Raw genomic sequence first — 72,089 nt, 5'->3', positions numbered from 1 at the left:
AAAAAAATAATAAAGAAAAAAATTTTAACTATATGAGAAGAAAAAACAGATGAAGTCATTGTTATGTTCTTCCTTATGGCAGTGATGAAAATATTATTATTTAAATAAGGATATAAGGGGAGCCTGAGCCTAAGTTAGAACTCCAGTGAATCTAGTGAGAAATCTTGATAGGCTTAAGAGTGAGTTTTTAAATTTCAGTCTCCAGGAGAATTGTCCATATGTATACACAAAAGTAGAGAGGATAATGTAATGGTCCTCCATGTAGCCATCACAGCCACAGTGGTTATGCCATCATGACACATCTTCTTTCTTTTTTTCTTTCTTATAATGTCCCCTCACACTCCTTGCCCCCTGATTATATAGAAGTGAGTCCCAGGCATCAAATATTTTAGAAATGGTAATTGAGTATGTATCTCTATATTATAATGGTTCTTAAGAAACATAATCACAATAATATTAACATGATCCTGTAAATCACAAACAATTTTTTTTTATAACAGACTTTATATTTTATTTTTTTTATCCTCATCAGAGGACTCTTTCTTATTTTTATTTTTTGTTCAGATAGAGTAGGAGAGAGAGAGAGACAGAGAAACATCTTTGTGAAAGGAACACATCAAGTGGCTGCTTCCCACTATAATAGACTTTATGTTTTAAAGCAGTTTTAGGTTCAGAGTAAAATTCAGAGCAAAGTACAGAGGTATTCCATGTACTCCTTGCTCCCACTCATGCATAGCATTCCCTATTGTTAATATCTGCCACCAGAGTGGTACCTTTTTAAAAAAAAAAAAAAAAAAAAAAACAATTGATGAACCTACATCAGCACATCATTATCACTCAAAGACTATGTTTTACAATACGGTTCACTCTTAGTGTTGTGTATTTTATGGGTTTGGACAAATGTGTAAGGAATTGTATCCATCATTATAGTATCTGTGTAGAGCATTTGCCAATTTTGAGTGATGATAGTCACAATTAACCCACACTTAAAATAATTCATTTGAATAATCCCTGAAATACTTTCTTCACAGATATTTTATAGATAAATAACTAAGTTGCAAGGTTTGGGTTCATTTTGTTTGGCTTTGTTCTGTTTTATGAAGAATAGGAAAGACAAAGTCAGAAAGGAATATGCAGGGGCTCCAACTGTGTTGGCAATAGCTTACTTCCTGGCTGTGGCAAATTTACTACTGTCCAAAGTATTAGCCTTCATGTCTTCACAATAATTTTTTCAATTGCAATTTAATTATAATTAGCTAGCACTCAGAAAAAATACATCTTTAACAAAATTATGGACTAATTTAGTTTCAGCTAATGATGAATGAGGGTTGCAGAATATATTCATCATAAATGCTATTATGGTTATTGATTACAAACATCTTCACTTGCTGTTTCTCTGCTCTTTATCTGTTCAATAGCTTCTCTTTCCCATATATAAATACTTCTCTTTATTTAAGGATATTAATTCTCCTTTTCTGTTATAAATGTTATATTTGTTGAAATAATTTAGGGAGTGAGTTCAACACAGATAGTATGGCATGGATTGTGTTCTTCAGCAATATTGGGCTGGAGTTAGCCAGTGATCATTTTACAACATTAAAGGCTAGAATTTTTTTTCCATTAATTTTCAAATGTATTCTTCTTAGTTAGAATGGTACTGAAAATAAAAGTTACCTACAACAGTTTAAATTAATTGTATTACAGATTTCAATATAGTATTTTAATGAATGATATTAGACATGCTTTTTATATATGTTTATCTTCTCTTATTTAATTTCTCCTAATTATTAAGTTAAACTCTGGTGTAAATTACTGAGGTATATTGATTTCAGCAGATAGACAAAAGTGCTCTCAGTTTTTTACTAGCCTCTTCTTTTATGTGTGAGAAATAAGAAAAAAAGTGACATTCTTTTGACATTGTTTGAGTCAACAATCCACCACATCTAAAGCTAGCATATGCCTTTTGTCCTGAAATCAAGTTTGTTTGGAATTTTCTGGGCTCACTAGTAAAATAAATGAGTCTTAACTGATACAATGTCATTGGTGATGTTGAAACTGAAGGTGTTCTATTAAAAAGAATTCACTGAAATATACTTTTAAATTATAAATATTAATTTTGTATATTGAACTATTGAACTAAAATGTTTAGTTTTTATCTGATGTTTGATGTGGCCCTAAACCATCATCTACATTCTTACCACATATTAAAAGCATGTAGCAAAACTTTAAAAAATTCAGTCTCTTTAATTTTTGCCACCTACCCTGTTTGAGTCACATTGCTGCTATACACCATATATCTTCAATAAAAATATTTAATCTAATTAAATATTAAATTTTCACTTAACTTGGTAACTCCAACATTTTATAAGTTACAAAAATTTAGAAATACCATATTCCTAATATAAGGCATATACTGAAGAATCTTTTATGTTATAGACAATTTATTTTTTCAGTCTCCAGCTGCATTAGGGTTGAAAAACAACACTCTTGTTCTCAGGTTGTTGGTGCTGTGACACTGTAGTCTCTGTCTGCCTCTCATCTCTAAAACTCGCTTCTGATGAATGGCATCCTGGGGAATAAGGCGCAACAGGTTTGCTTGTTTGAAATCAGTCGTGAAGAAGAAGCAAAAACCACTTTAGGAATACATGTGGTTTTTACTTGGATTTATTGCTTAAAAATGTGTTTATTTTCTAATAAATAATTCACTTCCTGAATTGGTTTTTAGGTAGAGAGATCCATTTGAGTTCTAAGACGTACAAGTCAAAGTAATAACTGATAGCTTAATAGAAAGATAATCTGCAGATCACACTGGTTAGTTCCTCATAGATACTAGCCGTGGACCAATGCACAGCTGCACATTGTGAAATGAAACACTCATCCATGGAATTTGGTGGTAGACTATATTTTAGAGTCATCCCTACAAATTATAAGGACATAACATCTTTATGTGGATAGATAAGCAAAGGGAACACAGCCTAAAGTTACAAGAAAGCCAACACAGAGATAAAATCTGACAGTAAAATACACTGGAAGCAATTTGGGTTATAGTCCAGTTAGAGCAGGGCAGCTTCAGGGCGGTGAATGCATAGACGTTTTACCTGAAATGCTGGGTCGGATTAGAGAAAATTTTGCATTCCCATTAGTAGTGCAGGTGGCATGAACAGTGCAAACAAGGCATGTTTGGGAACAGTAGATAAAACCTGGTGGAACAAAGTCATCATGATGGGAAGAAGCATGACAAAAATAGAAAGGAAACCTGAGCACAATGATAGGGAGGATGTATAATAACCATTAATGAAAGAGTTTTGGAATTTATCTTATAAACAGTGAATTATTTTATTGGTTTTATGTCTTTGCAGGTAGCTAATGAGGAAAAGAAAATTAAGTTGACATGCTTCGATTTTGCTCCTGCAGAATAAATTAGTGAACATTAAAAAAGTTCTTTTTGTCAGAATAGCTTATTCTAAACATAAAATGAAGTTGAAAGTGGGCAGTGTTCCAATCTGACTTTGTGGAAATGATAGAATTCAGTTCAATTACGGTATGCACGTCATCTGCTGAGACTAGAGAAAGCACTGTTGATATCTCGCCCTTCACTGCCTGCAGGGTGGAAGGCAGCGTTAGCCAACGTGGCTTTGGGGGAAGACCTGGAACTGGTAAGATAACCTTACCCAGCATTGTTGGGATGCCTTAGGTTATGGCAAATCACAGCTTTGCATATTGAAGCATAGCACAGAGATGCTTAGAAAAGAGTGAAAGTAAACAAATGAATATTCCATTCAGCGAACAGGATGAGAGAATTGGGCCAAGTGCTCTTTTTGACATAGAACAAGAGTGAAGGGTCTGAAAATACCAGGCTTAGCATGTAGTTATTACTCGGACCAGAGAGCACTGTAGGTTTGAGAAATAAAAGATCAGTCAAGCAAAGGGCAACAGCATTCGGAGGTGTGAAAGGAAGAATGCTCTAGACCAGTGATTTTCAAAACCAGCAAGAATTTTTAAAACATTCAATACCTGACTGTTTAGTCAGGGGCTCTGACCTCTTTTCCCTTAGACTGTCAAATAAAAAATGCCAACAACCAACACAGCAACAGCCGTCTGCTGCGAATGCCCTGTCTGGAACCATAAATATAAAGTCATGTAACAGAATTGCATCTCAGTAGTCACGTCACATAATAAGGTTGCACTTGATGGATTATCCTGGAACCAGAAATCCTTATATACAAGATTAGGCACCTAAATTTTTACAAAATCACTTTGGATAAAAATGTAATAACTATTTTTTAAATCAATAAAAGTTATACCTATTTTTTTGTCAGATTCGCAGAAAATGTAATATATTTTTGGTGTGCTGCAGAATTTTAGTAATCAGTTGATGTGTGCCATGAGAAGATGGTTGAAAAGTGCCGTGCTAGCCTCAAGTACACCATGAGAAGGTATAAAGTTGGTGGTGTCCACTGTGCATTACAGAAATGGAAAGCCATGAATTGTGCCTGTAGTGAAGCTAGATGATGTTGGTCCAGAAATGAGTAGCCAGGTGCCAAGGCTTGAAGGTTTTACAGTCATAATAAACTTTTTTTTTCCATGTAAAAAAGATGCTTAATGAGCTAAAAACACAAATAAATTGTCTTTTCAAATATCTGTACCTGTACCAAGAAGCTATTGTTAAAATAATATTTTATTATGTAATTGACCCTATCTAATAAAATTTCTATTTTCCTTACTTTACTATATTCAACCTAAAACTTACGCCAATATGTACAGTTTAGCAGAATGGGAAACTTGAATTTGGCAGCATGTTTACTATCTTATTTCAAATTAAAAACACATATTGACTGCTTTCTAAGTGAAAGGTTTTATGCTAGTTCGTGGAGCTAAATACAAAAAATAAATTAAAAAAAAAAATTAATAAATAAATAAATAAATAACCAGAGAAAGTACAAAATCTGAAAAGCAAGATAATTTCTAAAAAAATAATCTAGCCCAGCCAGTATGGCTCAATGGTTGAGCATTGACCCATGAACCAGGAGGTTGCCGGTTCCATTCCCAGTCAGTGCACATGCCCAGGTTGTGGGCCAAATCCCCAGTGGGGGGAACACAGAAGGCGGACAGTCATTTTTCCCACTCACAGATTTTCTGTTCACTCCCCTTCTCCGTTCCTCTCTCTCTAAAAATCAATAAAGAAAAAAAATAAATCATCTAAAAGGCAGAGTTAGTGAAAGGTGGAAAAGAGAAGGAAGTGATCACGGTGCTCAGAATTATTGGGTGCTCAATTTTAAATATTGGTTTCTGAGGAAAGTTTGCTCAATTTTAATTTGGTAGAATATTTGTTGAAAAATTAAATAAGCATTGAGAATAAACTGACACAAATTAAAAGTACAGGGAAAAATCATGGAGCAAAATATGATAATAAAAAACAAACACTAACATCAGTCAAATTTGAGTTGAAATATTTAGGAATGTGCCAGGCATTCTTAAATGCAATAATGATTAGAACATCACTTGTCCTTTGAATTTTACATTCTACTGTGGGATTAAGCTATAAACAATAACAATGTTAGGTGATGATAAGATTTATGAGGACAAGAAGTAAGTTTAGGGAATAGAGAACACCGGGCTGTTTTAGATTGCATGTCAGGAAATGGCCCTTGGTGATATGTGATCAAAGTCATCTAAGAAGCCCTGCAGGCATCTGGCCAGAGAGTTGCTTGAACAAAGGGAAGAGCAGTGCATTGGTGCTGAAAGGGATGGGATTTCAAGCTTCCATGAGAAGGCCAGAGCTCAGTATTGAGAGTTCAATAGAGTTAACATGAAATAACTCCAAATGTCCATACTGGTGTAGCTATGTGTTAAAAAAACCATTTCTATCCTGGAGCAAAAAAATCTCAAAGGGCTAAGACACTAGACCTTAATGCCAAAGAAGATCAAAGGGAAATGACTGAGTTCAATCAATTAAATTTATAGATGAGAAAACTATGTGCAGAAAGCAAAATTATTGGCAAAATGGAGCTGAAACCAGAAATTAGATCCTTTCAACCTTAGGCAGTGTGTTCTTTCCCCATTGTCCCTGCTGACACCTAAGCAAGAAAACGTCCCAGGAGTTGGCTTGATATAGCATCTAGCTTAGGACTAAATACAATAAGCTGCATGATTCATGTACCTCGTTCAAAATGTCATGACAATTCAGAACTCTCTTGTCATTATCTCCATGAAATGTCACATGTATTTCATTGAGAAGACAAAACCAATTTTTTACATAGTAAAACTGCTTTATATTTACATCTCCAATATGAATAGCATAAAAACATTTTTTTTTTTTAATTTAGGAAAAATTGGATCTAATTTTTTGGAAGGAATTTTGCCTACTTTAAAAAAAAACAACATTGCTCAATAGGCTCCTTTTAACTCTCCAGGAACATTTAAGATGACTAAGGCTGACCTTTTGGCTTATTTTTGAGTTTTTTAAGTGTGAATCAATTTTCCATTTTCGATTCCTTTAGTCTTTATTTGGATTTTGTGAATTTGCTACAAAACATCTGTGGTCATCAGGGCGCTGAGTCACCTGCCTATGCTCAGGGCCTTTGCTGTAGCTCACTCCCCAGCTATTCCCCCGGGCCCGCAGTGTAGCTCTGCTGGTCCAGACAGCATCAATGTGTGTCTCTGTCAACCTGATATTAACAGTAAGTGATCTCGGCATAGGTGATCACTGTTTGTCTGGCGTTAATCAATATATTTTTGTTGATTAAATTTATATCTTTTTAAAAACATATCATAAGAACTTGTAAACGTTCTTAAAGAAAAAAAAAAGTAATAAATGGTGGCAGCTTCTTTATTTCTCCTACAAAAAAAAAAACAATTTAATTCATAATACAATTCTGCTACAAGATGTAACATCACCTGGAGACTTCAGTCCTGCTGAGAGAGGCATTTAATGTTGAAAGAAAAAAGCACCTGAACCAAAGGAGAGGGCTTTATGAAGAGTGTGTTTGTTTTTCTCCCCATTTTCGGTTTTAGAAATGGTAGTATCAAGTCCAAAGCAGTAAGATTTATAATTTTTAGTGTGTTTACTCTCCTTCTTCCTTAGAACTCTTCAGCTACAGTTGAGTGTGACAGAGGAAAGATGCATCCGGCTTCCTTTATGCTCCTCCCATCAACAGGTGGGACCCCCTTGACCTGGGCAGAGCCTGTGACTACTTACAGTGTACTGTGGAAGTGATGCCCTACTATTTCCCACACCTGGGCTTAAAAAAATTAGGCAGCTTCCACTTCCTGTCTCCTGAATACTATTGGAACCCACCTGTCATGCTTGGAGGAAGCTCGATTAGCCTTTTACAAAAGGCCTTAGTAGGAAAAAAGCGAGGTGTATGACGGTCCGCTGAGCTCCCCGCTGACGGCCTTGCCAGTGAGCCGTCTTGGAATCTAGTCTCAGTCAAGCTAAAGCAAAGGGACAAGTAATGAGTTCCTCTCATCAACTCCTGCACAAGTGGCAGGTGGATGAGAAAAATTATTTTGTAGTTTTAACCCATAAAGTTTTAGGTGGGTTTTTATGAACCAAAATAGTGTCCTTTTGTGATCATCTACATACAGCCTGGCTTGCAGTTTCTGGGGGTGTTCTGTCCTTGCAGTATGGCGGTAAGTGCCTTCTCCAGAGAGCGCTTCCCAGCTGATTGTTTAGCTTTTAGAGCAGGTGGGCTAATTTCTTGTTAGAAGGAAGCAATTTGACTTAAGTAAATTGTGCTAAGTCTTGAATGACTAATATGTATTGAAGAAAGCTTTAACTGGCAACATTTTCACAAATAGAATGTAACATTGAAGAAAATGTAGGCACCACGGGGAAGGGTGTTCTCAAATGAAATCAGTTTAGAGAATACAAAGGACAGACTGTCCTTATATTGTGGTTTGCACCTCAAAATTGAATAGGTTATAACAAGGATTTATATTTGTGTTAGGATAATAACTAGGAAAGGGCAACACATATAGTGCATTGTGCTGTATTTTAAAATATTTCATTTTTCACCCAGTTGATGTGGCTCAGTCGGTTGAGTGTCGTCTCATGGACTGAGAGGTCCTGGTTCAATTCCGGGTCAGGGCACATACCCAGGATGTGGGCTCAATCCGCAGGGGGCGTGCAGGAGGCAGCTGAGCCCACATTTCTCGAATTGGTGTTTCTATCTCTCTTCCTTTCTCTCTCTAAAAATAAAACATAAAAAAATAATGAAGTATTTCATTTTTCACCTCAATGGCTTCCTTTAAGTAGGAGTGAAATATATCTCATCCACGTATTTTCCACCACAGGTAGCACAATGTATTTTGTATGTTTCCGAAGTTCAATAAATATCTTTATGGGAAATAATAAGTAGTTTTCCTGTACACATATTAACCCATTTATTCAGATATCAAAAATTGCCCACATGTAAGAGATACAACATAAAATCATCAATTTAGTATACACACACACACACACACATACATATTTATATCTTTTTTGCCTCTATTACACTGGCTAAAATGTCTAGTACTATGTTGAATATGTTGAATCATTTTTAAATGCTGTAATTTCCCTATATCCCTGGACTAATTCTCATTTAGTGCTATTATGTGATTCAGTTAATGTATCTGTTGGTTCACCTTGCTCATATTATATTCAAGATTTTTGCATCTATATTCATAAAAATTACTTTATTGTAATTCTTTAGTCAGGTTTTGTTACCAAAAGTAGGTTATCATCATATCACAAATTGAGAGGGATCTATCTTTGCCTAATTCCTGAAATAATAACATATGGTAGCAATAACCATTAAAGCCATCTGAGGCTGTGGTTTATTTTAGATGAAATATTTAAATAATGGATTTAATTTTCTAAGTAGTCCTAGGACTATTTATTATAAAAACTGGAATAAAAATGTATTCATAAATGATATTATATTTGTAGAATCATAGAAAAGAATATATTGATTGATAATAGAAGCTTGCTGCATACACTTTTAATACATACAAATTATAATATGGAAAAAAGATAAAATGAAACAATAAAAGATTTCATTTTAAACAGCATCAAAAATATAAAATGCTTAATAACAAATTTAATATGTATTTTAAGACCTCTATACAGAAAATTATAAAATATTTTAAGAACCTATAATGAGGACCTTATTAATTAGATGTGTCATAAAATATTTGAAATTATCCATTGTATAATGATTCAAATTCTCCAAAAAATGACCTATAATTTTAATGCAATTGCAATAAAAATTTTAGCTGTTTTATTCCTGTGTTTAACCACAAGTCATTCTAAAGTTTATAAAGATTTGTAAAGGGCCAAGAATAGTTACCATAGGATAGATCAATAAACAACATAATATTGATAGTGCAGAAACAGATCTAACCTTAAAGGGAAAGTTCACTTATGACAAAATTAGAACTAAAAACAGGAGGTGGGAGATGTCTTTGTTTTAATTGTTAGTTTAATTGAATATCTATATTTTTAAAAATATGAAACTTAGCTTCAACTTTGCACTCCTCAGAAAAATTAATTCCAAAAATTTTATAGATATTAATGTGAAAGGGAAAAAGAATAAAGCTTTTTAAGAAGGTTATGAGATCACTGATATGAATTTGAAGTAAATCCAGACATTTTACAAAGAGAACTAATAAAGCTCATCAAAAAATGTAGCTTGACCAACTGGACAATGTTAAAATTAAAATTCTGTTCATTCAAAATGAGTGAAGAGGTGATTTATAGAGTGGACAAGATAATTCTAACAACTACAATTGACAAAGGGGTTAGATTCTAAATATAGAAATAACTCCTGAAACTCAATAAGGAAATTACAGAAAACCTAATAAAAAAGAACACTATACTAGAACAGAGACACTACCAAACAAGATATTACATGGCCAATAAGTATGTGAAGAGATGTTCAATCTCATTGGTAATTAGGGAAATGTTACAATACGGTACAATTAAAAACCCAGTAAGTAATTAAAACTAAAAAGACAATGCAAAAATCACAGAATGTGGAGCAACCAAAGTCCTCATGCTCTGTTGTTCCCAATGAAACTGGCACATTGACTCTTAAATATTCGTTGACCTGTGTCCACTAATATGTATCAGCTCTATCATGATCCCTCAATCCCACTTTTGAGCATAGACCCAACAAAAATAATTGATGAGAGATAGAGAGACAGACTAGAAGAAAAGAATGTTCATAATAGTGTTATTTGTAATAAGCCATATTGGAAACAGCCGTCCAATATAATAACCCACATTAGAAATGTTTATCTGATGTGGTTATTCGTATAATGTGAAATTATACAGTAACGTAAAAGAATAAATTATTGATGAATACAACATGAACAAATTTTCCAGATATAACATTGAATAAAAGAAACAAAACATAGGAGAGTTTATACTATTTGATATCATTTCCAGTTTAAACATATAAAAAATTATACATAATAATGATTACCTTAATAGTCTGTGGTAAAGACTAATAAAGGAAGAAAATAATTTTCCACACCTTTGAAGAGCAGATAATTTGTAGTGCTATTCAAACTCTTTCAATGCGTAGAAAAAGGATGATGATTTTTAAATTATTATCTAAATGTTACATTTGCAGGAAAGCCCAGGAAATATTTCAAAGAAAAGAATATTTATTCTATTTAAGAATATCAAAGCCAAGTCCTAAAGTATTTGCACCAAAACCCAGAAGCTCCTTAAAATAATAAAATACATACCAAGTGGAGTTTCTTCTGAAGAAGAAAATGGTTCAAAATTGGAACTCTCTCAATGTCACAGTGCTAGTTACTGAATATACATAGATGAAAATATAAAGGCTTATTTCCTAGTTAGGAAAACACAAAACAATATGTCTTATGTCCTAAGCTGATTATATTTACATTAATCCCAACAACAACAAAAATGCCAACAAGTTTTATTTAACCACATAAAGTGAATCTGACTGTATAAAAAAAAAAATTAATCAAGTTTGAGAAGTCTGACATCCTCTGAAAGAGGCCAGTGTTGCAGGGGCCAAAGTAAAGGAAACCATCCATAAAAACTATTAAGATATATACCATGAAGCCTGAAAATATAATGGGGCATTGCCACAGATACAGACAAAGTAATAGATCAGAATAAAACGTTTAGAAATAGGAAAATATTTTTGAAACAGAAAATTTTATTATTAGAATGTCAGCCTGCACACCACAGGGTCACAGGTTTAATTCCTGGTCAAGGGTAAGTACCTGGGTTGCAGGTTAGATCCCCCACCTGGGCGCAACTTGGGCACATGGGGGAGGCAACTGATGGATGTGTCTCTTTCACATGGAAGTGTGTCTCTCTCCCTTTTTCTCTCCCTCTCTGTCCCTCTTTTCTACTCTCTCTAAAAATCAATGGGAAAAAATATCCCTGGGTGAGGATTACCAACAACAACAACAACAAAAATTAAAAGAATCATAAAGAGAAAAATAAATCTGGTCAATTAAATAACATAAAAACAAAACCTTTTTTAGGACAGAAACTTGTATACCAGGTGGACTAAGTCAACTGAGACAATTGAGAAACGTGTATATTCACCATGAAAAATGGTAATCTTTTCAATATATGTGAAAACAGAAAAACGGGCAAAGAACATGACCAGTATAGGAAATATAAATGCAAAGGTAATTTGCTGCAGTCATAAGAAGAAAAGTGCAGCCCAGCCGGTGTGGCTCAGTGGTTGAGCATCAACCCACCCACTAAGAGGTCGCTGGTTTGATTCTCAGTCAGGGTACTTGCCCAGGTTGTGGGCCAAATCCCCAGTGGGGGGCATGCAGGAGGCGGCCCATCGTTCTCTCTCATCAATGTTTCTGTCTCTCTCTCCCTTTCCCTTCCTCTCTCTTTAAAATCAATAAAAAAAAAAAAAATTAAAAAGAGTGCAATCTAAAACTAATAAGATACCACTTATCACCTCTCAGATAAACACTGAACAGCTTAATATTGCATTATTATTAAGAATATGTGAAAATAGGCACTTGTCTACATTGTTGATATTACAGTGAGAAAGTAAATGGTTTCATTGCTGTGTAGGAATGTTGAGCAATATGTTTAAAAATCACAAACATATATACTCTTTGACCCAGAAATTCCACTTCTAGAAATTCCCAAAAGTGCACAGGGATATTTGTGAAAAGATTATGCAGTGCTATTACTGGAACAGATGCCCAACCCTTTTAAATTAAATATATTGTAAAGAATAGCTTTTGTGTTTGATTTGAGAAGGAAACCACGTGCAAATAGCATCTGTTAAGTAATACCCTCCACAGGATTGGGGCAGCACACCCTATCTAAATTATTACTATTTCTACAGTAAAATATTTGTATATTCACACTAAGTGGCATAAACAAAGAATATAAGTAATATAGTTTACATACAGTTTTCTTGTAGTAGTAACTGGTTTTTGAGATAATAGAATATAGAGCAGTGGTTTTCAAATAAAAGCCTTGCAGAGGACCATCCAAAGCCTTACGGAAAGATAAATCGCTAGGTTCCCATTTTAGAGTGTGTGGTTCAGTTCCTTTGTGGTAGGAACCTATAATTTTCACTTTTACCAACTTATCAGGTGATCCTGATGCTATTGGTTCTAGGGATGACATTTTGAAAACATTGATACAGACCATAAACACACAGTGGTTCTTCTTTATATGAATACTACTCAACAAAACTTCATTTAAATTTTATGCCTCCACTTAAGTATTTGCATATACTGAATTCATACTACACTAGCTTGACTTGGAAAAGTGGACACAGTAGCATAGTCTTTGTAATCAGACTGGAATGAGATATTTGAGGTTGGGCCAGAGGCAAACCTCTCAAGTGACAAAACCACACCAGAGCTTTATTAAACCTCATTATGGATGGCCGGATAAAAATCTTCTGTTGTCTTTTGTCCCTTTACCATGGATTTCTGATTAAGAAGTATTTATTTAATGAGAACTAAAGTAAAGCAATATAATAACTCACTCACTGATAAAAGCATGTTGTTTGATAACAGCAATTAAGTGATCAAATATTACCCTCCATCTTCTATACAATTTTTTGCATTTACAGTTTTCAGATCATTCATGTAACACGCAACAAATGTTTTTATCTAACTTTTCTACACTGTTAGCTGATTAACTGTAGTTTCAGTAATGACGTTTGATATAATCTCTTACCATTTTGCAAAAGAATCATTTACAGTCTCCATCAGCAGGGCTTTTCAAACAATATTGGTAGCTTGATGGCTGTGCCAAGCATTAGATTAACATCAGTATAATTAGTGTCCTACACACGGAATGCTTTTAGAAACCTGGTTCTTCAATCTCTGTTAATTACAGTGGCCTTACACTTTAAAATGGCTTTATACTTGCCCTTCACGTCTCAGATGTCACATTGGGGTAAAATATACTCATCCACAAATAACGTTTTAAGGTATTTTTTCTGGTCATACTGATCTGAAATGATTTGACACTGCTGGTTCAAAATGATTTTTGAACCAGTAAGAAAAATAGATATTTGATTATGCTTGTTTTTATTTTGCACAAAAATGCATGCTACTCACATACTCCTTTCAAATATCTCAGATGTTGAATTTTTTATTCAGCTTTCGTGTTCCTAGAGTTTGACACACCCAACAAGTTTTAACATGATTTCACATTTGTATTATTTGTTGGTGTTCTCTCTGCAATTACCATTAGGTGTTTCTAGGATTTTAGTACCAGTACCATGCTTTTCATCTACATTATAAATTTGTTCAAGATTACATTTTTCATTAGGTATTATCTTAGGAAATTTGTCCAAGTAGCATTTTCTTCATAGATTTTCAGACATATTTCACCATGGTGCTTCTGAATACTTTGGAATCAACCTCCTAACGATCAATGATCACTTTCATTTTTCAGTTTTTCATGACAAACAAACTGACTTTATGACAAAGAAACCAGTTGCTTGTAGAGATTCACTTCTTATTGTTGCATCCATACATTAAATACATGGTCATGACTTTAATGCTCTACCCCAGTGGTTCTCAACATTCCTAATGCCTCAACCCTTTAATACAGTTCCTCCTGTTGTGGTGACCCCCAACCATAAAATTATTTTCTTTGCTACTTCATAAATGTGATTTTGCTACTGTTATGAATTGCCATTTGAAATATAGACAATCCCCGTGAAAGGGTTGTCTCACCCCCAAAGGGGTCACGACCCACAGGTTGAGAACCTCTGCTCTACCCCATGCAACGTGTTTTGGTTTTTTTTCCTGTTTCCTTAGGTTTTGCTCATAATTGTCAGAGTAAACACAAAGCATGCTGATCATCCCATCTCATTCTTTTCTGATCTTCACTGTCATCAGAGTAGTTGACTTAATTCTGAAATTATTTTCACAGCTTCATCAAGGTCAAAACATAAAAAATTATTAGCACTGGGCAGTGTGGCTCAGTTGGTTGGAGCATCATCCTGTGCAAGAAAAGGTGGTGAATTCAGTTTCTGGTCAGGGCACACCCCTAGGTTGCAGTGCTTATAGGAAACTGGTCAATGTTTCTCTCTCTCTTCCTCTCTCTAAAACCATTTAAAAATTCAAAGAAAAATAAATGTTAAAAAATAACAAATTCCAAATAATATATTATTAAAAATGCATCCATGTGTCAGCAAACAGTGACACATATGAGTGCTGGGAGCACAGACACGCAGATGGTGTCTCTCAGCGGTATAGATAAGGTTTTGCAACCAAATGAATTATAGAAAAAAAATTTTAAAGCAAAGTTTTCAGGGATAATAAAATTTTGAAATATCTAAGTCAAGAACACGAAATACAATATGGCTCTTAAAAGAAATGAGGATGGTCTTTATATTTTTATATAGAAAAAAACCCTACATGTGACAAGCAATGTGTTGAATATTTATAGTCTCTTTCATTCCTGTAGAAAAGGAAGATTATATCTATCTCTATCTCTGTCTCTATCTCTGTCTCTGTCTCTCTGTCTCTGTCTAAATCTCTCCATCTCAATCTATCTATATCATCTATCTATATCATCTATATATCTAATCTATAGCTATATCTATCTATATCATCTATATCTATATGTATAAATACATCTATCTCTATCTATACTGCGTAAGAAAACAGAAAACAGAAATTGGTGTATGAGAGAGAGGGTGAGAGAGAGAATTACTCTGCTTTGGTAATTTTACTACTTAAATTTGGCAATATGGTATACATTATATTGAATCTATTTAAGAAATTAAATGCTTGAAAATGTGGAAATGAAATCTGTTAAGAAGCTGTAGAAAGCAAGATGTCCTGATGTATGTCCAAAGCCAAAATGTAGCCAATTAGCCATCCAATTTAGGTAAAGCCTCCAACAATCAAAGAAGTCAATCACTATAGCCTCCTGGCTTAGATTAAATATAATGCTTTATTCAAACATCAACATTACTATTTACAGTGGAAGGTTAATAGGATATCTGTACTTTATCAGTGGGGAAACATTGAAAAGGAGACTCTAAGAAGGATCAAGGCTTTGGGTAATGGATTTTGAAAGATTGTATACTTTTATATTGAAGGTGGATAGTTTTTATTTTATTTTTTAATTAATTTATTTTTGTTACAGATGTTTCTCCCCCCAGATGCCCTCCTCCCTATCTGCCCCACAATGTAGTCAATGTGCATTAGTTACTCGTACATACATATGAGTTCTTTGGTTTATCTCATCCCTGCCCCCACACCACCCTCCTCTGAAGTTTGTCACTCTGATCCATACTCCTTTCTATGTCTCTGGGTCTATTTTGTTTATCAGCTTTTATTGTTCATCATATTCCACAAATAAGTGAGACCATGTGGTAATTATTCTCTGACTGGCTTATTTTGTTAGTGTAATACTCTCCAGGTTGCCCCATGTTGTCTCAAAGGATAAAGGATTTCTTTCTTACAGCTACATAGTAAGATCTCTCTTTCTTACAGCTACATAGTATAGTATTCCATTGTGTATATATACCACCACTTTTTATCCACTCATCTGCTGATGGACACTTGGGCTTTTTCCAGATCTTAGTGATTGTAAATAGCGCTGCTATGAACATAGGGGTACATATATTCTTTCTGATTGGTGTTTCAGGCTTCTGAGGATATATTCCTACAAGTGGGATCACTGGGTCAAATGGCAGTTCATTTTCAATTTTTTGACGAAAGACCATATTGTTTTCCATAGTGGCTGCACCAGTCTGCATTCCCACCAGCAGTGTACTAGAGTCCCCTTTTCTCCACAGCCTCACCAACACTTGATGACAGCCATTCTGGCAGGTGTGAGGTGATATCTCATTGTTGTTTTAATTTACATCTCTCTGATGATTATTCACATTGAGCATTTTTTCATATGTCTCTTGGCCATTTATATGTCCTGTTTGGAAAGGTGTCTATTTAGGTTCTTTGCCCTTTTTTTTTTTTATCCTCACCCGAGGACATTTTTCCATTTTTTTGTTCAGATAGAGTGGGAGGAGGGAGAGAGAGAGAAACATTTTTTTTTTTTATCCTCACCCGAGGACATTTTCTCATTTTTTATTCAAATAGAGTGGGAGAGAGAGAGAAACATTGATGTAAAAGGGACACATTGAGTGGCTGCCACCTGCATGGCCAACCTGGGCAGGGGACAAACCACAACAAGGATATGTGCCTTTAGGGGGAACTGAACCCAGGTCTCTCTGGACCACAGGCTGACACTCTAACCGCTGAGCCAAATCGGCCAGGGCCCTCTGCCCATTTTTCAATTGAATTGTTTGTCTTTCTTTCTTTGAGTTATATGAGTGCTCCATATATTTTGAAAATTAACTCCTTATCTAATGTATCATTGACAATTATGCTCTCCCATATAGTGGGTTCCCTTTCCATTTTGATGTTTGTTTCTTTGGCTGTGCATAAGCTTTTATGTTTGATGTAGTGCCATATATTAAATTTTTCCTTTGTTTCTGTTACCTTAGGCAATGTATCAGTGAAAATTCTGCTACATGTGATGTCTGAAGTTTTGTGGCCTATATTTAAATATTTCATCCATTTTGAGTTTATGCTTGTATATGGTATAAGTTGGTGGTCAAGTTTTATTTTTTTGCATGTAGCTGTCAAATTTTCTCAACACTATTTATTAAAGAGGCTGTCTTTACTTATTGTATGCTCTTGCCAACTTTGTCAAATATTAATTGAGCATAATGTCTTGGGTCAATTTCCGGGTTCTCTATTCTTTTCCATTGATCTATATGCTTGTTTTTGTGCCAGTACCGACTGTTTTGAGTACAGTGGTTTTGTTGTATAGCCTGATATCTGGTATTATGATCCCTCCTACTTTCTCTTCTTTTTCAAGATTACTATGGCTATTTGGGTTCTTTTTTGGTTCATTATGAACTTTTGAAGTATTTGTTCTAGTTCTGTGAAATATTTCTTTGATATTTTGATGCGGATTGCATTGAATCTATAGATTGCTTTGGGTAGTATGGACATTTAATGATATTAATTCTTCCAATCCATGAACAAGGTATATGCTTCCACTTTTTTATATCTTCTTCTATTACTTCTTTCAATGTCCTATAGTTTTCTGCAAAAAAGCTTCTTTACTTCTTTGGTTAAATTTATTCCTAGATATCTTAACTTTTTTGCTGCAATGGTAAATGGGATTGTTTTTATCCTGCTACCTTGTTAAATTTGTTTATTAAATCGAGTGCATTTTTTATGGAGTCTTTAAAGTTTTCTATGTATGATAATCATGTCATCTGCAAATAATAACAGTTTCACTTCCTCCTTTTCATTTGGATCTTTTTAATTTTTCTTCATGTCTAATTACTGAGGCTAAGACTTCCAGGACTATGTCAAGTAAGAGTGGCGAAAGCGGGCATCCCTGTTTTGTTCCTGCTCTTAAGGGAAATGCTTTTAGTTTTTGTCCATTGACTATGATGTTGGCTGTAAGGTTTTTCATATATGCCCTCTATTATGTCAAGATATGATTCTTCTATTCCCATATTGCTGAGCATTTTTACCAGAAGTGGGTGCTGGATTTTGTCAAATGCTTTTTCAGCATCTATTGATATGATCATATGGTTTTTATCTTTCACTTTGTTTATGTGGTGTATTACATTTATTGATTTGCGAATATTGTATCAGCCTTGCATCCCTGGGATGAATCCCACTTGGTCATGGTGAATAATTTTTTTAATGTATTGCTGGATTCAATTTGCTAATATTTTGTTAAGGAACTTGGCATCTATGAGCATCAGAAATATTAGCCTGTATTTTCTGTATTTTTCTTTCTTTGTAGTGTCTTTATCTGGTTTTTGAATTAGAATTATGCTGGCCTTGTAAAACAAGTTTGGAAGTCTTCCTTCTTCTTGAATTTTTTGGAATAGTTTGAGGAGAATGGGTGTTAGATCTTCTCTGAATGGTTGGTGAAACTTCCCCGTGAAGCATCTAGGCCAGGGCATTTGTTTGCTGAGAGATTCTTGATTTTCTCTTCAATTTTCTTAGTTGTTATTGGTCTGTTCAAGTTTGTTATCTCTTCCCAGTTCAGTTTTGGGAGATTATGTGTTTCTAGAAATTTGTCCATTTCACCTAGATTGTCCAATTTGTTGGAATATAATTGTTTATAAGATTCAATGGTCCCTTTTATTTTTGTGGTGTCATTTGTTACTATCCTCTTCTGTTTCTGACTTTTTTACTTAGGTCCTCTCTCTTTGTTTCTTGGTGAGTCTAGCTAAGGGTCCATCAATCCTGTTTATCTTTTCAAGGAACTAGCTCTTTATTTCATTGATCTTTTGAATTGTTTTTTTTTTTTTTTTTAGTCTCTATGTTGTTTATTTCTTCTCTGATCTTTACTATTTCTTTCCTTCTACTTGCTCTGGGTTTTTCTTTTTGTTTGCTTTCTAGTCCTTGAAGTTGTGAGGTTAGATAGTCAATTAGAAATTTTTCTTGTTTTCTGAGGTAGGCAATAGTGCTATGAACTTTCCTCTCATGACTGCTTTCATTGTGTCCCATAAATTTTGTGTTGTTGTGTGTTCATTTTCATTGGTTTCCAGGAAGATTTTAATTTCTTCCTTGATGTCTTTGGTAACGCATTTATTGTTTAAAAACATGCTGTTTAGGATCCATGTGTTCAATGTCTTTGCATGTTTTTGTTGTAATTGATTTTTAGTTTCATGACATTGTGATCTGAGAAGATGCTTGATAGGATTTCAAACTTCTTGAACGTGTAGAGACTTAGTTTGTGTCCTAACATGTGGTCTATCTTTGAAAATGTCCCATGTGCACTTGAGAAGAATGTGAATTCTGTAGTTTTGAGGTGTATCCCTGCTATGATTGTATTGCTATCAATTTTTCTTTTGAAGTCCACCAGAAGTGTTTTAGTATATTTTGGTGCTCCTATATTAGGTGTATATATGTTTGCCAAGGTTGTATATTCCTGTTGGATATATCCTTTCAATATTATGTAGTGGCTTTCTTTGTCTCTAGTTATGGCCTTCATTTTGAAGTTTATTTTATTGGATATGAGTATTGCTACCCCAGCTTTTTTTTCCTTTTTGTTTACCGGAAAGACTTTTTTTCATCCTTTCACTTTCAACCCATGTGAGTCTTTTGTTGTGAAGTGGGTCTCTTGTAAACAACATATATGTAAGTCATGCTTTCTTATCCAATCAGCTACTCTGTGTCTTTTTATCACAGTTTTTAATCCATTTACATTTAAGTTTATTATTAATATATACTTATTTATTGCCACATTTTTTATAATGTGGTTGTATTTTTCTTCCTGTTTGTTCTGCTAATTACAGCAGTCCTTTTAACATTTTTTGCAGTGGTGGTTTGGTGCTAATATATTCCTTTAGGCATTTTTTGGCTGGGAAGGTCTTTATTTCACCTTCTATTTTGAATGCTAGCCTTGCTTGATAGAGTAGTCTTGGCTTCCGATCCCTGTTTTTCATTACCTTGATTATTTCATACCATTCCCTTCTGGCCTACAGTGTGTTTGAAAAAAATCCAGCTAATAGCCTTATGGGGGTTCTTTTGTAGGTAACCTGTTGCTAATCTCTTGCTGCCTTTATGATTCTCCCTTTATCTTTAATTTTTAGCATTTTAATTATGATGTGTCTTGGTGTGAGCCTCTTTGGGTTTTTCTTAGTTAGGGCTCTTTGTGTTTCTTGAACTTGAATGCCTTCTTTCTTCACCAAGTTTGGGAAGTTTTCTGTCACTATTTCTTTAAATATATTCTCTAACCCTTGCTCATTTTCTTCCTCTTCTGGAACCCCTATGATGCAGATGTTGTTACATATCATATTGTCCCACGGTTCTCTTAGGCAATCTTCCTGTTTTTCAATTGTGTTTTCTTTTTCGTTTTCTGATTGGTTAGTTTTTTTCTACCCTGTCTTCTAATGCAATGATCTGGTTCTTGGCTTTGTCTACTCTGATGATTTTTTCTTCCAATCTGTTCTTTATTTTTGCTATGTCATTCTTCATTTCCAATTGGTTAGCTTTCAATGCTTCTATGTTGTAACATGTCAGCAAGATAGTCAGAGATGCACAACTGAATTGTAAAAGAGCATTTTATTCACTGGCGGGCTATGGGGATATAGCTTCCCAAAACAACAATCCCATGCCTTCTTTGTTCCTCGTTTATATAGGCACAAAGTACAGAAAAAACAAACAAACAGAAAACACTACATTCTCTTGGTGCTGCTTTTGGCACCATTAGGCAGTTGCGGGGGTGGGAGCTGATATAGAAGGGCTGAAAGAAGCTGTTACAGAGGTTAGAGCAACCATTAATCTCTTTCTCTTCATGGTTCCTCTGAGTTTCCCAAGGCCACCATTAATCCCCTTATCTTTATTATTTTCTCTGGGTTTCTCAAGGCCCTCATGTTTACAGAGAAAACTGCCAGGGTATGTATGTGCAGTAGCTGAGGGTCAGAATGGAGTTACTTCACTCCCACTGGTTTTATGTATAAATCAAATCATTGACTTTTTTTTTTTTTTCTGGGACAGGGCTATATTGTCTCTTAAATATAAGGAGTTTTACAGAATTTATTTTCCTCTGTATAAGTTTTGTTTTTCTGAAAACTTCTTCTGAATGGTGAATAGAATTTCAGGATCTTTACCAGATACGTATAGCCTCAGTCCCCATGTCCTTCCTGTGGCTCAATAAAGGTTTGGCTGACTAATGACATTAATCTGGATCGGGTTAGAGTTTCCTATAGGGAAATCCTTGGGCTTGGTTAACCTTCTAAAACCTATATGAGGGTGCTTGCTTCTCAGATAGCCCTCAGTAGTAAATATGGCTTCACAACCCCAAGATAGAAAAAAAGTATTCATTTGCATTCAAGCAACTTGTGGTGCCTGTATCACTCCCATAGGCATATATAGATTTCTATCCCTTTAGTCCCCATTCCCCTATAGACATCCCATAACCTTAGGTTAGGGGGTCCTTAACTTTTCTTTAGATATATTTGTACCCTAATCAGAACCTTCCTTAAATCCTTCTCTAAAAATGTTTCAATATGCAACCCAGTGAGGTCTTCTGGGCACGAGGGCTGCTATCCATGATTAGACTAACCATAACAAAGTTGAGGGAGACACAGAAGGGAGGCGGACAAGGACAAAAACAAGGGAATACACACAAGACAGAAACTTTTGCTTTTTCCACCTGGCTGCTCCCCTCACAGAGATTTAGATGTCTCTTAGCATTTGGCAGGTTGAAATAAGCCCCCAACTCAGATCTGGTTCACTGGTGGGGTACCAGAGTGCCCCAAGAACCTGATACTGCCCTTAGCCATATGAGGTCATCACGGAACCACAGGTAAGGATTCACACAGGCTCTGTAACAAGCGTTGTGGAGCATGGCCAATCGCACACAATCACACTCCAGAAGTTCCTAATCCTAAACTGCATCTATGCCACTTGGGAGGTGATCAGACTCCCCTTCTGCCCCAGAGGCTGGCCTGAGAGAAAATTTCCTATCCTGAGCCATATCTATACTGCTTGGGAGGTGATCAGACTCCACTTCCACCCTAGCAGTGGGCCTGAGGAAAAATTCCCTATTCTGAGGGATCAGAATTTGCCACACTTTAATTTCTCTTAATGTCTTGGGGGATTGCCAGGAAAGAAGAAGCTGTGCCGTGTCTAGCCCTCTCACTCTCATCCAGGTAGACTGATCAGCCAGAACCTACCTCCAGAGGCTTTTTACCAGGTCTCCTTAATTTTTTTTAGGATGTCTTGGCATCTCCAGGCCACTCGTCGGAAACCTAAGTAAGATCTGGGGCTCTGGAACATCTCAGGTGGTACCCCCCTAAAGACCTCTAGGGGTCTGGTGGCCAGACCAGAGAGGCCACTTGCCCTAGGCATCTAGTCCCTGGTGTCATAAAGCAACAGGTATGTCGCTGGGGCTTCCGAATGTTGTAACATGTCAGCAAGATCATCAGAGATGCACATCCAAATTGTAAAGGAGCACTTTGTTCACTGGTGGGCTGCAGGGGTATAGCTTCCCAAATCAACAGCCCTGAGCCTTCTTTGTTCCTTGCTTATATAGACACAAACTACAGAAAAAAAACACAAAACAAAACAAAAAAGTACATTCTTTTGGCACTGCTTTTGGCACCGTTAAGGTGGGGGGATGATACAGAAGGGGCAAGAGGAGCTGTTACAGAGGTCAGGGAACCATTAATCTCTTTTTCTTCATGGTTCCTCTGAGTTTCCCAAGGCTATCATTAACCCCCTTAACTTCATAGTTTTCTCTGGGTTTCTCAAGGTTCTCATGTTCACATAAAACTGCCAGGGTATGTACGTGCAGAAACTGATGGTCAGAATGGAGTTACTTCACTCTATCTTTCTTTATGCTGTTGAGCTTCCTCATAATTATTACTCTGAACTCTCCTTCTGATATCTTGCTCAATTCCCTTTTATTTATTTCACCTGCTGTTGAATTCTTTTGTTCTTTCATTTGGGCTTTGTTTCTTTGTTTCACCAATTTGGCTGTCTCAGTGTTTTGGAGCCTGCCAAATCCTCTCTGTGGGTGTTTATGTTCCACTGGTTGTGGCTCCCTCTACTGGGTTTGGATGAGTGTGAGAGGACTCACATTAAACACTACTTCAAGTTTTACTTTCCTGTGTAGATTTGCAAGTCCAGGAAAGATTCAGTTTTCCTCTAGCTTTTTGCCTGGAGGCTAGTAGTCTCAGTTACTTGATGAGCCTTGGGTTGTAGACCTCCACTAAATGAAAAACTCCCTCAGGTGTTCAAGGTAAGAGGATTTCCAAAGGGTGGGGCAGATGCTTGCCGGCTGCTAATGAGCTTCAATTTTCGTTTCTCTGGCCTGGCCAGTGGGTGACATTAAATTCCTGAGGGAGGGGCTGTTGCTTCTCCTGGGGCTCTGGGTCTCTTTGAGTAAGATGTCTCCCATCCTGGGAGAGAGTGATTCAGCAAAAAACTCCCAGTGCCCTCCAAATTCAGAGTCTCTCCACACAGTTCCAGTCCAGTTTGCCCTCCCTATAGCTAATGAAAGCTCTGTCCTGGCCCTCTACACTCTGGAGCCGGCTTGGGATTTTAACCCAGAGGGAGCTGCTCACAGCTAAAACACCTGCTATCCATGGGCTCCCAGCCTGCCCTCTCACAGTTCTTACCAGGCTTGTTTTAGTGTCCTTTTTCTGTCCCTGGTTATGTGGATCTTCTCCAGCTGATTTTCTGTTGCTTATTTCTGATTTTTTGTTGCTTATTCCTGACAATTTGTCATTATTTTAGTTGTAATTCCAGTTTGGTCCTAGGAGATGGTCTGTGTAGCCTCCATTCTCTCTGCTGCCATTTTGGAACTTTGCAGAGAATTTTTATAAGAGTTTATTTTAACCAAATTGATGATATGTAGGAAAACAAGATGTTGAATCAAAGGTGGATAGTTTTTAGACTCTTATTCTGAAAGGCACATGCCAGCAACACTTTTAACTCCCAGGAGCTAGCACAGTCATCTGCTGAGTTGCAGTAAGGATGAATCCTTTAAGTTTCTAGTGTTAGTTATGTGACTGGTAGTTCAGGGAATGTCCATTGACAAAGTTTAGTTAATGTTTTCCAAAGGATTTGATAATGTCTGCAGTGGTGTTCTGATGAGTGTAATTGAAATATATGGGCTCTATCGTAGTAAATTTGGGAGATACATAATTGTTTAAATATTACTTTCAGAAAAGAATTGATCATTTGGGGGAAAAAGACTGTTGATGGGATAGGCAGAATTCTGTTGACCCTATTGTGTGTAATTTTTAAAGTTTTACTTCCTTCAGCTGTTTATTTTATAAATATTTATTGAGAGCCCACCAAATGTGAGACTCTGCTAGTCTACTAGGGATGTACATAAGGGGAACTGTTTCAACATATAAGAGCATAGCCTAAAAGTGTTACTACTTCGAAAGCTAGAATTCTCTCACTCCTCTGGACTTTGAGTATTCATGTGCCTGTGTGTGTGTGTTTTCTCTATTTTTCCCCAATGTATTCAAGCAAAGAACATGGCTGCCCTTCTCAATGAAGATCTTAGGTTTTCTTTTCTCTTAAGGCCCAAATGATGTACAAAATGTTTTTATTAAAATGCTAAGGTTGAAAGAATGTATATTTATATCCTGGTAAATTACTCAGAATTATAGTAACTTAGAGTTTCACAAATGTCACGTTACTAGTCAAAGCAATCAGTGAAGCAGCTGAAGAACTGTACAGTATGCAGCCATCCTTTACTCTGTCTCGTACACTGATAATGGAGCGGATGGAGTTTTGCTCGATTTTCGTTTTGAACTAAGTACACAGTGCTCTGATTTTTAAATATGATCTTAAGTCTGAGATCTTGAAAGAGAATATGCTAAATAAATGAAAGCACTATTATTATGAAGTTAGTTTTTAAGGGACATTTGCATAATAAAGTTAATCAAGTAAATCTTTAAATAAATAAATATTCAGGACACAGCATTTTTTGAGATTTTCCTGTTAATTAAACACACAATGTTTTCCAGTAGAGAACCTTAAAACAGTTATATCTACCTTCAGTATTATTATAATGTTTATAGCATATTATAGTGTTTTTAATAGTAAACATTTATAAATAGAGTATGATTTAAAAAGAATCATCTTCTGAGTAACTTCTAGAGATTGCACACCTACAATCTTCTCAGGACCAATTCTGAAAATTAGACCAGAAATCCCACAGGGTGGTTATAATAGGCTTTTATATAAATCAAACCAAGTCCTTGAAGCAGGAAGGAGAGCATTAAATCTTGTTCCAGAGAACGTAATACGAGTTACTGTGTTCAATTCAAATTTTCCTTTATTGCTTACCTACTTGGCTTTGGAAAGCCAAATCAGTTACCAAGAAATATGTACTCAGAACTGTTTCTGAAGTTGACAGTGTGAAGTCTCAAAATGATATAATAGGTAGGCATAGGGTGTATGGTTGATATCCATCTCGGATGAATGGTCAATAGGCATTCCTTTCAATTCTCACTCATTGACAACAAGCACAGGGCACACATAGATACACGCACTTCTGTAAAAACGTTTTGTTCTACTGTGAGCCAAAACTTTTGACAAAAGGTGATATAAGGATATTCCAAGGACTCCACGTCTATATATGACAAGTAACCTTAAATTACAAGTGAAGAGCTGTGGCAGTATGTTGGACTAGCTGGATGAATCTAGGTAGTGTGAAGCCTGAAATGTACACAGCTCAGCTTAACATTCCAAATACAAAAGTAGTTAGAGAGATAATATTTACTTAAACATAAATCACAAGTTATACATTTTTAAATGCTTTAAAATCTTATTTCTAAAAATCCCCCCAAAACAGTAATAATATTTTTCTTACTTAACTTTCTAACCCCTATGCAGTACTGTTAATCCTACCTTTTTGGCTGCCTGCTCTTTAATTACTTCTTCCCAGGATAACATTTTTTTGAAGCACTTTATCTGCAGAAAAGGGAAAGCTAATTCCACCTGTGTTTTAGCATAATGGTTTGAAATTTGATTTTATTACTAATTATAGAGATAAGAGTACAAAAGCCCTTTTAAAAACTTGGGGAAGAGTCATAACAATTTCTTAACAAATTCTTCTTCTTCTTCTTCTTCTTCTTCTTCTTCTTCTTCTTCTTCTTCTTCTTCTTCTTCTTCTTCTTCTTCAAATTCTGCAAAACTAAGATATGTGAACCATAATCAATTCACACCACTGACTCTTCCTACTTCAATTCTCCTCCATCAGTTGGTGTCTTTGTGAATGTGGGGATTTTTAAAATTTAGCTAAGGAAAGTTTGGGGAATATGTTTAGTTTGGGGTTACCAGGATATATCTGTGTGCTTTGCAGTCATTTTTTTTTTAAATTATTTTTATTGATTTGTTTTTGTTACAGATGTTTCTCTTTTATCCCCCTTTGACACCCTCCTTCCCACCCCCCTCCACCCCATCCCCAGCTTTGTTGTCTATGTCCATTGGTTATGCATACATGCATGTAAGTTCTGTTTCCCCCAACACCCCCTCTTCTGAGGTTTGTCTGTCTGTACCCTACCCCTATATCTCTGGGTCAATTTTGTTCATCTGTTTGTTTAGTTTATTATATTCCACAAATAAGTGAGATCATATGTGCAGTCATTGTTTTTCTCTATGTTCTTTTTAAAAAAAATTTTTTCTTTATTGATTCTAGAGAAAGAGGAAGGGAGAGGGAGAGAGAGATAGAAACATCGATGAGAGAGAACATCAATTGGCTGCCTCCTGCATGCCCTCACTGGGGATTTGGCCCACAACCTGGGGATGTGCTCTGACCGGGAATTGAACTGGTGACCTCTTGGTGCATGGGTCAGTGCTCAACCACTGAGCCACACCAGCTGGGATACAGTCATTTTTGTTTGTACTTGAAGCACAGCAGCACATCACAGTATGAGAACAGCTTGCAGCCATACACCTCCAAATGTAAAGTGAGTCACTGCACAACAACCACTGCACAGCCCTCTGGGTATGGAGCTGATACAGATAAACTACACAGAGCTTTCCCTAAACATGGCAACAGCCCTAAACTTTGCATGGTATTGCTATTAATGAATTCTAAATCTGCAACTGAAAGTGTAATAAAGGAACATTCAGAATGGTAAGAAACTGGGACATTGACCAATTTTAGTTAAAATATCTTACTTTTTAAAGAACATTTGACTCTGTAACCACATTGCTATGGTTCTTCCTGAAGCTGAAAGGTTCATTGGCTTCTTCGTAAACCTTCCTGTGTTTATACAACGAGGGACTCTAGGGCTTTAGAGAGGGTCAGGTTTGGTTTAGACTTCAGTCTATTAAGAGTTTAGTAGATGAGGACTCCTTACTCAGGCTTAGTTTCCTCATCCATTAAATTCTTAACTTGAAGACCTTAAAGGACTTATTTGTTTATTTATTGATTGTTGTGGTTTTTTCTTTTGTGTGTGCAGGAAAAATAACAGGGCTGGGAGAGAGGTGGGCATGTTGCATGAACTGAGAAAAGTCAATTTCATGTGGCTGGAAAGTAGGAAGCAGAGCAGAACATCTAATGTCATCTGAGAGAAGGGATCTCACACATGGCAAGGAGATTAGCATTTATTTTTATTGCAAATAACTTATTTTCGGATTTTAACTGGGAAATAGCATACTACGATGTATTTTGTCTCTGTAGAGATATAATAACAAAACAGCCCAGCCAGTGTGGCTCAGTGCTTAAGCTGGACCCATGAACCAAGAGGTCGCCAGTTTCATTCCAGTCAGGGCACATGCCCAAGTTGTGGGCCAAATTTCCAGTGGGGGACATGTATGAGGCAGTCAATCAATGTTCTCTCTTATCGATGTTTCTCTCTCTCTCTCTCTCTCTCCCTCTCCCTTCCTCTCTCTCTAAAATCAATAAAGAAAAGAAAATATTTTAAAAAATAAAACTCTTTGAAGGTGCATCCATAACATGCCAGGCTACGTGCTAATCACCAAAAATAAGTTTTTTTCATGTAGTCCTCCTGAAAGCCTATTATTATCTCCAACTTACAGCTTGGGAAACTGAGATTTCAAAAAGTTAAATAACTCACTGGAGGCCAGGAAGTTAAATTTTGACAAAATGGGATTCAAACCCAGGTCTCTACTACTCAAAAACCTCTTCTGCAAACTATAATTATCCTGTTTGCATGTGGCACGAATCAGATCTCTTCAATGTCACTGAGATTAAAAGGAGCGCCTGCACCATTTGGATGAGTATTATTGGAAGCTTTTTGTCTGCAATCCAAATTTTTCTGTGGGGAAAAATAGAGTAGCTTTTAAATGGAGAACATGTTCAAATGTTTTGGCAGTGACTCAGGAAAGAAAAGGTGTCCTTTTGCAGTTAAATTGGAGCGTGGCTTTTTGCAAAAGTGGTGGTATTTTAAAATGAGTTATTCAAAGGAAGTATTTTCAGAAAATAACAAACTGGAATGACAATTCTTGTAATCTGAAGCTGAACTACAATCTTAATGTACTCCTAAAATGTTATCCAGTTAAACAGATGTTTACTCATCACAATGTACTTCATAATATGGGCAAGATGTGAAAGAAAAAACCAACAACACAAATTCTTAACCCATTGCCATGTGTCAGGTGTTCTTTAGATATTTTTATACACATCGTGTCTTTAAATTCTCCCTAATTCCTTCCCTTTCCCTCCTCCAACATCCAATCTCTTATCAGCAATTTCTGGCATAAATAAAACTGCTAACCAGATAACATGAATCAGAATATTGACTATGAGAAGATGATTCCGCTCTTAAAAGTTCTTCTATCTGTTAAAAAATATAGAGTCCTCTACCCTATTAAGAGCACCCATTTGCTCATTAGGATCTTTTTTATCTAAGTGGTCTGGGTACCTTCCTCAGTAGACAACTATGTGACTTTCCTAAGGAAAATCTTCTTGTTTCATGCCATACTTCAGTGTAAGTTCATGTTAAAGAACATTTTAAGTAATGTTTTGACTACAGACATTTTCCATCTGATTAAAGTGTGTGGTAAATGCTTTATGAGTTCAAGTTACAGAAGCAAAAATATTTTTGAGGATGTGTAAAGGTGTTAATCAAAAGTTGACAATTTTAATTGTTGGTAGTCACTGATGGTACATGGTGTAAGTCTAATACTTCAGAAAAAGCTACTGAATGAGCAGGTGCTATGATTTCTGTGACTGAATACAAGCTATGCCTAAATAATTATTCTTTGAGCCTATGCTGCCAGTATAGTTGTTCCAAAGCTCATCTGGCTATTGAGCACTTGAAATGTGGACAGTCTAAATGTATATGAGCTTTACATATAGAAAGCACACTGGTATGGAAGACGTTTGTGAAAAATAATGTAAAGTGTTGAATAATTAACTGAAAAGAGGTTGGAATGATAATATTTGAGGTATATGTAGTTAAATAAAATATTTTATGAATTAATTTTAATTAATTTTAATTATTTTTACTTTTTTAAATGTAAGTCCTAGAATATTGAAAATTACATGTGTTGCTCATATATATGAATCTAACTGATTTCTGTTGGATGGCACTGCTCTGAGGACAACGATAGATGCAAACACGTTGTTAAAGAGTAAATTAAAATCCCTTTGAGCAGTTATATTCACCTCAGAACACATTGCAGAAGCTTTTCTGTACTTTACCCAGTAATTCTCTTTTTAGTTAAATGGTCCTTGTTAACATATATGCGGTACTCAAATGAACACGCACACACACACACACACACACACACACACAATATCCTCAGAAGAGGAAGAAAAGAAACTAAATGGTATGCTAGAAGAAAACTAAAATAAGAATTAGACCATCCTGATTATGTTTTAAATTTCTACAAACAACTATTTCTAGTGACAATAGACGTGTATTTGATTTGATCCTCAGTTTTCCCATCTATAAGTTAAATGTTTTATAAAATCTCAAGAATCGTTTATTGCTCTGACATTTCACAGATTCTTTAAAGCAGACACGAAAGGTGCAGGAGTGACAAAAAATTGATTAGGAAACTGAACTTGGATGAAATAGTGAAGAGAAGCCATCTGGTGCCTGGAGAAAGATCACTCTTCAGCAGCACAGACACGGGCACCCCAGGAAGACACTTTGTTAGCTTCTCCCTACTTCTTGTACATTTTGTCTTCACTGGAAGAACATATATCCTTATCTTCCTGAGGCTGTATTCTTGTTAAGAGGATGTCTTTTTCTTTCCTCCCAGTCACCATAACTCATATTCTTAGTCTTATCACATTCCGTCCCTCTGCTTATTTGGGGTGGTGGGCATGTCCTCTGGCCCGAACCATGTGCTGTCTCTTACTTTCAGGTAGAAAGTTCTCCTGTGAGCTCTGCTTGTCCTCTTATTGTTGCTCTTTAGACTACTATTGTTATCAGTGGAAGTAGGGTTCTTGGGATGCTGCAAGGAAAAGAATTTCCTGAGGCCACCATGGAAAGATGGGGTTTCTTGGAAAGCTCTGTTGATGATGTAAAATTAAGGAAGTTCCCCTCCAAGGTCCCATGTCTGTCCATCCGGCCATGGAAAAACTCCAGTTGTGTCTTCAACAGGGCCAGAATTAAGGCCACTGCTGAGAATTTTTGTTCCTTATTAAAGTCCAGTCTAGTCCAGCATCTGGCTGGCTTAGCTTATGTCCCCAGCTGTAGTTCATTGTGTGTGGGGTACACATGGCCATGTGCCACTTGGCTGCATAAGGCCACACAGCTATGGAGAGGGAACACACAAACGCATGGGCAAGTGTGGGTCATGGAGAAAGAGAGAGTAAGCAAGAACCAGAGGGAGGGACTCTTTGGAGATTTTAACCAGGAGCTTAGATTTTGCACACTTTTGATGGGGTCCACCCCTGGCCAAGCCGTTGTTTCCCAAGCTATACTGACAGGCAAGCATCTTCTGTACATCACCCTGACTTCACTGCTCATGTGCCCATCTCCCCATTTGTTCATCGCTTCCCCCAGTGACCTGCAGGGAATGGACTGGTGGTTCCCTGAGGAGCATGAAGCTATAGCTTCCTGGTGAAGCTGCCCAGATGACCATGTTCCCAGTGTCTGACCTCCCCTTGCTTTCTTCCTTTATTAAAAGTGATTAGCCAATAATGCCAGTAATATTAAATCCTAGCATTACAGCTCTGTGTAAGTTCTGAATCCCTTTGCAAAGTAAACCTTTAGATCTGGGGATAGGATGGAAGGTTTGTAGGATGAGAGGTTTTCCACTGTAGAAAGGAAGGTAGGAGAGAAGCTAAAGTAAGAAGGATGAGAAAGAAAAGGGAAGTGTCTCCTTGATCCACAGCATGAATGTCTCCTTCCTTCACTTATTGATTTTATTTCTTTAATTACCTTTATTGAATACTTGACTATGAACCTGGAGGTATGTATGTGCAGACAAATAACATGCTCTGCCCTTAGAGATCTTTATTTTGAAAAATCATCTAAATGTTTCTTTTGGATCAAAATAGGGGACCCTGGTTTGATTTTTGAAACAAATAATTAATACTTTGCTCCTAATTACTCTATATGACTTTGCTCTACTCTGAAACATACTGTAACTCTGGTTAACTATATCAAATCAGATGCCTTTCGATGAAAAAAAACCCACAGTTTTAAATTATAATGATTGAGCAGGGCCAGGGCCTGTCTTATGTATTTAAGCATAAGATAATCTTTGTCTTCAGAAATCATTGAATATAATTAGGTATAATTTTGTTTTGTCATTGTTTTAAGTACTCTTTTTTACCAATATGTTTATAGTTTCCTCAAACACAGAAGCACACACATACATACACAGAGTAGGTAAATGTTCATGCTCATTACTGTTTATATTTTTATTTTACTCAAAAGTAAGTTACGATCTATTGCTATATCACTATGCTACTTCTGAGATCCTCATGTGAGCACAAAGGTAGAATTAGCTTAATTTATATTTGATTCCTACTCATGTCTCCCAGAAAGTCTTTAATTTTTATTGCTTTGGGGACTCTCCTAGGAGCTGTATCACTGTGCTGTAATCACCAAGGCCTTGGAAATAAGTTCATCTTTACAGACTTTTCTGATGAGGCCACCTTAACTCTGTCTCCATCTGAAAGGACTTGTAATCAGAGTATTCGGAAGGATAAAAAAGGCTGCAGAATAACCATGATGGTTTCCCTATATTAATCAAAGAATCAGAGGCTTTCATCTACTTTAATAAAGAAAAATTGTAAATGCTCCTCAAGACGAGTTCATATATAACTTTAATATACAATGTTAATATACTATATGCAAATATGCAAATATAAGAATAAATTTATCTCACTCCCAATTTTTCAAAGGGATCTTCACATTTATTATTTTTTTTTCTTTATTGATTTTAGAGAGAGAAAGGTATGGAGAGAGAGAGACAAAAACATTGATGAGAGAGAACATCAATTGGCTGCCTCGTGCATGCCCTCACTAGGGATTTGGCCCACAACCTGAGCATGTGCCCTGACTGGGAATCAAACTGGTAACCTCTTGGTGCATAGATTGATGCTCAGTCACTGAGCCACACCAGCCAGGCAGGGATCTTCACATTTAAAAGAACAAAATTTATTGACTTTAGAGAGAGAGAACGAAAAACATTGATGTGAGAGAGAAACATCAGTTGCCTCCCACAGATACCCTGACCAGGGTCGAACCCACAACCTAGGTATGTGCCCTGACCAGGAATCAAACCCACCACTTTTCAGTGCACAGACTGATGCTCCAATTGAGCCACAGTGGCCAGGACTAAAAGGATCTTCATATAAATGAAACAGTATCACAGCTACAGGGATTCTGAAGTATCTGAGATTCTTCAGTGAGAGCAAAGCCTACTGATTCTAGGAACTCGAGTTTTCTCAGAGGAAGGCACTCATTCTTCAGGAGCCATTAACATGAAAGAAATTCCTTTGAGAAGCAAAAATAGTTTCATGAAAAGCAACAACCAAAAAATAAAATAACTCATGAAATGTAACTTATTTCTATATGTTAGGCTTTTATGATGTTTGATTTGCATGGCATTAGTTTATCGTTTCAAAATATTAATATGTGAGCTTCCTTATTCTCTTTTCCAAAATGTTACGTTGATAGAAAGTCCCTCAAAAAATTCCCTTTAAGTGAAAACTTCAAATAAATGCCTTTTTTTTATTCAGCCAGCTTTTATCTCTTTTTAACTTATATATACCTTAAGTTAATTGAAATCTATAGCCTAATATATAAGTGTCAAAATTATTTAAATTACCTTGAACCATAGTAAAGGAAATGAAAACCCAACAGGTTATGAAGAAACTGTTTTGCTTGAGCATAGTTCTAATCAAATACATTGCAGTTAAAAGTCAGTACTAAGAAAAGTAATTCTCCAGTTGTTTTATTTTGTAGTTCCTACATATTTTCTTATTCTTATCACTTGAGTTAGTTCAAACCCCTTTATTTTCTATTTGGCTTCTAGTGATACAGACACACTAGATTTTTTGTTTGTTTTGTTTATACAGGGTCCTATGTCCTTCTCACTTTCAGATAAAAAATTCCCAGACCAACTTGCATTGATTTTACTGGGAAATCAACCCCAAGGACCATTTATAATTCTTTGTTGCTCTTACTGTTTCAGTTTTACTGCTTTTTATATTTGCTGTCGTATGTGTTTCCAGCCCTACATAGTGAATATAATTAGTTTTCTATGATTACAGCTAAAAAACAATCAAAATGTCAGTTCACCTTTTTCTAATTTTTATCAAGTAACTGTAGCATTAAATCTACCTTGGTGGGAGGGGTCATATTCAAAACACCTTATGTATAAACCTCATTGAAAAAGTTATTTTTGTTTTTCTTTGAACTTTGTCTTTAAATATGTAAAAAGGCTATAATTAGGTCAGTTAGTAATTGACTTAGTTGGCTCATTGCTAGTGAGGGAACTATATGGGCCAAGAGGTACTAGAGAAGAAACAGGAAAATAAAAGCTCATGGGAGGGAATCTTTATATTGTGCAAAGAATAGGGATTTTCTTTTCCAGGCTTCAAATTTCAGTGTGGGGTTGTCAGCCACGTGGGAGCCACGCAGCCTGCTAAACGTGTACAAGAGAGGACGGGGCACCTTGACTCCTAAAGTGATAGGGTTGTCCCAAGCAAGGAGCATCAGCAGGAAAACAAAAGGAGAGAGGAGAGACCACATGGGAAACCTTAACCTAAAAACCCCACCAGCTCCACCAGAAGATGAAAGACACACCCAAACGCAAGGTTTGGAAAACAGAATTAATTTCCATGTGCAGTGTGCTGGTTGATGTATGAGATTTTGCGTAGGGACTGAACAAATGGAGCAATACATAACATTTACTACCTAAATAATTCCTGGGCAATGTGTGTGGAGTATATACTGCCCCATGATTTCAAAGGAGAAGGGAGAGGAGGAGGGGGTTATGTCAGAGAAAAGCTGTGAGGATTTCTTTGAAACGCTTCTGGTGGGAGAGGTACCCCACGTCAGTGCTTACACCCATTCCTCCCCTGAAGCAGTGCCTTGGTCTGGCAGGGTGCACAGTCTGATTTCCCCTCCCTCCTTTGTGCCAACCCTGGAGAGAAAAGTACCAGGAAGAGGAAGGGGCACAGTTTGAATATGCCACTTGAATAGAGATGACTGAATACCAAAATTAAGCATTTTTATTTCTTCATATATAAAGACTTTGAATTCAAGGGAAATTACCCTTGGTAACAATATGACTACTGACATAAATTTTATAATACTGTACAAGAATTAACCACCATATGCTTGGATATTACTGTTGTGGCATTTATAACAACAACAACAAAAATCTCTGCTTGTTCTTTGTGTTGAGGAACAATCCTATTACATTCAAATATTTAATTGTGTCTATTTCTCCAAGGCTGAGCTGGATCTTGGATAAATGTATTTTTGCAAGAATGTTTCATATTCCACTAACACTATGCAAAAACAATGGGTCTGCTGCTGACAGATATATTTATATCTTAGATAAAACAATCATTGCTTTCTCACAAGTAATAAAATCACTTTGCTTATATGGAAAGATGGAGAAAAACAAACTAACAATGAATGCTTAAAGAAGATTAAAAGACCGCTTAAACCAAAGAGCACCTGCATTTCAATGTCTACAGTAAGTAAGAGAGGAAGAAAGAATTATTCGCAGGAAAATAATAGCCCACCTGATATGAAGCACACCTGTGAAGAAGATGCTCTGTGAATGGGCATAAGCAGAGTGTAGGGTTAGGACTGAGCTGGTCAAAAGCAGGCTGCAAAGTCAGCCCCTGTGGAGAAAGTGCAGGTTATTCAATGATCGTCAGGTTTTCACGTAACTAAATTAACTTGTCTGTTGACAAAGTCATATGATTTTAATTTTAAAAGACCTTGAGCTATTCAGAGATGTGCCGAGATGACAGATTAATGGCCTTGTCATGCAGCCTATTCCAACAAATCCTTAAAACTGCCTCCTGATGAACTGAAATGAAAAAGGGTTACTGCCCACCACTGTCCTGCCAGCTTGTTATCCATCTGATTGGCTGATGACTTGCAGCTGGATTATTATTAAAGCAGTGGGAACAGATGAGGGATACAGGCCGAAATCAATAGAACACATCCTGAGTCAATCAGGCTTCCATAGTCTCATCCCCCCCTGTAAATTTACTTCTCTTTATATATATCTTTGAAATGCAAATTACACCTTTTAGAATGCCCATCATTAAAAAGACAAGAAATAATAAATGCTGGCCTGGATGTGATGAAATGTGTACCCTTGTGCACCGCTGAGGGATTGTAAATCGGTGCAGCCACTGTGGAAAGGAGTACAGTCGTCCCTGGCCACTTCGCGCTTTGACTTTCGCAGCTTCACTCTATTGCGGTTATTTCAAATATATTCATTAAAAAGTTGATGAAGACAGTGAAAATAATATAGTGTGTGCTCAGTTGTCTGAGTCAATTATACCCCTGTACTTGATTGTATGAGTCAATTATATCCCTGTATTACAAGTAAAATTAAAATTATTGTACATATGGACTGTAGGCCTAAGTATTCGAGCACCCAGGACTCCTTCAATGCCAGGTGCAGCCGCTAGAGTCTGGAATGGATTAACCACGACAAACGAGGGACGACTGTATGGAGGATCCTCAAAAAAATTATAAATAGTATTACCAAATGATCCAGCAATTCCACTTCCAGAACTTTATGCAAATGAAATGAAAACATTAACTTAAGGAAATTATCTGCACCTTTATGTTGATAGCATTATCTGCAATAGCCAAGACACGGAAACAATCCAAGTATGAATGAATGGATAAAGAAATTGTGAGAATGTATATGCTATATGAACTCACACAAATACCATGAACTCACTTATATTTGGAATCCCCAACCCATAAAAAACAAACAAACAACAAAAAAAACCCTCATAGAAAAAGATGGTACTTGTGATCGCCAGAGGCAGAGGGTCGGGGAAGGGAAATTGGAAGAGGTGATGGAAAGATACGAATATTCCATCATAAATAAATACTAACTAGTTATGTAATAGTTTTTGGTTTTTTTCTTCTTTTCTTTTATTGTATCTATATGAGTAGATGGGTGATAGCTGAGCCTATTGTATTTTACAAGACATGTCAAACTATAATGCTATATACCTTAAACTTATGCAATAATGTATACCAATTATTTCTCAATAAAAATGAAAAAAAATAAAAATCTATTATTAGTCCAAGTCTCATTTGGAAGGTTAATGAGAATTACATTAACTGATAATGGCTTTTTCTTAAGTATTAAACACACTATTGATAGACCAAAGAAATTACATTAATCATGCAAATAAGGAAATAAGCTGAATCTGCAAAATAAAATCTTAGCAATAGACTACATTTAAGGTACTTGTAATTAAATATTGTGGGCTAACAACAGATATTTTTCTACCAAAAAACATACTTACAACATTTTTTATGGAATGAAGGACATATTATATTTTTTATACAGTTTTATAGGTATTTATATAGAATGAGACATGCAGGTTATGATTATGGCAATAGCTTTCTTAGCTCAAAAGAATGTCACAATGATGCGACGCACTTAGGTACAATCTCACGAGTGCAAATGTCAGCCTTCATAATTGATACATTCTTGTAGTCTACTTGCTATATACTCAAGTATACTTTGGCCCAGAGTTCTTTATAACTTACTTTTGCCCATCCCTGTATTCTCAAGAGGCTTTGTTTTGGGTAGTACATAAGCAATACATACTAGATATCCACATCAGTATTTAAACCCCAAATGAAAGTGTTTAGCAGCCAAATCACATATAAATAATACACTGTCATTCTTTTTAGCCTTGTTTTCCTTGGATAATAATTATTGATAATGTCAACATACATAATCAATTTTTTTCTGACTATGCTCACATAAATAAGTGAATTAGAATGGGTAAATAGAAAATATCCCCAATAATTTCAGGGAAGGGTATAAAAGACAAATAGAGAAGATTCTAGAAAGATGCAAAGAGGAAACACCAGGATCTGTCTTCTAATTAGACAACAATTGAACTGGCAGGATCTATTCATGTAACCATTTTGGAACTGTAGCACCTGTTGAAGGCTGACAACTTTAAGGGAAGGCTTGGCCAGTAAGCCATGGTTCATTCAGCAACTTTAGCTCTTGGCACAGCAATAGCTACCTACCCCCAACCTTAATCCAGTGGCAGTGTGAACACCTGTTTCTGAAGCTATTGCAGAGTTTGTGGGGACAGGGTGAGCAAAATGACCCTGTTCTCCAAATATCAGAGATCTGTATTCTGATCACTGCTGCTTCTGGTCTCAGGGTACATGCAAAGAGGCCAGCAGACATTGCTGTTGTACCTCTCTGATGGTGCAATGCCCCTCCCTCCAAAGTGATTTCTAGGCAATTTAAAGAGCTAGCATCTTTTTCCTCACCCTTTATTTGTTCATTTTTCAAATTTGGAAGCCATCCATTAAAGACTAGGACATTGAAAGGCCACAATATGTACAGAAGAAATTAGAAAGTCACCTGCTTGCCCTCCTGGGCCTAGTTGTCAGTGTAGTCAGCCCTTCAGCTATAGAAATTAGTTTCTCTATAAACACTGACATGGAGTGATGCCCTGAGTTTGTATTTAGCTAACACCAGGTTTTCACTTTCCCCCTTCAATGCATCAATTATATCCAGCAACAACGAACAAATCTGACAATACTTTTAATTACAACACCTCCCTGCCCATCTCTCTCTACTGTAGGAGATATTAACATATACACATGTAGCTCCTTCCATCTGGACCATCCCAGTTCGCCATGAGTGGAAGTCTCAGTAATTTCATGTTCCAGCATGGCACACACAAGAAAGGCTTTCCCTGACCACCACTGTCAACATTACATGGCATCACCCACTACAACCAGCTTTTCTGTTAGATTCCTTTTCCTGCTATACTTCCTTTCATCAATCTTATTATTCAAAATGTCTGGAGTCTATTAACCCTGGCTTCAAATTCTCAGCATATCATTATCTAGTAGCTGTGTAAATTATTCCCTTACTTTTACTCCTCAGAATATTTATATTTCTCATTTGAGGGCTTGTGTAAGTATTAGATGGAGTGATGCATGTAAACTATTTAGAAAAAATATTCAGCCACACAGTAATGTCTATTAAGTGCAACTTAATGATGTTCATTTGCTGCCTTTATCACTCTCCAGGATAGGGGCGCCATTAGAAGTGAGGCTTTTGTCTATTTTAACTGCTTGTCCCAGCAAATAGACCATTGCCTGGCAAGTAGTAAGTATCCAAAAGTAATGTTTACTTAATTTAATCCTGCACATGTTATCTTTTAAACAAACAAAAAAAGCATTTACTCTAAGATAGTTTCTTTTAGCTTCTCTATAATCAGTAGCAATGTCTATGGATGAATTGATCTCTAAAGCAACTGCAATCAAAAGATCAGCCATGCCACAAACACTCACTTTTATGACACAAGTTCGTGTGCCTGCCCTTTGTCACCTATGTGCAGGAGAGTGATAAAATTAAATCAAATTCAACAAATGGCATATGAGAGTCTGCAGGTGGCCATTACCCATTATTTTGGACAGTTGGGCACAATGATGATTTTGGCAACATTTTTTTATGTTTTCACAGTTTTCTTACTGGTATAATTTGTTTCAGTCTCCATGTGTTACAAATGGACACCAGTGATTCACCACAATGAATATGTGATTCTAATACACCCTTCCTAATGCCACATCTCACACCCACTACATAGGTCCTTTGATTGAGGGGGAGTTAATTCTGTCACTTTCATTTCTATCAAAAAGCAGCCCTAGCCAGTTTGGCTCAGCAGTTAGAGCGTCGGCCTGCAGTCCAAAGAGACCCGGGTTCGGTTCCCGCTAAGGGCACGTACCTCGGTTGCAGTTTGTCCCCGGCCCTGGTTGGTCGTGCGGGTGGCAGCCACTCGATGTGTCCCTTTCATGTCGATGTTTCTCTCTCTCTCTCTCTCTTCCTCTCTCTCCCTTCCACTCTATCTGAATAAAAAATGGAAAAAAATGTCCTCGGGTGAGGATGAAAAAAAAAGCATAGTGATTGCACATGTTCCACCCACAAGTACACTTAGTAATCTGTGAAACAGAAATAATTGAAAGGACATCTTTTAGTCTCCAGTATTTCTAAATCATCCTTAGAAATTTTTGTCACAATTAAACTTGAGCCTCAGTAATATAGTGGCTCCCATGTGAAGCAAATTCTTTTCTATTTCCCTTCTAACTAGTTTTAAATCTTTCTCTTCCACTTATCATCATCACAAAAATTCAGAGCTTCACATAAACATATATAACTATTAAAAGCAAAATAATCAAACAAATAGACAATAACGAAACAGAATGAGAAAGTAATTTAAAAAATATTTCCCAGAATAATTAGCTTGTTGGCCCCCCTTAATTTTCTTGGGTGTGTTAAGTGTTTGAGCCCGAACACTGAGAGCTTCAGATAAGTAAATAAAAACATGGAATGGCCTTCTCTGGCCAATTAGAATTACAGCTCCTATGTATGGTATTTGCAATTTTTGTATTTTTGGGAAGTGGAGCCAAGTGACAATAATAATGATAGAATTTAAAGCAACACACACACACACACACACACACTATAAAAAAGACTTGCTTTCAATCAGTATTTTCTTGGTTCCTCCTATAAACAAACACTAAAAACTGAAAATTTATTACAAAGTTTCTGAGGAAACGTCGCTGTTTTTGTAAAATTGTCTTCTAGTTTACTATAACCATATGTCATCAATTGAAAGAAACTGGAAGCTAACACATTACACAAACAGAAAAGTTTATATGCCAGAGGCCAAATCTTGTCAAATTAGCCCTTTATTCTCTGCTATAAATGATTTCTACATTTAAGTCTTATTTTTATTATATCCTTTTCAATCTTACATGTAATTTTCTGGATTCCCTTTGTCAAAGTCTTCTGCTTTTAAAGCCTTTCTTATCCAGTTCAAATTGTTATTCGTTAAGATTATTATTTTTAAAATTTTCTTAAAGATTCTTAATTTTATGCACTAGGGAAGAGATTCAAAATTCATTTTTCACTATATGACACAAATGAAAATGTTTACATGTGTAACTGATATTCATGGACAGACCTACAGTTATGTGAAAGTTCTGAGTCCCACACTGTAAATCCATTCCTCTCTTTTGGTTAAAAAAACAAAAAAACAAAAAAGGGAGGTAGGACAACTCAGATCATAAAGCTACTAGTTTACTCTAATATATATATATATATATATATATATATATATATATATATATACACATACAGAGAGAGAGAGAGAGAGAGAAGAGAGAGAGAGTCTAACAAACATATCAACCACTGTTTCCACCTGAAAACACATTACTGAAGTTTATGTGAAAAAGTAACATGCAAGAATTGTTAAGAGTTCCTAAAAAGGAGCTATGTGGGTTTATTACACCAACCAGGGGTTTAAACATGCTATAATTCCTCTAAGAAAACACTATGTTACTGGCTCATGACTGGTTAGACCAACCAGTGGAATACAGTAAAAAAAAAAAAAAAAAAAAATATATATATATATATATATATATATATATATATATATAGGCTCAAATACATATAAAATTTTAGTGCATGATAAGAATGCCATCACAAATCACTGGGAAAAGGTAGACTTCTCAAATAAGTGTGGCCAGGATTAAGATTCCAAAATGGCAAAGAAGTGAATGGAAGCTACACAGACCATCTCCCAGAACCATACTGGAATTACAACTAAAATAAAGACAAATCTTTGGGGAAAAAGCAACAGAAAAGCATCTGGAGAGGACCATATAACCAGGCACAGGAAAAAAGAACACTGAATCAAGCCTGGTAGGTGTGCAGAGGCATGAGAGGGTCGGCTGGAAGCCCATGGACAGCAGATTTTTTTAGCTGTAAACAGCTCCCTTGGGGATAAAGTCCCAAGCCAGCTTCATAGTGCAGAGGGCCAGGACAGAGCAATGGATTACCTACAGTCACTCACCTGGGGCTCCAGCAGAGGGAGGGTGTACTGCACTGGAATTCTGTGGGAGGGTGTACTGCACTGGAAACCCAGAATTTGGAGGGTGCTCCGAGTTTTAGCCGAGTCACAGCCACAAAGAACGTTGGCCAGCTTGCTCCTTCTCAGAGCTCTTGTGAGAAGCAGCAGCCCCTCCCTCAGAGATTTAACTCCACCTAGCTGGGCCAGAGAAATGAAAATTGAGGCTCATTAACCACCAGCATCTGCCCCACCCTCTGGAAATCCTCTTACACTGAACAGCAGAGGGAGTTTTTCATTCAGCTGAGATCTACAACCCAAGGCTCATCAAGTAAATGAGAGGAACAGCCTCTAGGCAAAAAGCTAGAAGATAACTGAACCTTTTCTGGGCTTGCAAATCTGCCCAGGAAAGTAAGACACGACAGTGGTGTTAAACGTGGGCCCTCTCACACTCATCCAAACCTAGTAGAGAGAGGCACAAACAGCAGAAAACCAACAAACACGGGAAAAATTTGGCAGGCTCCAAAACCCATTGACATAGGCAAAATGGTGAAACAAATAAACAAATTCCAAATGCAAGAGCAAGAGAACTCTACTAAAGATGAGAGAAATGAAATGCAGTTAAGCAAGTTATCAGAGGTAGAGTTCAGAGCCATGATCTTGAGGAAGCTCAACAGCATGAGTAAGGACATCAACACCATGAGGAAAGATATAGAAACATTAAAAACCAACCAAGTGGAAATGAAGAACGACATAGCAGAAATAAAGAACACATAGGAAAGAATAGCCAGCAGAGTAGAAGAAGCTGAGGACCAGATCAGTGAATTAGAAGACAGGGTAGAAAAACATTAACTAATCAGAAAACAAAAAGGAAAAAAAACAATTAAAAAACAAGAATACAGCTTAAAAGATATGTGGGACAACCTGAAATATAACAATATTCGCATTATAGGAGGTCCAGAAGAAAAAGAAAATGAGCAAGGGTTAGAGAATATATTTGAAGAAATAATGACTGAAAACATCCCTAATTTGGTGAAGGAAGAAGGCATTCACGTTCAAGAAGCACAGAGAGCCCCAAGTAAGAAGAACATAAACAGGCCCACACCAAGACACATAGTAATTAAAATGCCAAAAATTAAAGACAAAGTGAGTATCCTAAAGGAAGCAAGAGAAAAGCAACAGGTTACCTACAAAGGAAATCCCATAAGGCTCTCAGCTGACTTCTCAACAGAAGTCAAAAGGGAATGGCATGAGGTAATCAAGGTCATGAAAAACAAGAATCTGAATTCAAGACTACTCTACCCAGCAAGTCTATCATTAAAAATAGAAGGTCAAAAAAAAGAGCTTGCAAGACAAAAAAGGGCTAAGGGAATATATTAGCACCAAACTAGCACTGCAAATACTGTTAAAAGGACTGTTGTAATTAGTAGAAATAAGAAGAAAAATATAACCACAATAAACCAAAATGACCATATATAAGTACTGATCAATAATAACCTTAAATGTGAATGGACTGAACACCCAGATCAAAAGACATAGAGTAGCTGATTGGATAAGAAAACATAACTCACATATATGTTGTTTACAAGAGCCACACCTCACAACAAAAGAGTCACATAGGTTGATAGTAAAGGGAGGGAAAAAATCTTCTAAGCAAACAGAATGGAAACAAAAGATGGGGTAGCAATACTCATATCTGATAAAATAGACTTCAAAATGAAGGCCATAACTAGAGACAGAGAAGGCCACTACATAATATTGGAAGCATCTATCCAACAGGAAGATATAACCTTGGTAAACATATATGCACTCAATATAGGAGCGCCAAAATATGTTAAAAATCTTCTGAAGGACTTCAAAGGAGACATTGAGGGCAATACAATCATAGCAGGGGACTTCGACACTCACGTCACTGGATAGATCTTCTAGACAACAAATTAACAAGGAAACAGAGACTCTAAATGATGCACTAGATTAAATGGATTTAATAGATATCTATAGAGAATTACACCTCAAAACTACAGAATTCACATTCTTCTCAAGTGCACATGGGACATTCTCAAAGATGGACCACAAGTTAGGACATAAACTAAGTCTCTAGATGTTCAAGAAGATTAAAATCATATCAAGCATCTTCTCAGATCACAGTGGCATGAAACTGGAAATGAATTGAAAGAAGAACATGCAAAGATATTGGAACATATGGAGGCTAAGTAACATGTTCTTAAACAATGAATGGGTCAACAAGGAGGTCAAGGAAGAAATGAAAATCTTTCTGAAAGCCAATGAAAATGAACACACACCAATACAAAATCTATTGGATGCAATGAAAGCAGTTCTTGGAGGAAAGTTCATAGCACTACATGCCTACCTCAAGAAACAAGAAACATTTCTAATTGACTAACCTCACAACTTAAAGAACTAGACAGAAAACAAAAAGAAAACCCCAGAGCAAGTAGAAGGAAGGAAAAAGTAAAGATCGGAGCCGAAATAAATGACATGAAACCAAAAAAAACCAAAACAACAAAAAAAACCAATTCAAATGATCAATGAAACAAAGAGCTGGTTTTTCAAAAAGATAAGATTGATGGATGCTTAGCTAGACTTACCAAGAAACAAAGAGAGAGAACCTAAATACACAAAATCAGAAAAGAAAGAGAAGTAACAACACCACCACAGAAATACAAAGTATCGTTAACAAATACTATGAACAATTATATGGCAATAATTTTGAGAATCTAAGCAACATGGACAAATTTCTACAAATACATAATTTCCCAAAACTGGATTGGGAAGACATAGAAAACATGAACAGACCAAAAATAATTAAGAAAATTGAAGATGTAATCAATACTCTCCCAGCAAACAAAAGCCCAGGCCCAGATGGCTTCATGGGGGAATTTTACTGAACATTCAAAGAAGAACTAACATCCAATCTTCTTAAACTAATTCAAAAAATTCAAGAAAAAGAAAGACTCTCAAACGTGTTTCATGAGGCCAGCATAATTCTAATTCAAATAGCAGAACAAGACACTACAAAGAAAGAAAATTACAGGCCAAAATCCCTGATGAACATAGACGCCAAAATCCTGAACAAAATATTAGCAAATTGATTTCAGCAATACATTATAAAAATTATTCACCATGACCAAGTGGGATTCATCCCAGGGATGCAAGTCTTGTACAATATTTGCAAATCAATATATGTGATACACCACATAAACAAAATGAAAGATAAAAACCATTTGATCATTTCAATAGACACTAAAAAAGCATTTGACAAAATCTAGCACCCATTTCTAATAAAACGCTCAGCAATGTGGCAATAGAGGGATCATATCGTAACATAATAAAGGCCATATATGAAAAACCTACAGTCAACATCATACTTAATGGGCAAAAACTACAAGCATTTCTCTTAAGAACAGGAACAAGACAGAAATGCCCACTTTCACCACTCTTATTTAACATAGTCCTGAAAGTCTTAGCCACAACAATCAGACATGAAGAAAAAAATAAAAAGAATCCAAATTGAAAAGGATGAAGTGAAATTGTTATTATTTACATATACATAGAAAACCCTAAAGACTCCATCAAAAGTCTGCTAGATTTAATAAATGAATTTGGCAAGGTTGCAGAGTACAAAATTGACATCAAGAAATTGACAGTATTCTTATACAGCAATAATGAACTCACAGAAAGAGAAAATAAAAAAGCAATCCCATTTACTATTACAGCAAAAAAAAAAAAAAAATTAGGATACGTAGAAAAATTTAATGAAAGAAGTAAAGAACCTGTTTGCAGGAAACTATAGAATATTGAAAAAAAGAAAGAGAGAAAGATATAAAAATGTGAAAGTACATACTTTGTTCATGGATTGGAAGAATTAACATCATTAAAATGTCCATACTACCCAAAGCAATCTATAGATTCAATGCAATCCCCATCAAAATACCAACAACATATTTCACAGAACTAGAACAAATACTTCAAAATTTCATATAGGGAGGAGGTGGGTCAAGATGGTGGTGTAGGCAAACGCAGTATCACCTTTTCCCACAACCACATCAAAAGTACAACAAAACTACAACACAGCTATCATTCAAAACCACCTGAAATTGAGCTGAATGGAAGTTCTACAGCTATGAAATTAAAGAAGCCACAACATTGAGTCTGGTAGGAGGGGCAGAGGGCAGAGGGGCTGGTCCCACACCCACATGTGGCAGATAAAAATCAGGAGGGACACTTGGGCTGAGAAGGCCCTCTCTGAGGAGTGAGGGGTCCCCATCCCACACCACATGCCCAGCTCAGGGTCCCAGAGCCAAAAAGAAAAGTCCCCATAACTTCTGGCTGGAAAAACCAGCTGGAACTGAGGCAGAGGGAGGCTGAGGCAGAGGGAGGCTGAGGCTGCGGAAGCCCCAGCAGTTCCTCTTAAAGGACCAGTGCACAGACTTACTCAGACCCGCTCCCTCTGAGCTCCCAGGGGAGGCAGCTTGAGGGGTACCAGAGAACAGGGAAGAACTGAGCTGTTTGGCCTCTGGAGGGGGGCTGAAGGTGCAGATTTCTCCTGGACAGAAGTGGTGGTGGAAGCCTCTGTTCCTTTTGGTGAGACCTTCCCCCCACAGGGCAGACAGACAGCCTCCACATCTGGGACTCCAGCAATCTGGCTCATACTGTTGGCCCCGCCTTCTGATTCCCTGAGTCCCTGCTCCCCCACCCCCCCCAACTTTCGGGCCCACCCAAGCTGTTTTCAGTGGCTGTACCATAGGATTGGCCTGTCTTGGATCCTGCTTAAGAGTTTCCTAAAATCTCTCAAACAAACAGCATCTGGTACCTGAGCCCACCAGTGCACCTGGCACCATCGGAACAGTGGACACCCTGTGTCAACACAGCTGAAGTAAGTCTTACTCTGTGTGGTGGGCCTCTATACAGCTGATCCTCCAAGTGACTAGTGGGCACAGCCAGTCCTTGCAGCTGATCAGCCTGAGTAAACCCCTCCCATTGATGTGCCAACAGCAATTAAGACTCAATTACAACAGAAGGGTGTACAGTCCACACTAGTGGTGCACCGCAAGGGCCCAGCTGGGATGATCAGGGAGACTGTGCCACTGGATCTTACAGGACACTTACAATAGTAGGCCACCCTATGAAGCCAAGGAGACATAGCAACTCTAATAAATAGAAACAATCACAGGAAAGCAGCCAAAATGAGAAGACAAAGAAATATGTCCTAAATAAAAGAACGAAACTCAGGAAAGAACTAAACAAAATAGAGATAAGCAATCTAACAGAGGCAGAGTTCAGAACACAGGTTACAAGGTTGCACAGGGAACTTGGTGAGACATTCAAAAGACTTAGTGAGACATTTAAGAAACTTAAGGAGACCTCTGAGGAACTTAGTGAGAACATGAACAACATAAAAAAGGGCTAGTCAGAAATTAAGGATGCACTAACTGAAATAAAAAATAATATATAGGGAATCAATAGTAGTGTAGGTTAAGCCAAGAAGCAAACCATCAATTTGGAATAAAGGAAGCAGAAAACACCCAACCAGAACAGCAAAAAGAAAAAGGAATCCAAAAAAATGAGGATAGTGTAAGGAGCCTCTGGGACAACTTCAAGCATGCCAACATTTACATCATAGGGGTGCCTGAAGGAGAAGAGAGAGAGCAAGAAATTGAAAAACTGTTTGAAACAATAATGACAGAAAACTTCACTTGGTGAAGAAAACAGATATACAAGTCCAGGAAACACAGAGAGTCCCAAACAAGTTGAACCCAAAGAGGTCCACACCAAGACAGATCATCATCAAAATGCCAAAGGTTAAATACAAAGACACAATCTTAAAAGCAACATGAGAAAAACACTCCATTACCTACAAAGAAATTTCCATAAACCTGTCAGCTGATTTCTCAAAAGAAACTTTGTAGGCCAGAAAGGAGTGGCAAGAGATATTCAAGGTGATGAAAAGCAATGACCTACAACCAAGATTACTCTATCCTATAAAGCTATCATCTAGAATCAATGGCCATATCAAGAGTTTCCCACACAAGAAAAGCTAAAGGAATTCATCACCACCAAACCAGTATTATAGGAAATATTAAAGGGTCTTCTTGAAGGTAATGAAGAACAAAAATATGAACAATAAAAATGGCAATTAATACATATTATCAACAACTGAATTTACAAACCAAATAAGCAAGCAGAACAGAAACAGACTCATAGATACAGAGAACTTTTTGTTGCTTGCCAGATGGGTGGGGGCGGAGGGGATGAGTGAAAAAGATGAAGGAATTAAGAAGTACAAATTTGTTGCTAGACTGATGAACCTCAAAGGGAAAGGGGGAGGGAGGGTGGAATGAGATAAAACAAGGAACTTCTATGCAAATATGCATAACCAATGGACACCAGCAATAGTTTGGGGAAGGTTGGAGGGGGCGGGAATGGAGAGGAAATGGTAAAAGGGGAAAAAAGGGAGAAATATCTGTAATACATTCAACAATAAAGATGAGTTTTTTTAAAAAATGTTCATATGGAACCAAGAAAGACCCCAAATAGCCACAGCAATCTTGAAAAAGAAGGACAAAGTAGGTGGGATCACAATACCAGATATCAGGTTATATTACAAAGCTACTGTAATCAAAACAGCCTGGTACTGGCACAAGAACAGGCATAAAGATCAATGGAATAGAACAGCAAACCTAGAAATTGACGCACGACATTATGCTCAATTAATATTCTACAAAGGTAGCAAGAGCATACAATGGAGTAAAGGCAGCCTTCTAAATAAATGGTATTCGGAAAATTGGGCAACTACATGCAAAAAAAACAAAAAACAAAACTAGACCATCAACTTACACAAGAATAAACTCAAAACAAATAAAAGATTTAAATGTGACTTGTGAATCCATTAAAATCCTAGAAGAAAATGTAGGCAACAAAATTTCAGACATCATACGCAGCAAAATTTTCACCTAAGGCAAGAGAAACAAATAAAAAATGAACACATGGGACTACATCAAACTAAAAAGTTCTGTACAGCAAAAGAAACAACCATCAAAATGGAAAGGAAACCCATTGTGTGGGAGAGCATAATTGCCAATGATACATCAGATAAGGGGTTGATTTCCAAAATATATAGAGTGCTCATACAACTCAATAAAAGGAAGACAAAGAACCCAATTAAAAAACAGGCAGAAGAGCTAAATAGACACCTCTCCAAACAGGACATACAAATGGCCAAGAGACATATGAAGAAATGCTCAATGTCACTAATCATCAGAGAGATGCAAATTAAAACAACTATATGGTATCACCTCACACCTGCCAGAATGGTTGCAATCAAAAAATCATCAAACAAGTGATGGCAAGGGTATGGAGAAAAGAAGACTCTAGTACACTGCTGGTGGGAATGCAGACTGGTGCAGCCACTATGGAAAACAGTATGTTATTTCCTCAAAAAATTGAAAATTAAATTGCATTTGACCCAGTGGTCCCACTTCTAGGAATATATCATAAGAAATCTGAAACACAGAAAGGATATATGTACCCCTATGTTCATAGAATAACTATTTACAGTTGCTAAGCTCTGGAAACATCCAAACCGTCCATCAGTAGATGAGTGGATAAAATTTGGTGGTTCATATACACAGTGGAATACTATGCAATGGTAAGAAAGACAGATCTCTTATTTTTTGAGACAACATGGAGGGACCTTGAGAGTATTATGCTAAGTGAAATAAGTCAATCAGAGAAAGACAAATAGCACATGATCTCACTTATTGTGGAATATAATGAGCAAAGTGGGCTGATGAAGGAAATAGATTGACAGACATAGAAAGGAGTATGGTTCAGACTGACAAACCTCAGGGTAGGGGTTGAGGGGATGGATGAGATGAACCAAAGAACTTATATGCATGTATGCATAACCAATGGACATAGACAACAATTCTGGGTGGTGGTGGGGGGGAGCAGGATGGGGAGGAGGGTATCTAGGGGGGTAAAAGGAGAAAAATCTGTAACAAAAATAAAATTAATAAAAATTAGAGAGAAAAAAAGGTGTTGCTAGGATTATATGATAGCCATTTAGGAAAAGATAAAAGCTGTTGCACTATACACAAGAATAAACTCCAAAACCACAAACTAATGTAAAAAAATGAAATGATATACATACAACTAGGTAATTGAATACATTTCTCCATGTGAGAAAAGGCTTTTAATTATGTCTCAAATCCATACATAGTAAAATAAAATGTTGATTAATTATACTATATAATGTTTAGAAACTTTCTTTTGCATGAAAATTAAAACGTTTATCAAAGTTACAGTGCACATGACATGTAAATGGAACAGAAGTTTGGGGGTGGAATAGAAAGTGCTTACTAATGAGGTATGATGTCACTTTCTGGGATAAAAATAAAAATGTTGTAAAACATGAAAATGTTTTGAAATTATTGTGATGGTAGTTGTGAAAATCTGTGAATATAGTAAAAAGAATTGAATTGTATGGATCAAATCGAGTGGGTTAATTTTAAGTGAATCATATCTCAACAAAATTGTTATTAAAAAAAAGTCTAAGTAGTATCACCTTTTCAGGGGAGAAAACTGGCAAGACTCTACTTAACCAAGTGGTCAAAGTTAATACCATTGACAATGAGTCAAAATGACACCTGTGACTTCAAACATACTCATCTAAAAAAGACATACTATCACTTATACAATATCCCTGTCAAAAATACATACGTGAAACTGATTATAAGAAAAGCCATATTGAAGGGCAGTTTTAAAACCAAGCACCTTATGCTATTCAAAAACTTCAATGTTATAAAAGACAAAGGCTGACTCTAGATTATTCCTGGTTACAGGAAATTAAAGTGATAATAATAAAATATATCTCATAGTCATGCAATAGATCATAGACCAGAGAGGAAATAAATCTACAAAGGACTTTGGGTTAACTGGTAAAATTGGAATTGGAATATATGTTAGATAATAACTAATGGATCAATATTAAATTATCTGAAATTGAACATTTTATTGTGGTCTTGTAAGAAATTCTCCTTATTCTTAAAAAATATGCACGGAAACATTTCTGCATAAAGCATCAAGAGTCATGATGTTTGCAACTTACTCTCATTTATCAAAAATTCTTTTAAAGTGTACACATTGTATATAACATATAATGTATATAATACACACTCTCCCTTATAGGGATAAATATATATTTGGAGAAAAACAGAGACAGAGAGTGAGATAAAGCAAACATGTGTTGACCAAAATTAATTTTAGAGTACAATAAAGAATGGAAAGCATTTATTTGAACTAAAAGGACCTATAGCTTGGGAGACACAGATTCAGGGAGCAACCTAAATTGTGTTCCACCAAGACAAAAGGGAGACCACCATTTATAGTCAAAGTTTTCTCCCAAGTTCCCAACTAGGTTTATTTTATGTAAATGAGGTATCCAAATTGTGCAGCTCTGATTGCACAGGGCAGGTCTCAGTTTTTTAGTAGAAAGGGAATCTAGGATTTCCTTGCAGTAGTTGACTCAGAAGGCATAATTTGGGAAGCCAAGATTCTTCCTGGTGCCCAGAGTTCATGAGAAACCCCTGTCAGAAAATGGCCACTAGACTTTTTTTAATTCATAAAATGTGGGTACTCAATTGGCCTTGGGGAGTCCATCTCAGCAGATAAATTCTTTCTCTGGGTTCACATTAATGGAATCTTTCTTCTCTGGACCCATGTGTGATAATATGTAAATAAATCATGAATCCAGGAGGTATTGTATTATGTCTATTTTTTTTTGTAAGTTTAAGTTTATGTTCTTAATTAGATGTTTAAAATGTGTATTGTTATCTAAGTAAGAGCACAATTATTGAGGATAGCATTAAATTTACTGTTTTATTCATAGACAAAACTATTTTGGAATCTTTGGTTTTACAGTGCTATTCTTAAATTACCTGCAGTAAATGCCTCCCTGATCAGAACACAGAAGAGGATTAGAACACTATGTTACAGAACCTTTAATCTAGGAAAAAAAATTCCTTTGGGGCTGTGGCTGCATGGGGGAGAGGAATTTAATCTACAGGGAATATAACTGTAAATATTGTTTTAGTTATTACATATTTGACTTATTAAAACTAAATTATTTTAAATATTGGATAATTCTAGACTAAGTTAGATGTTTAAGTATTGATTAATGAACACAAGAATCTAGGATCAAAAGAAAAAGAAGTCTGACAAATTTAATAGACTTAGTAAAATGTTAGTATCTAAAGCAAATGAAAATATTTTGTTCTGTTTTTTATTGTTGTTGTTGTGGTTGAAGGCAACTTTAAATTTGCTTATTAAGTTCTAGTCAGTAATTTCCTAAAATTAAAACTTAACTTGGCTGATAAGAAAGTTCTGTAAAATTACTTTTTGGAACAAATCTGTTTTTCTATTCTGTGAGGTGACATCCAGCCAAAGCATTAGTCACTAATGAAAGCAGCTAAGTACTTTGTCCATCTAAGCTGGCACTTAGACCTCCACACTCTGCAATGTTCTCACCCCTTTAGAAGTGCATGGATTAGACACTGCACACACACATATTGAAGGCTGTTTTGAGCTAGAATATGCAACCCAGACAGATATAACTACTTACTTATTCACCTTTGTTCAAGAATGAAACACATTTATTTAGTGCACATTTTTATATCTGAAATTTCAGCCTAATGAGAAAGAATCTGATATCTAGACAGGTAAATTCACTCACAGATTTTATGAGTCAAGTTGAAGCCCAGAGAGAGCTTGGCCAATGCTGTGCGTCTCACACTTTAATATGCATATGAATCACTTAGATGTCTTGTTAAAATGTAGTCAATAAAAATGCAGATTCTGGTTTAGTCAGAGAAGATCCTGAGATTTTGCATTTCTAAAGAGCTCCCTGGGGATGTCCATAGACTGTACTCAGAGTAACAAAGTATTAAAGAGAAGATTGTAATGCTCTGGGAACCTTCCTCAGCCACTACACTTTTTGAAAAATTTCTTCACCAAATTTTGCACCACCTTACCTTCCACCTCAATGGTCATAGCAGCTTATTGGATCAGAGGTGGGCTGCTCAAAGACTCTGATCCATAAATGTGCCAATGACTTATGATGTGGCCTGGCATGAGACTGTGGCCTAATGTTGGGAATTCTGTATCAGACAGAGACCGTCTCACCAACAGTGGTATCTCTGGGTTTTGGGTAGCGGTGTGTGTATATGAGAGAAGAGGAATGAGGGATTACGAGAGAGAGAAAGAGAGGAAAGGAAACACAAACTGTCTCAGTTTTCTTATAAGAATATAAAGAATGCCTTCTGACAATCCCCTAAGGAGTGGGGAGGAGGGGGAGAGATGAACCACAGAACTTATACGCATGTATGCATGAACAGTGGACATGGACAACAATCTGGGGAAGGGGCAGGGAGGGGAGGGGGAGGGGGGAATCAGTGGGGGAAAAAAGGAGAATCATCTGTAACAAAAATTAATCAATAAAAAATAAATTAAAAAAAAAAAAAAAGAATGCCTTCTAGAGTTACTGCAGCTTCCTAGGGGTGAGTCCTGTTATGTACTCAGAACTTGCTGATACCTGATAGTTGCGGAGGCATCTACAACTTACATGCTTATGTATTCTTACTAATAAACTCTCCACTTGTGAGATAACTGGGTATTTCCCACCATGATCACTTGAAACATTCTCTTAGATGAGCCCTAAGTTCTCACTATTCATATATTTCAAATGTCCATATCTATACTTTAAAGATTTACGATAAAACTTTTTCCAAATTCCAGAACCAGGAAGAGATAGGTTAATAGGAAGGATAGATATATGATAGGTAAATAGAGTGATGCTTTTTAATAATATTCACACACAAGCAAGATGTATGGTCCAGAGAATTGTACCAACTTTAAGGCATTCTTGATAGTACATATGGGGAAGAAGCAAGAAGATTCTTCACACTCTTACTAATGGTAACTAATACTTAATTATGGGCCTATAATATAGCAAACACACAACAGGGGTCAAGGATCCCTCCTTATACTAACAGTAGTTAAAGTCTTATTTGAAATACAATTCTGATTTCATCTACAAGGAGACATCTGTTAAACTTCCCCTGAATTTTAAAGATTGGAAAGTAGTTAGTGCAGGAAAAATGTGAACCAGTGTGGTAAAGGTAAAAATATCATCAGGTTGTTACCTCAAAAAAAAAAAAAAAAAAAAAAATGACACTGACAACATGTATCGAAGTATTCTCTCTCCACTCCCAGAATGCTTTACCACTGCAGAAAGAAATGTTTTAGCTGTGTGAAATGGAGTCTGGGGATACTTAGGAATGAGGTCTTACTAACAGATTTTATTTTTTACATCCCACAGACTGATGGACCTCCAGTCTGATTTCTGGTAGTGTAACCCACTCCACCATTCTCTTAACATTGTGTCTGTAAATGATGACCTGTGAACTAATATGTGACTGCAAAAACAAAAACAACAACAAAAATTAAATAAAAAACAAACCCAGCATGTTTGCTTAAGAATTCTGAAAACTAACTTCAAAAGAAGCAGACTCTGACCTTCAGACATTCAGGCTCTGAGAGATTTGCTGACTTTCAACCAGTTATCTGAACAAACTGTGTTGACTTGCATGGAGTCCTCTCAATGAGAACTCTCAACTCGGACCTTTTGATTTTTTGTTCTGCTTCTTCTTCTTCTTCTTCTTCTTTTTTTTTTTTTCCAATTCCTCTTCCTCCTGCCTGTGTCAAATTGTTAGGTTGGTCTTTGGGACATTAGTCCACCATCTTCTCAGACTGCCAGTTCTTGAATAAACTTGCTTTCCTCCCACCAGTCCTTGTTTCTTGATTATTGGCTTTCAAAGGACTGGAAGACACACCTGAGTTTGGTATCGATATAAGGAAAATAAAGGATATCTTAAAAAGTTCAGGATATCTTAATTATAAGTGAACAAAGGTCAAGAAATTTGTTTGCCTGAGACAAATATGCTAAAATCTTTAATTTCCCCAGAATGACACTTAATCTGACAATAATCAGAAATAAAAAAATACAAACACCTTGATATTATAGTGTAAGCACTAAATTCATACAAATATACCCACATGTGTATGTACATTTATATATCTCATATGTAACTACATAAATGTCTATATAAAGTAAGACCAGATTTTTCAACTAAGTGTAAGAAAAACAAACTTGCCTCCTATTTTAATGAATATCTTCCAAGAAGTGTGTCTTCTTAGAGCCGTGTGCCACACATAGAGTAATAAGAGAAAAATATGAGGTTGCCAAAAAGCCTAAGCAGTTTCTAACACTGGTGAGTGAACAGTTCCAGCATTCTATTCTTTTTTTTTTCCATTAATGAGTAAAAAAAAATGTTTACATATTTTGAGATTCTGGCATAAAAAGCACCTTATAGTTTTGTTCTATTTTAGAGGTTTGGGAGAATGCCATGGCTCTTCATACCCTCCACCCTCTACCCCTCTGGTGATTCTACTTCATTTCCACTGATGTTGCTTTCACCTTGGTAATATCATCTGTCACTGGTTAGGAACAATTGATTTGATGTCACACTGGACAGAAAATAGAAATCTATGTTCTTGAACTTCATATTTGCACTTTTTTAGGACACCTAATGAAATTCATAGCCCTTTATGTTTATGGTTTTGTTTTTTTATAAAAATAATCCAGGTCATGTTGAATTTAACTATATATTTTATTGTTTGGCTCACAGATAATAGAAAAGACCTGACACGTATTTGTCTCTAAAACTTTTCTTAAAAACCATGTGTTCTTGTAATAAAGTACCATTTTACTAGTACCTCACTTGTTACAATCCCCTGGGGTAATATTTATATGTAGATAGTGGATATAACTCAAAGCATGGGAAAGGTACTGAGAGTATACATATCAATTGTAAATACAGTTTTTCCTGGGGTCTTAAGTGGGATAAAAGGGAGGGATCAGAAAGGACTTTCCAATCATTTTCTATGAGTTTAGTAATTCTGAAATCTTTTAGAAAGAAATGCACTGTTTTATTATCATTTTAAAAAGCTAAAAACCACATCGCTAGTGGGAGTTGTGAATGCATTGTTCATAAATCTCTCTCTCTCTCCCTCTCTCTCTCACTGAATATGTGTTATATGTGGCACATATATATATATATCTCCCATTGAAGATGTGGTATATGTGGTATATATATATATATATATATATAGAGAGAGAGAGAGAGAGAGAGAGAGAGAGAGAGAGAGAGATGAGATGAGATGAAAGCTATTCTGGCAGGAGGTTAGGAATATATCTTAAGTAGCCTGAAACACCAATCAGAAAGAATATATGTATCCCTATGTTCATAGCAGTGCTATTTGCTATAGTTAAGACCTGGAAACAGCCCAGTGTCCATCAGTAGAAGAATGGATAAAAAAGTTGTGGTACATATTCACTATGGAATACTATGCAGCTGTAAGAAAGAACGATCTCTTATCCTTTAAGATGACATGGAGGGACCTGGAGAGTATTATGCTAAGCAAAACAAGCCAATCAGAGAAAGACAAATATCACATGATCTCACTTATTTGTGCAATATAATGAACAAAATTAGCTGACAAACAAAATAGATCCAGAGACACAGAAGTAGGAAACAGATGGACAAATTTCAGAGGGAAGCTGTGAGGAGGGGATGGGAAGAAATAAACCAAAGAACTTATATGCATATATGTATAACCAATGGACATAGACAACAGAGTGGCGAAGGTGGGGTGAGGGCGGCAGGAGTGGGGAGGAGGGAGTCAATGGGGGAAAAAGGGAGGAACACCTGTAATACTTTTAACAATAAAGATAAATTTAAAAATAATAAAACATATATATAATATTTTATGCATCAGCATCTTAACTATGTTTAATAATATTTCATCAAAATATATATTTTGGCTTTGCATATGTTTAACTTTGATAGCTCTAAAATTGGTTAAAATGTGTCATGTTAAGCAAGCACTAAATTCTTCTCTCTCTACATATACTACACTGTCTTAATTTTTCCTGAAAGTAGAAGTCTCCCTAAGGTTTTTCTCTACAAGTCCACGCTCTGACCTCAGGTCAGAAAATGAAGCTCACATTTCATTCCCTGTAATTCTTTCATGCAGCAGGTTTATGGCTCCCACCTTGAAATGCCATTGCAAGAGAAGCTGAGTTATTATAGACCAAATTGAAATAAACCTGGTAATGTGTTTCTCACTATATTTCACAATTTCTAATGCAGGTATAGACACTGATAGAATCTGCAGAATTGCCATCCAAGTTCAAATTGAATGTGAACCATGAAATGCATCCCTTCACATTAGCAAGATCTATCGTGGCTCTGCATTTGGCATGGGGTTAATTTAAAGCTGAGATCTTTATTAAATGATTTGCCATTTGGATATTCATTAATAATGCAGATCTGAATTTACTTGTGGTCAGTCTTTGTTGTCTTTCTGTATCCCAGTGTAAACTGACTTTTCTTGTTCTATTGGAACATGTGAAAAGGCAGAGAGGTTTTTAAACACTTTCTGAACTATTCTTGTCTTTTGTTTCAATATTTTCTGAAGTGCAGTAGCATATACATGAAAAAAAATGTATATACTTATCTAGCATACAGCTTATATAATATACAGCTTGATGATTTTCACAAATGAGCACTCAAGTAACAGATACTCAGATGAGAAACAAGACCATTAACAGAATCCCAATTTGGTGTCATTGCAGGGATTTCCAGGAAGCTGCCACCAAAGGCCTCAGTTACTTCTATACCAGTGCAGGTGCTTCCTGGGGGAAGCCTTAAAGTTGTAGGCAAGGCCTCCTGCTGCCCCCAGCCAATGGCCTTGCAGATCACTGTGTGTGCTTACCACTGCTGCAAGGAAATGTTTTTTCCTTCTCTCCAGCCTATCATATTTACCTGAGTGCCTCCCACAGCAGAACTAAGCTGGTACTGGCATTTAGGAAATGCCACTGAGAGACTTTAAACTCCTGCACTCAAATAATAAGCCAGAGTAAGGAGTGGTATTATCAATAAACGCACCTGGCACAACTTCTGAGAGTCTTCTAAATCCTAGAGAAACAAACATGATTTAATGTTGCATTGATGAAAAATTGGGGTGCTTGATATTAATTGCAGGGAGTCAAAGAATACTAAAATTCCTCTTTGAATTTTAGATTAAAAAAATTTTAATGCTTTTTTTATTATAGAAATTCAGTATTTACAAATGTTGAGGGAAGAGTGTGATGAAACCCATTGTCTTATCTTCCAATTTCAATCTTCTTTCATCTGCAACCACTTTCATTATCCCCTTCCTTATGGATTATTGTCAAACATCTAACATATTATATACTTTTTTCCATGAGTACTTATTATGTGTATTTAAAGATCGCACTTTTAAACATAACCACAAAGTTATTTATCATGCTTAAAACAGGTATAAAATAAATCCTTCATAACCGAATATTTAGGCAGCAGTCCTATGTCTCTATCGCATAATTATTAGAGGATTTTTAAAACAGGAGTCTGACAAGGTTTACATATTGCAATTGGATGATGAGTTGCTTAAGTTTATTTTAATCTATAAATTTTCTTTTTCTCACTCTTGCTTTCTCTCTTTCTCTGGCTCTAGCAAATTAGTTATTGAAGATTCAGGTGGTTTTTCACACTACGGTTTTGGCTGATTACATCCCTGGGGTGTATTGAACATGCTACTCTGTCCTTTGTTACTATTAGACTTAGAAATTTTGGAATGTGGTCTTGTGTATTCCATCAGGAGTCATATACATTCTGCTTTCTTCCCTTTTGTGGTTTTAGCTGTAACTGATCATTATTTCCTTTGTCTTTCTTTCTCTTATATTTACAAAATTGTGACTTTCTGACTCTATTTTTTAATATTGAATACTACCACTATTAATTTAATTTTTAAATTACAGCTTCCATTTAACATTATTTTGTATTAGTTGCAGGTGTACAGCATAGTGGTTAGACAATCATGTACTTTACAAAGTATTCCCCCTGATATTTCTAGTACCCACATGGCACCATACATAAGTTATTACAATATTATTGGCTATATTCCCTATGCTGTGCTCGACATCCCCATGACTATTTTGTAACTACTTAAGTACTTCATTAAAGAGAAATTTCAGCACTCAATTATTTAGTTACCCTGATAACATTAAAGTTAATGATTACCTAGCTGCTAAGGGGAAGAACACATGCCGCAGCCAATCTAGGCTTTGGATGTTGCAAACAGAAAAGAAAAGCATACATTGATGACTCAGCACCTGAACTAAAATGATCAAGATTAAAAACAAAAAACAAAACAAAAAAAAAACACTTTATCTTTATTGTCGAATGTATTACAGATTTCCTCATTTTTCCCCCATTGACCCCCTCCTCCCCACTCCCGTCCCCATCATGCCTTTCCCCACTGTTCTCTGTATCCATTGATTATGCATATATGCATATACGTTCTTTGGTTTATTTCTTTCCACCCCCCAACCCCCTTCCCTATGAGGTTTGTCAGTCTAGCAACCAATCTGTACTTCTTAATCCTTTCACCTTTTGCACCCATTCTCCCAACACCCCTCCCATCTGGCAACGAACAAAATGTTCTCTATATCTATGACAATGTTTCTGTTCTGCTGTTCATTTCTTTGTAGATTCAATTGTCGATAGATATGTATTCATTGCCATTTTGTTTGTTCAAATTTTTTATCTTTTTCTTCAAAAAGATTCTTACATTTCATATAATAATGGTTTGGTGGTGATGAAATCCTTTAGCTTTTCCTTGTTTGGGAAACTCTTTATATGGCCATTAATTCTAAATGACAGCTTTGCAGGATAGAGTAATCTTGGTTGTAGGTTCTTGCTTTTCATCACTCTGAATATTTCTTGCCACTCCCTTCTGGCCTGCAAAGTTTCTTTTGAGAAATCAGCTGACAGTCTAATGGGAACTCCCTTGAAGGTAACTAACTGCTTTTCTCTTGCTGCTTTTAAGATTCTCTCTTTGTCTTGAACCTTTTGCATTTTGATGATGATGTGTCTTGGTGTAGGCCTCTTGGGGTTCATCTTGTTTGGGACTCTCTGTGCTTCTTGGACTTGTATGTCTGTTTCCTTTCCCAAGTTAGGGAAGTTGTCTGCCATTATTAATTCAAATAGGTTTTCTATTTCTTGTTCTCTCTCTTCTCTTTCTGGCACCCCCAAAATGCGAATGTTGGGATGCTTGAAGTTGTCCCAGAGGCTCCTTACACTATCCTCATTTTTTTGGATTCTTTTTTCTTTTTGCTGTTCTGATTAAGAGTTTTTTGCTTCCTTATATTCCAAATCAATGGTTCGCTTCTAGGCTTTACCTACTCTAATATTGAATCTGTGTAAATTATTCTTTATTTCAGTTAGTGCCTCCTTCATTTCTGACTGGTCCTTTTTTATGCTCTTGAGGCCCTCACTAAGTTCACTGAGGTTCTAAGTCCATTGAGCATCCTTATAAGCAGTGTTTTGAACTCAGCGTCTGTTAGTTTGCTTATCTCCATTTTGCTTAGAGGTATGGGGCTAGCTGAGACCAGATTCTCCTTGTTTGAAAGAATTTAGGAAAACCTGAAGCAGGATCTAAGACATGCCAATCCTATGGTTAAGCAACTGGCAACAGCTTGGGTGGGCCTGAAAGTTGAGTGGGGTGGGGCCTCAGGGAATCACCATGGTGGGGCAACCTGTGTGAGCCAGGTTGCTGGAGTCCCAGATATGGTGGCTGCCCCCTGGAAGGACTCACCAAAGAAACAAAGGCCTCTGACAGCATGTGTGTCCAGGAGAAAGCCCCCTCTCTAGTCCTCGCTCCAATGCCAAACTGCTCAGTTCTTCCCTGTATGTCTCTCGCACCCCTCGAGCTGTCTCCCCTCTAAGCTTAGAGGGAGTGAGTTGAATAAGTCTGTGTGTGGGCCATTTAAGAGGAGCTACCTGGGCCTCCAGCCGCCTCAGCCTCCCTCAGCCTCAGTTGCTGCTGGTTTTACAGCCAGAAGTGATGGGGATTCTCTTCCTGGCACTGGGACCCTGAGCTGGTCACCTGATGATGGACGGTGACCCCTCACTCCTCAGGGAGAACCTTCCCAACAGAGGTGTCCTCCTGATTTTTATCCACCACATGTGGGTGTGGGGCAACCCCATGGTGCCTCTGCCCCTCCTACCAGTCTCAATGCAGCTTCTTCTTTAATTCCATAGTTGCAGGACTTCCATTTAGCTTGATTTCAGGCAGTTTTGAATGATGGTTGTTCTGTAGATTAGTTGTAACTTTGATGTGGTTGTGGGAGGACGCAATACTGCATTTCCCTATGCTGCCATCTTGACCGGAAGTCTCCTGAAATGATCAAGTTTGTACTTGCTTGTTGTTTGTTTGTTTTACAACCATGAGAAAATATATGAAAATTCTTAGGAATCAAATTTTGTGCAAACTTATCTAAGATATATATTTTCAGAGTTTCTGAAACAAACAAAAAAATGTTTTATTTATTTATTTATTTATTATTTATTTATTTATTATTTATTTATTTATTTTTACATGGAGAGTTTTTCTTGGTACACTGAATTGGTTTCCGTGGTACATAGAAAGAATATCCACACTTAAGTCCCCCTGCCCTATTTTCTTTGCCCTTTCCTGGGTGAATGGGTCTCAAAATGCTAGTTTTACTAGAGGTTACTATGGGATTACAGAGGGTGTGATTAGGGGTTTGAGATAGCAAAACAATAGAGATATAGAGCTAAGAAATATAAACTTTGAGTCTTTTGATAAAATCTAGCTTAAGCCTGAAAAAAAATCTCATTTTGTCAATTGGAATTTTATGTAAGTTTTCAAGAAAAGGACAATACGAGTGTTTATACAGATGGCTAACTCAGCAGGTGAGGATTTCATCAATTCAAGGTCAATATCTCATGCCTCTTATAGACTCATTATTTTCACATTTTTTTCCTTTCTAGAGAGTACATGTTTAACCCAGGTCAGTCATTGTATAAATGCTTGCCCTGATTTGCTCATAAACGGTGAATTCTTGGATTTCTAGTAAACAACTGAACAGAGAATTTACTGTACACCCATAAAATGCTGGATTAGTAGTTTCAAATGCAAATTATGTTATACAAGTCTTGTGCTGTTAATTGCAAAATGCTATTGTTACTGACTTCAAGCCTCTGGAGAAACTATTAACACAAAGCAAACAATCTTGGTAAGTAGCAAAAATTTAGAGAGATGTCCAGAGAGCTGCTGATAAACTGTTATCATCAGCAAAGAGCAAATAACTATGAAGGAAGACATTGTACTTGATGCTCATTGTTGGCCTGAGAAAAAGAAAAGGAAACTTATGAATACTATAGCCATGTTGATAAAATAATCTTTACATTATGCAGAACAGTTCATTGCTGTGGAAAGTGAGCTTGATCATAACATGACTGAGAAAATTCAGTCATAAGTTTACATAACTGTATAATCGATCTCAAGCAGATACATTGCAAGCTATTGATTATTTTTAGTCTATGTTTTATTTAAGCTATTCCATGTCATTCCAAGTACAAAGAGAGAGAGAGAGAGAGAGAGAGAGAGAGAGAGAGAGAGAGAGAAGATTCTCTTTGATTTGACCTTGTACACACTGCAGGCTGTCACATGTCCTTTACCAGCAGACTGTCAAGGTCCCAAAGAGCAGCAACATAAACTGCCTCCGTCACAAAGTTTATCAAGTTCTTCAAAGATTATAGGTTGTCATGATAATTTAAGAAGCCTAGAGATTTTCTGACTCTGTGTTTGATTAAGTAACTGAAACTAGATCCAATGGCAGCTCACATCAATGGATGTTGAAATGACAGACACGTCTTTATTTGAGGGGAAGGGAGAAATCCACGGACTTCAGGAACTGGCACATAGAACACATTTTCGTAAAAGCTTTCAGTCACTCCAATCACTGTAGTAGGTAAATAGTCCAAAAAACGTGAGAAGCAAAGTTCTGTGTTTTATTCCTTCTCTCTTTTGCATTTGGTTTCATTCCCCCTACTGTAATCATCATCACCAGTAGGCACAATTGTGATGATGAAAATTCTATAGTTAAAAATAGTTAAGGCATGTTGAAGTCAGATGAGAAAGAGTGGGAGACAGTTCCTTGGAGTCCTGGTGTTCGGGCTGGATGCAGTCACTGATGGAACTTTGAATTGCCCTTCTTTTGGGAATGTGAGAGCACATTTTAATTTCATGAGGGACTGTCTGGTACCTTAAGCTGAAGTTGCTTTGTTTTCTTTTTGAAATGTAACTATGCAAAGACGGTTTTGTATGCTGGACAGCCAAAAATAACAAATGCTTGTCAGACAAATAGGTATATAGTAGTAGGCATTTATCATGTACTTTATGACAAGTATCTAGTTTCCTTTGTACGGATGGGCAATTCCTTATCTGGTGAGTGCTCATGGAGACAGAGCCTGCCTCTCCCCATGGAGCTGACAATGCCAGATACTCGTTTTCTCGGGGCATGGCATGAAATATTGTTCTGTCAATCCAACTCACTGACTCTGAACTTGAAACTGAAGACAAGGACAAAGAACCCCTTGTACGAGTGTGCAGTGTTAGGGGCAAACCCTTGAGGTGTAGAGGAACCAGAGTGGTGTTTAGTTTCCAGCATCACCAGTGCGGCTCTGTAACCCAGGGTCCCTTGTGTTCTGTGGCATTGACAGCAGTCCCCTCGCCCAGCTAGTGTGAACTGATTTTGACTGTGGCCTTATCAATGTTCACCTTCCCTGTTCCTACCAAATTTTCCAGGCATATTTCACTAGCCTTCCTAGAGTTGCTGGGAGTTATATAACACCCTTGTGACATATTAATTTCTCTGTTTAAATTGCCTAAATCAATCTCTGTAGCTAGCAACTGAGAACAATGATTTTGGGTAATGCAAAGTGACGTGTAATCTATGAATATACAATAAATGTACATTATCAGTAGGCTGTTTAAAATAGAAGTCTCATTTGTGATCATATGTACTAATCTTGAAGCTAACATTCTTTACTATGGTCCAGAACCACTCACCAAACAAGTAATGGTACCATCAGCAATAGATACCACAATTATCTGATATTTGGAAGTGAATTTAAAGAAGGGACTATTTAAAATTGAACCAACAAGAGATGTTGAGCCCGTAGAGACCAGCCATGGTAAAAGCTGTACAGAAGAAGGAGATGAAACAGTTGCCACAGCCATGTGAGAACTGGCACTAGGAAAAAGGACAATCAGAAAGGAGTGATAGATATAAAATGACAAAATCACAGCCACAACTGTAGGACGAAGGCAAGTATGGAGGAGGCGATCAAGGGAAAATTATCCTAACCGCGTTCCCCAGCCTGCAGCACCCACACCTCAACAGAGCAGCCAGATGAACGCTGGTGAGCAGTGACCTACAACTCTTCACATCAAGGGAGATAAGAACAAAGGAAGGACCTGGGAGTATATCTTGAATAAGATCAATTTACTTTTTGAAATGAATTATGAGAAGTTTGTTACATTTTTATCTCATTAATTTCCCACATTTAAAATGTTTTTCCAAGCAAATACATACGAATCAGAAAAATGTCAATATTGTCCAGGGGTAAGTTAATTTTAAAAAATCTATAAAGCATATAAAGAATTATGAAAGGTTTGTAACTATAACATACAATTATTATTTACAATCATGTTGACCCAGGATTGAGCAAAACCTTGATAGCATGAGGAGAGGCACAACCCTCTTCTCAGAAAAAAATAACAATAACTGTTGAAAATTATACTAAAAAAACTCGTTTAAAAATCTCTAGAATTTTTTAAAATTTATTTATTGTTGTTACAGATGTTTCTCCTTTTTCCCCCACTGTAACCCCCCTGGCCCACCTCCCTGCCCTGTCCCCAGCTTTGTTGTCTATGTTCATTGTTTATGCAAACATGCACATAAGTTCTGTGGTTTCTCTATCCCCCACCACCCACTTTTCTGGGGATTGTCAGTCTATGCCCCACTTCCATGTCTCTGGGACTATGCCATTCCTCAGAGTGTTATGTTGATTATATTTCACAAATAAGTTAGATCATATGATACCTGTCTTTCTCTGTTTGGCTTGTTCCACTTAAGATGATACTTTCTAGGTCCCTACATGTTGTCTCATAGGATAAGAGATCTTTCTTTCTTACAGCTGCATAGTACTCTATTGTGTATATGTACCACCACTGCTTTTTTATCCATTCATCAATTGATGGACACTTGGGCTGTTTCCAGATCTTAGCTATTGTAAATAGTGCTGCTACAAACATGGAGGTACATATATTCTTTCTGATTGGTGTTTCAGGCATCTTAGGGTATATTCCTAGAAGTGGGATCACTGGGTCAAATGGAAGTTCAATTTTTAATTTTCTGAGGTAACACCATATGGTTTTCCATAGTGGCTGCACCAGTCTGCATTCCCACCAGCGTGTACTAGAGTCCCCATTTTTCCACACCCTTGTCAGCACTTGTTTGATGATTTGTTGATAGCAGCTACTCTGACAGCTGTGAGGTGATACCTCATTGTTGTTTTAATTTGCATCTCTCTGATAATTAGTGATGTTGAGCATTTCTTCAATTATCTCTTAGCCATTTGTATGTCCTGTTTGGAGAGGTGTCTATTTAGTCCCTCTGCCCATTTTTGAATTGGGTTCTTTGTATTCCTTTTGTTGAGTTGTATGAGCACTCTATATGTATTGGAAATTAACCCCTTATCTGATATATCATTGACAATTATGCCCTCCCATACAGTGGGTTGCCTTTGCATTTTGATGATTGTATCTTTTGCTGCAGAAGCTTTTGAGTTTGATGTAGTCCAATGGTTCATTTTCTCCTTTGTTTCTGTTGTTTAGGTGATGTATCAGTGAAAATTCTGCTGGGTATGATATCTGAAATTTGGTTGCCTACATTTTCTTCTAGGATTTTTATGGATTCATGAGTCACATTTAAGTCCTTCATCCATTTAGAGTTTATTTTTATGTATGTTGTAAGTTGATGGCCTAGTTTCATTTTTTTGCATGAAGCTGTCCAATTTTCCCAATACCATTTATTAAAGAGGCTGTCTTTACTCCACTGTATGCTCTTGCCATCTTTGTCAAATATTAATTGAGCATATTGCCTTGGGTATATTTCTGGATTCTCTGTTCTGCTCCACTGGTCTACATGCTTGTTCTTGTGCCAGTACTAGGCTGTTTTGATTACAGTGGCTTTGTAGTATAACTTGAAATCTGGTAATGTGATCCTTCCAACTTTGTTCTTCTTTTTCAAGATTGCTGTGGCTATTGGAGGTCTTTTGTGCTTCCATATGAACTCTTGAAGTATTTATTCTACTTCTGTGAAGTATGTCGTTGGTATTTTGATAGGGATTGCATCGAATCTATAGATTGCTTTGGGTTGTATGGACATTTTAATGATGTTAATTGTTCCAATCCCTGAACAAGTTATGTGCTTCCACATTTTTATATCTTCTTCTACTTTTTTTTTTTAAATGACCTGTAGTTTTCTGCAAATAGGTCCTTTATTTCTTTGGTTAAGTTTATTCCTAAGTATCTTAATTTTTTTTGCCGCAGTGGTAAATGGGATTGTTTTCTTAGTTTCATTTTCTGTGAGTTCATCATTGGTGTATAAGAATGCCATTGATTTCTTGACGTTAATTTTGTATCCTGCTACTTTGCCAAATTCATTTATTAAGTCTAGTAAATGTTTGATGGAGTCTTTGGGGTTTTCTACATATAGTATCATGTCATCTGTGAATAATGATGGTTTCACTTCCTCCTTTCCAATTTGGATCCCTTTTATTTTTTCCTCATGTCCGATTGCTGTGACTAAGACTTCCAGTTCTATGTTAAATAAGAGTGGCAAAAGTGGGCATCCTTGCCTTGTTCTTGCTCTTTAGGAAAATGCTTTTAGTTTTTGCCCATTGAGTATGATGTTGGCTGTAGGTCTTTCATATATGACCTTTATTACGTCGAGATGTGATCCCTCTATTTCCACATTGCTGACGTTTTTTTCAGAAATTGATGCTGGATTTTGTGGAAGGCTTTTTCGGCATCTATTGATATGATCATGTGGTTTAAATTCTTCATTTTACTTATGTGGTGTATCACATTTATTGATTTGCAAATATTGTAACAGCCTTGCATCCCTGAGATGAATCCCACTTGCTCATGGTGAATAATTTTTTAGATGCATTGCTGGATTCGATTTGCTAGTATTTTGTTTAGGATTTTGGCATCTATGTTCATCAGGGATATTGGCCTGTAGTTTTCTTTCTTTGTAGTGTCTTTTTCTTCTTTTGGAATTAGAATTGTGCTGGCCTCATAAAACAAGTTTGGAAGTCTTCCTTCTTGTTCAATTTTTTGCAATAGTTTTTTTGGTCTCTATGTCGTTTATTTCTGCTCTTGTCTTTACTATTTCCTTCCTTCTACTTGCTCTGGGGTTTTCTTTTTGTTTGCTCTCTACTTCTTTAAGTTGTGAGGTTAGATAGTCTATTGGCCTTTTTGTTTTTTGTTTTTTGAGGTAGGCCTATAGTGCTATGACCTTCCCTCTCAGAACTGCTTTTGTTGCATCCCATAGATTTTGTGTTCATTTTCATTGGTTTCCAGGAAGTTTTTAATTTCTTCCTTGTTCTCCTGTTACCCATTCATTGTTTAATAACATGCTATTTAGCCTCCATGTATTCCAACATCTTTGCATTTTCTTGTTGTAATTGATTTTTATTTTCATGCCATTCTGATCTGAGAAGATGCTTGATATGATTTCAATCTTCTTGAACTTGTAGAGACTTAGTTTGTATCCTAACATGTGGTCTATCTTTGAGAATGTCCCATGTGCACTTGAGAAGAATGTGAATTCTGTAGTTTTGGAGCATAATTCTCTGTAGATATCTATTAAATCTATTTGGTCTAGTGCTTCGTTTAGAGTCTCGTTTCCTTGCTAATTTTTTGTCTAAAGGATCTATCCAGTGATGTTAGCAGGGTGTTGAAGTCCCCTGCTATGATTGTGTTGCTATCAATTTCTCTTTTGAAGTCCTCCAGAAGATTTTTAATATATTTTGGTGCTCCTATATTGGTTGCATGTATGTTTATCAAGGTTATATCTTTCTGTTGGATAGATCCTTTCAATATTATGTAGTGGCCTTCTTTGTCTCTAGTTATAGCTTTCATTTTGAAATATGTTTTATCAGATATGAATATTGCTCCCTATCTCCTTTTTCCTTTCCATTTGCTTGGAAGATTTTTTTCTATCCCTTTTCTTTCAACCTATGTGAGTCTTTTGTTGTGAAGTGGGTCTCTTGTAAACAACATATAGATGAGTCATGCGTTCTTATCCAGTCAGCTACTCTGTACCTTTTTATTGGAGCATCCAATCCATTTACATAAGGCGATTATTGATATATACTTATTTATTGCCATTTTTATTTAGTGTGGTTATATTTTTCTTCCTATTTCTCCTGCTAATTACAGCAGTCCTTTTAACAATTCTTGCAGTGCTAGTTTAATGTTGATGTATTTCCTTAGCCTATTTTTGTCTAGGAAGTTCTTTATTTGACCTTCTATTCTGAATGATGACCTTGATTACCTCATGGCATTCCCTTCTGGCCCCTAGTGTTTCAGTTGAGAAGTCAGCTGAGAGCCTTATGGCATTTCCTTTGTAGGTGACCTGTTGCTTATCTCTTGCTGCTTTTAGGATTCTCTCTGTCTTTAATTTTTGGCATTTTGATTACTGTGTGTTTTGGTGTGGGCCTGTTTGGGTTCTTCTTACTTGGGGCTCTCTGTGCTTCTTGAACTTGAATGCCTTCTTCTTTCACCAAATTAGGGACATTTTCTGTTACTATTTCTTCAAATATATTCTCTAACCCTTGCTCATTTTCTTCTTCTTCAGGGACTCCTATGTTGCGAATATTATAATGTTTCCAGTTGTCCCACAGTTTTATAATGCTGTCTTCCTGTTTTTTAATTGTTTTTACCTTTTGGTTTCTGATTTGTTGATTTTTTCTACCCTGTCTTCTAATTCACTGATCTGGTCCTCTGCTTTCTCTACTCTGCTGTTTAGACCTTCCAATGTGTTTTTTATTTCTGTTATGTCATTCTTCATTTGTTCTTGGTAGTTTTCAATTTCCAACTGGTTGATTTTTAACATTTCTATGTCTTTACTCATGGTGCTCATGTTCTTACACATGCTGTTGAGCTTTCTCAAGATCATGGCTTTGAATTCTAGTTCTATTAACTTGCTTAACTGCACCTATTTATCTCATCTTTGGTAGAGGTCTGTTGTTCTTTCATTTGGCTTTTGTTTCTGTGTTTCACCATTTTGGCTATCACAGTGGGCTTTGGAGCCTGCCAAGTTCTCCCTGTGGGTGTTGGTGTTCTGCTGTTTGTGGTTCCCTTTCCTGGGTTTGGATGAGCCAGGGAAGACCCACGTTAAACACCGCTGTCAAGTCTCACTTTCCTGGTTAGAGTTGCTAGCCTAGGAATGGTACAGTTATCCTCTAGCTTTTTGTATGGAGGCTATCAGTAGCAGTTATTTCAAGAGCCTTGGCTTCTCAGTTGAATGAAAATCTCCCTCAGGTGTTCAGCATAAGGGGATTTCTCGAGGGTGTGGCAGATGCTGGTTGTTAATGAGCCTCAATTTGCATGTCAATGGCCACCGGGTGGGGTTGAATCACCAAGGGAGGGGCCGCTGCCTTTCCCTAGAGTCCTGGGAAGGAGTAAGATGACCACTGTCCTGCCTGGCTGCAACTAAGCAAAAGCTCTGAGTGTCCTCCAAATCTTGAGTGTCCCCACATAGTTCCAGTCTAGTCTGCCTGCCTCTGCTGGAGCCCAAGGTTAGTGGCTTGGCTTTTTTAGCTTCTGTCCTAGCTCTGCGATGTGGAGCCCCTTGGAAGTTTAACCCGCGGGCACTTCTCCCAGCTAAGGTCGCTGCTGTCTGTGGGCTCCCAGTCCCCCTCTCATGCCTTCACAATCCTACCAGGATCCGGTCAGTGTCCCTGATTATATGGTCCTTCAAGCTGCTTTTCCATTGCTTTTTCCTGACGATTTGTCTTTATTTTTATTATATTTCCAGTGTGGTCCTGGGAGATGGTCTGTGTGGCTTCCATTCACTCTGCCGCCATTTTGATCTAGAATTTCTTATAAGGGCATATAGCAAATTGAGAAAGATTTATTGAAGACAATCTACTAAATTTTGCTAGGAACAGAATTAGACTCTTGATCTGAGGGAGTGTAATTCATTCCTTGCCCACCTCCAGCTAAGCATAATGGAAGTGCCTTGAAGGAATAATATAGGAAAGGAAAAAAATGGGACAATCTCCATCTCCTCCAGCTTTCAGTAAGGGTCTTTGGGTTCTCATCCCCCTAAGCTTTACTATAAAGAAGCTCTATTCCAGGCAAGAGCAGCTGAGAGTTCTGGGCACCCGTTCTATTCTTCTACCCACTCTTTCTATCCATCTACCACTCACAGTGTGGGAGCTCTATGCCAGGTGTACAGGCAAGAACACTGGGCCCTCATTACCCTTGCCGTGGCTTGCTTGCAGAGCAAAGTTTTCCCATTTAGAGAGGTAAATTTAGAGGATCAGACTATTGTTTTTGACTGGTACCTCACTCACAGAGCAGAGTGTCACTCCAAGAGCAGAAGATAGCTGCTCTGGCTTTCCAGGATTGTTGTAGCCCATGATAAGAATATGAACTCAGACTCCAACTGAGAGCTTGGAGTTAAATACAAGAGAGCTTTAGTAGCTGCGCAGTGACTATCCTGTCCTGCTCAGAGGAGGGAGCAGCCCCAAGCTCAGCGGGAAGGTTGCTTAAATAATTTTCTTAGCCCCTGTTAAGAAATTGGGCTAAGGGTCTGCGGTTAGGTTACGCCTGAGAGATTAACAGTTCTTTTTGCACAAAACAATGCTTAACTGCACAATACAATGGTTAACTCTGGCTGATGTATGTCTCCTTCCCCTTTGCCACGTTCCTGCCATTCTCTTAAAGTTTCAGGGTTAAGTTCTGCCTAACGGAAAATTTTGTAATGGCAGGTTCTCATGTTCCCATATTTATTGTCTTCTAGTTTTTCCTTCACAGGTTCAGAACATTGGTGCACAGTTTAGGCCCAGAAGAATCAAGCCTGAAGAACAACTAGCTCTGTGGTGCTCCACAAGGAGACTGACTTTATTTGGGACAAAGCACAGAGAATGTCAAGCCTAAGGGCACTACAAAAAACAATGGAGATGTTAACTGCATACAATTAAGAGAAGACTACTAGCTTCCAGATAGCAACAAGATAAATGACATACCAACTAGAAGCTTAGAAGATAAAACTGGAGAAAGAGGCAGCTAAGAAGGGACCTACTGGAGTCAGAGCAAGCCTGAAACACCAGCCTCAAAGACTGCCTAGAAAAGAAAGCATCATTTAATTTTATAAGACTGTCTAAAAATTTATGCAAGGATATCATTGAAAACACAACACATCAGCTAGAAATTAGAGGAGATGAATAGTTAGGTACGTTACCATTAAAGGCAGATCAGTTAGTGTTTCATGAAAGTGGAAACCAAAGAGAGCAGGGTAACTATACTTCCATAGGATGAGATAGTTTTAAGCCAAAAATGTAACAAGAGGCAAAAGTCATTATGTAACAATAGGGGGTCAATTCATCAAGAAAACAACAATCACAAATAAATATATGTCAAACAGAAGCACATATTTATATTAAGAAAATACTAACAGATCTGAAGGGAGAAAAAGACGACAATGCAATAGTAGAAAGGACTTCAATACCCGACTTTGAGCAATGACAGAAATCAACAAGGAAACATTAGTCTTCAACCATATGTCAGATCATAGATCTAATAAACATATTTAGAACATTTCATCCAACCATACAAAATCCACATTCTTCTCAAGCACACATGGATATTCTCCAGGATAGAGCCTATGAGAGGCCACAAAACAAGTCTTATTGTTTAAGAAGACTGAAACCATACCATGTAACTTTTTTAACCAGAATGATATGGAACTAGAAATCAACAAGAGGAGGAAAACGGAAAAATCCTCAACTATGTGGAAATTAAGAAGACAACCCTGCCCTTGCTGGTTTGGCTCAGTGGTAGAGTGTCGGCATGTGGATCAGAGTCGTGGATTGGATTCTGGTCAAGGGCACATACCTCGGTTGTGGTTTGTCCCTGACCATGCAAGAGATAACCAGTTGATGTGTCCTTCTCATGTCGACGTTTCTCTCTCTCTTCCTCCCACTCTATCTGAAGATAAATAAGAAAAATATCTCCGAGTGAGGATTAAAATAATAAATAAATAAATAAATAAATAAATAAATAAATAAATAAAATAGGAAGACATTCCTACACAACCAATGGGTCACAAAGCAAATCAAGGGGAAATAAAAAAAAACTATATTGAAACAAAAGAAAATAGAAACACAACATATAAAAACATATAGGATGTTGCAACAGCAGTGAGAGAAAA

This window comes from Molossus molossus, unplaced genomic scaffold (genome assembly GCF_014108415.1).
Source record: "Molossus molossus isolate mMolMol1 unplaced genomic scaffold, mMolMol1.p scaffold_m16_p_13, whole genome shotgun sequence".
Classification (NCBI taxonomy): domain Eukaryota; kingdom Metazoa; phylum Chordata; class Mammalia; order Chiroptera; family Molossidae; genus Molossus; species Molossus molossus.
The sequence above is the reverse complement of the archived record's forward strand: the minus strand, read 5'-3'. Positions refer to the sequence as shown.